Here is a 72,089-nt window from a genome sequence, read left to right on the forward strand (position 1 = left end):
ATGTCTTCATGCAACTTTTAAATAGAAAACAAGATGAACTTTTTAAATATACTATTTTTCTATTATTTCTATTCTCGTAATCATGTAAATAATTTCATCAATTGTCTAAACTTATATGGCAATAATTTAAGCGTCACTTTCGCCTATCCAAGTAATTTTAGCAATAGACGTTATTCGTTTAAGCTGCTTGGAAAGTGGTAGTAGGTAAAGTATTTGCTCAATTAATTTATATAAGTTTAAAATATGAATTGAATAAGAGCAAGAAATTAATTTTACACGGAATCAAAGATAGCTACAATATTTTGTTCGGAGATATGAGCGATATTGGAGAGTAAAATGGTGAATGTAGCAAGCCAGGTCTACATGAGCTGCCGGGGATTAAAAAAATTGAAAATTATAAAATTATCCACACCACGTGTTTTGTAGATAGATAGACCAGTGATTGCTTTGCTCTGGACCTGTAATTAATAATTGTTAATCCATGGAGAGTAAAATAACACCGTAGCGATATATCTAGGTGGTTAGGTTAGGAATAGCCTATAGATATCTCATGTAACTCTCAAGCATTATAAATAGAGAGCTTCGACGATGCATATTCCTCACAAACCCGATAAGACAAAAACATCATATTGAGAGATATTTAACACACAGAATAGTAGAGAATGGCGATGAAGAGTGCGATTCTGGTTTTGGTGGCGGTGGTGGCGCTGTTGGCGGCTTCGTCGGCTTCCGGCGATCGCGGCATCGACATTCAGAATATCATGAATTTGGAGGCCAAGGAAGCCCAGACAGTGACGCTGAGCATCGGGAATCGGAAGACCGTTCACCTTCTGACCTTGCCGTGGGACCACTGCGTCCCACAGGGCAACCCTTGCGGTTTACTCGACTGGTGTTGCGGCTCGCTGATATGCACTGGTCTCCTTCCGGGCCAACAATATATCTACGGAACCTGCAAGTAAAACAATAAGCATGCATGCATGCACGTACGTACGTATTGCAACAACGTAGCTAGCTAAGACTATCCACCACCCTGTGGCTGTATATTATATATAGCCACTAATACTATTATAATAAGGTGATATGAAGCTAGCTACTAATAATACCCTACTGTACTGCTTTGTTTGTTTGCGACTGCGTGCATGTATATCTCTATCTTTTTGTTATCCAATAAGTTGAATTGTGCCAAACTCTATTCCTCCGCTCCTATTATAACTATACCTAATTTATAGTTTAATCACGAAGAGTCTTACAAAAATCAGACTTAGCATCTCGAAAGCTAACGGTGCCCAAATATTTATATCATCAAACTTATAAATCTATCCATGACTGGAATTCATGGGTTAGGGATCGATCATTCTAAAAAATATGAATAAACACACACCCTTGAGTCTTTGATTTGATATACACACAATGATGATAAAGAGTGTAATTAATTCTCGTTTTGGTGACCGTGGTCGCCATGTTGGCTGCTTCTTTTCGGCTTCCTTAAAGATATTACGAATTCGGAGGTTTTTAGTATCATTAGAACTTACAAAATTCATTTTTGATCCCACATACACAACTTACAAAACCAATTATATATTCTGGCCACTCTCACGGTTTAGATCATTGTATATTGAAAAGGTCAAAGCCATTTCCATTCTCCTGAATATATCATCAATCATTATTTATAATATACATATATAATGATACCTATTCTATGTATACATAACTAAAAAGCTATAAATACATCCTTAATATTTTTTGTTTGTGCGATTATTTTTCATTCTAAAAAATAAATCATTTAACTTAAAGGTCCACCAAAAATATATTTTATTTTTCCTTTTAGGTAGAGTAATTACTTTATTTCTTTTCTCTATTTACTTATGAGTACTCATAAGATTTTATTATTAATTATTGAAAACTAATAAGAACGAAAAAAAAGAAAAAAGACATATCTTTGTCAAGATTTTGAGTCGTAATTAAGTTACAAATTTATATTATTTGTGTTGTCTTTGAATATTTATTTTATAAGGTGGGTTTGTCGATTCATTATATGAGTATAATATCATGAGGTTGCATAATCTTAGGTCTACAGCCAGACAGGGACTGAGCCTAAGAAGATCATTAGGGGGATTAATTTGAAGAAAAAAAATTACGAGACAAATTTGTAAATTTTCAATAATTTTTTTTTAAAATTGACCAAAAGTGTAAAAAAAATTGAGGGGGTGCCATAGCTTCGTCTAATTTTTAATAACTTATTCTAAAATATTTAAGAGTTGGGTATTTACCTATATAATTTACATTTTGTGCATATGTTTTTATCTTATATTATTAAAAATTATCTATCTTTCATTTTTAACTAATTTTCTACACATTTTAAAATATTTTAGTAATCAATAATTAGTGTGGGCTTGTAAAAATTAATATACATATATATAAAATACTAGTGAAAGAAAAATAAGTATCGATCGTTAATGAATTATTGGGAGAATAATGGGGCCACAAAAATTATCTGTGGCCGATAAGAGTCCAAGAAAGGATAACTATCAAGCTGAGCCAATAGGTGAAATCTTCAGGTTATGTGAATTTTTTTTTTTTAATTTATAATAGTCTTCCACTTAGTTATATATACCATTTTTTATGAAACTTGTCATAATTTTTTATTATTATTTAATGTAGGAATTTGATGAGACGTCTCCCTCTAAATTTACATGTTCTCAACCAAAAACTCAATATGAATTTCATTTAGAAGAGTCAAAACTGGATAGGAACATCGAGTTAGACATCCTCATTTATTAGAAGTTAAATGAATGTTGATATCCTATCGTTGCGACAATGGCTTGTGATATATTACCCGTTCTCATTTCAACTGTTGTTTTGAAATCTTCATTTAGTACCGGCGGTAGAGTTTTTTTATGCATATCGTAGCAGACTTACATATACCTAGCTAGATTGAGGCATTATTTTGTACTAGTGATTGGCTTTATGGTAATTGAGTTTATTTTATTTATTTTATCATTTTAGTTTTATAAGTCTTGAATTTATTTTTGTTTTTGATATATTTAACTAATTATAAAATTTATGTACGTAGGTAGGATCGAATGGAAAAGCCGATTTTTTCATAAAAGGCGTTTTGAAATTTAAATTACATGACCAGGATGTACAATCCAAAGGTTCAAGTATTCGTATTGGCTAAAACTAGTCATATGCCTTCTTTTATTTGTTTTTTGAAAGATAATTGTATTTTGGAGTCTTATTTTCCTATGACTACTATGTTTGAGATATTTTTATTTTGTTAAAAATTTTATTTTCTCTTATGCCTATATTTTTTATAATTTAATCACAATTAATTGAGTCCGGATGTCTAAACACGATTAAATAAATCATTTAAAAGGGCTATTAAAAATGTTATAATTTAAACGGATATGGATCTGTAAAAAAATAAACGGACGTATTTGAATCTAGACTTCAAACACGATTCATAAATGGTCGAGTTTGATTGTAACAATTATTTTTACAAACACGATTAACACGACATGATTACGACACGAACAGGAAATTGCTATCTTAGTTACACAGTCAAAATTCTAATTTACTTTTATATATAGGAATTTCACGAATCATTTTAGATGTTAACAATAATTGAGTAGTCCAAGTGTTTTAGTACGTAGTCAAAGTGCCAGTGCCTACCAAGATGGACTATAGCCCCCCTCTAAAAGAAAAAATTGCACTTAATTACTTTTTGTATACCAGCCCTCTTAGTCTACATTTCTGCTTTCGTCCTTACACTCAAACATTATAAATAGAGAGGTTCCATAATGCATATTCCACACACATCAATATCAGACAAAAACACTATACATAGATATTCAACATACAGAAAGAATGATGATGATGAAGAGTGTGATTCTGCTTTCGGTGGCGGCGGTGGCTCTGTTGGCCGCATCGTCAGCCTCCAGCGATCGCATCTTGGACGTCCAAAACTTGATGAATCTGGAGGCCAACCGACCGGAGCCGGTTTTGCTGAGCATCGGAAATAGGAAGATCGTGCTGACGTGGCCATGGGACCCCTGCGTGCCACGTGGCAATCCTTGCGGACTGCTGGACTCATGCTGTGCTGGCCTGACATGCTACGGCGTCGTTCCAGGGCAGTCACTAGTGCAGGGACATTGCATCCCCTATTAATTGTCTGCGTGGCTACTTAGTGCGTACTATCCACCACCACGTCATCAATATCTAGTAATAACACATCAATAATAAAAGGGTGAAGCGGCTATATAGCCAAATAAAACTTAAGCTTTTGCAAAATAGTCATAGTTTGTCAACTATAAGCAAACTAGCCAACTTAATCTAGGTTGGATTAAATTTAATCCCAACGAACTATAAAGACAGAATGTAAGGTTTATGATGGCTGAATTAAAATTAATCGAGGCAGAATTAAATTTAATGACAATCTGGAAATCCATCAGATCTGAAGCAGAACCGAAACGAGGATCTGAGGTCATCGGTCACTGCCCGAAGCTTGTAACCACGCCCAACTCCGGCGGCGAAACGCCTCTGCACGCGGCGGCGAGGACCGGCGAAGCCGAGATGGTCGGGCTCATCCTGGCGGCGAGCGATGACGTGGAGGACAGCGGGGCGATGCTGCGGGCCCGCGATGCTGACGCACACGACACGGCTCTGCACGTGGCGGTCCGGCACGGCTTCTCCGCCGTGGCTGAGCTGCTTCTTGGGCGCCACATGGACGATCAGCTCTGCCTTCGGAACCTCGCCAAAGAGTCCCCGCTGTTACTCGCCGTCGAAGGAGGTTTCCTCGACATTCGCATGTTAAAGACAGAATAGAACTAAATTTAATCGCATATTCCTAACGTGTTTTTGAGAAATGGCTATTTTACCAAACAAATGAAATTATGGCTATTTTGTAAAAGTCATAGCTTGGGATTGGCTAGTTCATACCATTTTTCCATAATAAAATGATACCATTTTAGTTAAACAGATGGTATAATTTCGTCATTTTAGTTAAACAAATGGTATGAACTCGACATTTTTGAAAATCAAAGGTTAAACTCGGCATTTTACTAAAACACAGGGTATATTTGTATCATTTTCCCTTATCCAAATATACATGGCAAGTAAATAAAAAAATCACCTTAGCATCATTACCTGAAAAAATGGAAGAAAAAAACAACCTTTGAAATCTTCAATGCCCTCATTCCTAAAAAAAAAAAAAAACTTTGAAAAATCATAAAATATATGTATATTATGTGTAAATAAATGTATATTTATGTAAATGTATGTATATCTCTGTAAATTTTCTTATTCGAATAAAACTGATTACAAATCGTTTGTTCAAAACTCAATTTATAGCTAAAAGGAAACAAATATAAATTTTAAGCAAACAAACGTGATTTATATACTTTTAAATATATATACTGAAATAAACTTAAATAAATAGAAAAAAGCAATGATCCTGCTGAGGATTTTGAGGGAGACGCAGATGGATTATTCGTTTTCTGAGAGAGAGAGAGAGAGAGAGAGAGAGAGAGAGAGAGAGAGAGAGAGAGAGAGAGAGACATAGAAGAGTGCTTTTCAATTTCTGAATAATATTAGTTAGGTAGCTAATTCAAGGGCAAAAAATAAAGATAAAAAAGTATTAGGGGAAATACAAACGCAACATTAAACCCGTCATTACCATCAATAACCATTCATAGTGACTGGTGGAAGAAAATTGTACGCTCCAAAATTTTGACAGATGAACAAATATTATTGAGAGAGAGAGAATATGTTTAAGAATATCGTGAAAAAAAAAGAGAAGAAACCGCTCCAAAATATTCAATGGATTTAATTGGTAATATTAACAAATTTAAAGTCAACAAAGAATCACACATTAACTAGTCATATATATATATTTTTAAATACCGATTAAATAAGCAAGGATAAAACTAAAATGCAAATTTCACATATATTGCCATATCATTAAAATTTACTATTTTGTTGAAAATTTTGAAACCGTTGGTTATTTTGTAATTTCGACGATTCAAGCGACTTAGTTTATGTAATTTTTTCCAAATTTAGTGGTTGCTGAATAAGTTGTCTTTCGCTAATAATATTTTTTGCTGAATAAATTTAGTTCGTGTAATTTTTGGTTGATATATAGAGATGCACGTTCCTCACAAGAAACAACAAGACAACATCAAGAATTATACATATTAAAAAAAATAGATAGAGTGAATATGTGGCTAATATACCAATTAGTAATCCCAGGAAGGTCTGTCCATGAATAAATTGAAGTCCTTATAAAAAAATATTGTGACAACCCGACTTTTCGGACCGTCTTACTTTACTTACTTCATTTACTTATCAAAATTATGTATAAAAAAATATGAGGATTTTTTTTAAAATCATATAATACTCTTACAAAACCGTAATTTGGAAATTCGCGGATTATATATTTTTTTCTTCGAATACATACATTCTCAAATACCATAAAACAATAAAACCATAATAGTCCTTATCAAAATAATTTGGTCAACAGTATAACAAATAAGTGAATAAAAACTAAACTTTAAACTTTGATCATGGTAAATCTTTGACTTGAAAATATTTTGACATTTACTTGAAAACTGGAATTTTAATACCAACTTAATAGAAAATAAATTATAAATTTTTTTTTAATCAAGCTAAGGATAAAATTATACAATACTATAACATACTACTTAATCTATATTAAAAACTTTATTTTAGAAATTATATAAAATCTAATTTATCTTATGCTTAGCGGAAGTCTTTCTTACGAAGTTGCAACCATAACCCGACCCTCTTGCTATCGACGCCGCTGATCCATACTCATCACTTAGCATAAAGTTGTTTACCTACAGCACATACGTAAAATTTTCGTGGAAATGAGCTATCGCTCAGTGAGAACAATATAAAACTCACAATACAAGATGAGTAATGCAATGCATGAACCGGTTATTAGTATTTTCATTCTAAAGGTGAAATGGTCTTTCTTAACATAAATCTTATCATATTTTATTCGGGGCTCCCCTAGAGTAGTCGTACCAATTTCAGTGTACACTTTGGAAACAAAGATATGGGGTTGCAAGGTCCCATACTTTGCTACATCTTATAAACTTATAACATATGAGAAATTTCCCCATTTGGGCCCGTAAGTCGGCTCGGGAAATTCTCCTTGTAGACCTCCGTAACTCGAGGCGGTACGACTCTCTTACTTATCTTTTCACTTTGTTATTTAGGTGACATGCAAATATGACATGTAATATAGATAACCATCATACATAACATCAGACGTGACATGATTATAACTTAAAAAAAAATAACATGACATAGCTTACCAATGCATATGAAACATAACATAGCTCAACCAGAAAACGTTAACTAGCATCTCATACATCATACATAAAATTTACTTAGCATAAAGACATGCGCAAACATCAACATACACAATGTCATATAAATTTAAAAATATGTCATTAATACTCCATCATCATCATTTATCATATCGTAAGGTAAAATGCATAAACGTAGACATGTAATCATTGCATAATATATATAACAACCCATATATCATATCATCGTACTTAAGCATATCGTATCATGTATCATTTGGCTTATAACTATAAACAAAACCATATAATACTATCTAACTAACCACGTCATGAATCACAAAACTCATCATAATTTTATTTAAAACTAATATGTGCTGTAGTGAGATTGTTCTCACCTGAGGATTGAAATTACGTTCTTTGATCGTGAACGGCTAAAACGCTCTACTCGGTTCAAAACCTAATAGGAATGATTAACAATTAAGATATCACTAATTACTCACTAAAAAAATACTATTATGGACGGAAGATGTTTTTGGAAAAATTCAGAATCAATCGCTAATTGAAATTACTAAAATACCCATAGCTATGGAATCTCGAGAAAATAAAAGCATTAGGATAAATTCTGCAAAAATTTCAGAAAACATAAACTAATATTCGGAACAGTTTTTTTTTTCCATAAGAACAACGTTAAAAAGAGTGTTTTACTATATATTAAAATTCATATACATAAAATAATATCTTATTAAAATTTCAGCTCAAAGTAATATATATATATATATATATATACGTACATTTTTTTAAAAAAATAAAAAAATCATATAACATGTTGATCATAAAAAAATAGATAAACCAGAATAAAATAAATAAATCTTTTGTTTTTAATAAAAGAATTTATAAACAAAATTATGATCATGAACATATATCTTGAACATGAAATACTAACGAAAGCAATACCTTTCAAAAGGTCGAAAGAATCTTTTCATGCGCAATTCGCTTCTTATAACCCCAAAAATTAGTAATTAGGGATCTTTGATAGTTGTGAAAATTTTGTTTGGAATATGAGTGTGGTAAAAGATAGAGAGAAAAAAAATGAGACTGACGAAAGTTTGAGAATGAGGAAAGATTCTCTTATCATTTTTTTTCTTTACGTTGGAAAAAGGAAAATTTTGCACAGCAAATAATCTCCAAAGAAGAATTCTGAATACCTCCTATTGAATTGAACGTAGCCATTCATAGACGATTTTAAAAATATTTCCTTACCCATCATATATTAATTCACTCCATACTTAATGTCATATATACACTTTCCTTTTATTCAAAACAGCCTTGCCCACTTTAAAGGTAATTTAAATTCCTATATAACAGCTATACCTATAAATATAATTAACACGTAGTACAACCATATACTAAATGTATTCACACACAAAATTCCAAGAACACATGAGGAACTTTTTATTTGTATTTATTCCTTAATAATCTTACTGTGTCATATATATAAAGATATTAAAACCAATTATTCTACAAATATTATAGGTATACAAAATATGAATCGGATAATTTACTCTACCTTTTTGACATACTTAATATATAAAATATTAATTACTTTAATTTGGTAACGTATGTTGTGCTATAACTGATATATATAGCTTCCCTCTAACATATTCATGATTTTAAATTAAAAGTACAACCAGACATATATATATATATATATATATATATATATATATATATATATATATATATATATGAATATATATTATACACCATAAAACATCTTCATGTTCATAGGACATAAGTTTGGTTTAGAAATATCTTTTCGAGGGAGATAACTCTCATAACTTAATCTTGAAATTTAAACTATTCAAATCACCAAAAACAAGCATAAAGCCTAACACATAATAAACAATTTAATTTAAAAAAAAAAAAAAAAACATAACAAAATTCTAAATTTCATATAGCTAGGTTTGGGTTTTCACAATCTCCCCTACTTATTGGAATTTTCGTCCCGAAAATTAACGAAAATGGTCAATGATAAAACCATAAAAGTACTTACTTTGCAACATTAAACTTCTACGAACATATTGAGATATTGCGATAGGATATCGTCATTGGGTTTCCATGTGACTTCTTCCATCTTATGATTCAGCTATAGTACCTTGACTAGAGTAGAATCACCTTGTTCCTTAGGATCTTCTCCTCTCAATCGAAAATCTGGACCGGCTTTTCTTCGTAGACGTCAAGTCCTAGTGTACTTCCTCTAGGATTAGCTCATGATTTGAATCGGGTATGTACTTTTTGAGCATCGAGACGTGAAACACATTGTGTACCGAGGTAAAATTGGGATTCAGAGCTAGACGGTAGGCTACTTGTTTAATTTATTTTTTATATGTGATCTTGAAAGGACCAATGTACCTGGGGTTCTATTTTCTCTTCTTGACGTAACTCATCACACTCTGGAGAGGTGCTACGTTCAATAACACAGTATCTCAGACTTGAAATTTAAGTGATGGCCTTCTCTTATAGGCCCAGGTTTTTAGTCGGCTTTAGGCAGTTCCCATTCGATCTTGTATTTTCTTGATAGCTTATGTTGTGCCTCGGATAAAAAATCTGCCTTCTCGAGACTATTTCATCCATATTCAAACCAGTGAATTGGAGATCGATACGGTGCAATGTCGATCGAGGCTTAGTAGCTAATAATATGAGAATTCAATGCCACTACCCATATAGTATCATAACCCTCAACCGTCTTAGGTAGTTCAACCACAAAATCCATTGTGATTTGTTCAAACACTTCCATTCAGGAATCTCAATTGGCTGCAATTCTCTGGCTGTTCGTTGGTGTTCGGCCTTCACTTTGGCATGTAATACATTTATTAACAAAAAAATTACAACGTTGCCCTTCAGGCCGTTCCACTAGAAGTGTTCTCAGAGGCTTTGACACATCTTCATGGAACTTGAGGGAACTGAATGCTGTGTCTCATTAGCTCCGGTCAAAAATTTCCTTTATAACTCATCTTCGTTGGTTATAGAGATCTTGCCATAAAAATTTTGAATCTTGACTTTTCACTGTGTCGTCTTTTAGCCTAGACATCTCAGGATCACGCCCTTGCGCCTCTTTGATTCTTTCAAATAGATCTCAATGTAAAGTCATATCGGCTAACCCTTGAGTGACAATTTCAACTTCCAATTTTTTTTTATTTCGTCAACTAATTGAGGAGATAATTCTCGCATCATCGATAGCCTAACCTCATATTTTTCTACTTAAAGCGTTTGTTATGACGTTTGCCTTTCTGGGGTGGTAATCGTTACCATAGTCATAGTCCTTAGCCAATTCTAACCACATTCTTTGCCTCATGTTTAACTCCTTCTGAGTGAAGATGTAGTTTAAGCTGTTATGATCGGTAAATATCTCACACTGAACTCTATACAAGTAGTGTCTCCAAATCTTGAGGGCCAGAACCACTGCGGCTAACTCCAAATCATGAGTAGGATAATTCCTCTCGTGGTTTTTGAGTTGTCGTGACGCATAAGTTACTACGTTTCCATTTTGCATTAACACAGCACCAAGAGCTGTCTTTGATGCATCGCTGTAGATAGACAAAGGTTCTCCACTTTCAGGGACTATAAGGATTGGAGCGGTGGTGAGTCTTTTATTCAACTCGCGAAAACTCTGTTCACACTTCTCGGTCCACTCATACTTCTTATCTTTCTTCGTGAGGGCGGTGAGTGGAGCAGCTAATGTAGAAAATCCTTCCACAAATCTTTTATAGTAACCTGCTAGACCGAGAAAACTCCTTATCTCTGTCACACTTCGAGGTGGCTTCCAATCATTCACGGATTCTATCTTGGCAAGATCGACGGAGATTCCATCTTTAGAAACTACGTGTCCGAGAAAATGCTCTTTATCTAACCAACATTCACACTTTGAGAATTTGGCATACAACTGATGTTGTCTTAGCGTCTGGAGTGCGACTCGCAAGTGACCCTCGTGATCTTCGGCGCTCTTGGAATAAATCAGTATATCATTGATGGAGACAATAACAAACTTATCCAAGACGTCGCTAAAGATCCTATTCATCATATCCATGAATGCTGCTGGGGCATTAGTGAGTCCCAAAGGCATGACCGTAAACTCGTAATGGCCGTAACGGGTGCGGAATGCAATCTTTGGAATGCCGTCCTCCTTGACTTGTAATTGATGATAGCCGTATCGCAAGTCAATTTTCGAGAAGACTTTCGCTCCCCTGAGTTGGTCAAATATGTCATCAATCCTAGGAAGCGGATACTTGTTCTTGACCGTTACCTTATTGAGCTCTCGGTAGTCGATACACATGTGGAATGACCCATCATTCTTCTTGACAAATAGAACGGGTGCTCCCCATGGCGAAAGACTAGGGCGAATAAATCCCTTACCCAACAACTCTTGACTTGTGATTGTAACTCCTTGAGCTCGGCATGAGCCATTCGATAGGGTGCCTTAGAGATCGGACCTGTTCCGGGTAGCAATTCAATCACAAAAGAAATCTCACGTTCGGGTGCTAACCCATGGAGATCTTCAAGAAAGACGTCAACATATTCCCTCACCACTGGTACCTCGTTCGGATTTGCTTCTACCTTCTTGGTCTTGTCCACTACCGACGCTAGGAATCCATAACACTCTTTACTAATCAATCTTCTAACTTGTAACACTGACACCATCATCTTTGATTTCCTGAGTGACCTTCCTACAAAGGTGAACTCTCATCCTGATACCGGTTTGAAGATTACTCTTTTGTGGCGACAATCGATAATTGCATTGTTCTCGTCTAAGAAGTCCATACACCAGATAGCGTCCAAGTCTTTAATCTCTAAGACAATGAAATCACTCTTTAGCTCTTGTCCACCTATAATTATCGGTACTCCTTCCAGACAGTACTCCGATAATAACTCATCACCAGATGGTAATGCCGTCCTCAAAACCTTATTAGTTTTTACTACACTATCACCTAATTTCCTAGCCAGTTCTAATGAAATAAAGCAATGCATGACACCAGCGTCAAACAATACTAAAGCGTCAAAATGAGCTATAGGAAGCTGACCTGTTACCACATTCGAAGAGCTGGCTAGAGCATCGGCGTTGGTGTAAGCGTAGATGCGAGCTTGTTGTGGTTGTGGCATTTGGTTGGCTGGAGGAGCTTCTAGACGACCCAAGGAGATTTGTTGCCCTTCTAGTACAGCCGGCATGTAGTTGAGTCATCCGTTCTGATTGTGTTGTTGATACTGTCTGTTCTGAGCGAAATTTGGTTTCGGGCAATCCTTGAGAAAGTGACCATGCTGACCACACTTGAAGCAAGTCATGGTTCCTCTCCGACACTCTCCAGGATGCATCTTTCCACAAGTCTTGCATATTGGAAAATTTGTGTCTTCTATCTTAACCTTGTTGTTGGCGTTACCCCTATTACCGGGATGAGTCCTTTTCTTCCCATTCTCATTTCCTTGGGGTTGCGCCCTGAAGCCTTGATTGTTGCGGTTAAGTTGGTGGTTATTTGGTTGGTTTGGCTTCTTATTGGCGTCAGCACCCTTGTTTTGACCTCTATCTTCTTTCCGAGCCTTATAAAATTGGGCTCGTTCCTCCTTCACTTGGATCATATGATATTCGGTACTCGTAGCATATGATAAAATCTAAGATGGTGGAAGATGGGTTACTTCCCTTTAACAATGGATTTATCCGAATCAGCTCAAAACACCCTCATCCTTTTGCATCTTCTTCCCTTGGTGTATTTGTTCCTCGACTCCTATATCTTAGTTTCTTGAGCTTTGAGCCGATTGAGTAAAGTGGTGTCTAGAACCTCTAGCTTTGGTTGAGCTGTCAGAGCATGGAACTAAAATAGTGCTCTTAGTACTCCTTTAGGAGTACTAACTCAACTCAGATCACACTACTGGTATTACTATTCACAAAAAAAATTCTTTACATATTGCCGTAGAAGATTTTATTTGAATATATAAAATAACACATATTCATAACGTAAGATGGCATCTTTTGAGCCATTGAAATTTTTTTTTTTATGAAAAGAAGTGTATAAATACAAACGAAAAGAAAGTAATAACATCTTATAAACAAGGAAAATGGAGTAGAGTTTTGATCGGCAAGGACCACGATCAAATTATCCATAAAATAGACAAGTCTTTACTTGTCAATAAAATAACAAAAACATCCTGACCTCTAGCTCTTTTGTAAACTTGCCTACTAATTTCAATTCAATAAAAAAAATTGTAACCAAAACATATTAAACTTACATGAGTAGAGGGACAACCGTGCGATCGAATAGCGAAGAGGGGTCATAGGCTCGTTGCTCTGATACCAACTGTGACAACCCGACTTTTCGGACCGTCTTACTTTACTTACTTCATTTACTTATCAAAATTATGTATAAAAAAATATGAGGATTTTTTTTAAAATCATATAATACTCTTACAAAACCGTAATTTGGAAATTCGCGGATTATATATTTTTTTCTTCGAATACATACATTCTCAAATACCATAAAACAATAAAACCATAATAGTCCTTATCAAAATAATTTGGTCAACAGTATAACAAATAAGTGAATAAAAACTAAACTTTAAACTTTGATCATGGTAAATCTTTGACTTGAAAATATTTTGACATTTACTTGAAAACTGGAATTTTAATACCAACTTAATAGAAAATAAATTATAAATTTTTTTTTAATCAAGCTAAGGATAAAATTATACAATACTATAACATACTACTTAATCTATATTAAAAACTTTATTTTAGAAATTATATAAAATCTAATTTATCTTATGCTTGGCGGAAGTCTTTCTTACGAAGTTGCAACCATAACCCGACCCTCTTGCTATCGACGCCGCTGATCCATACTCATCACTTAGCATAAAGTTGTTTACCTACAGCACATACGTAAAATTTTCGTGGAAATGAGCTATCGCTCAGTGAGAACAATATAAAACTCACAATACAAGATGAGTAATGCAATGCATGAACCGGTTATTAGTATTTTCATTCTAAAGGTGAAATGGTCTTTCTTAACATAAATCTTATCATATTTTATTCGGGGCTCCCCTAGAGTAGTCGTACCAATTTCAGTGTACACTTTGGAAACAAAGATATGGGGTTGCAAGGTCCCATACTTTGCTACATCTTATAAACTTATAACATATGAGAAATTTCCCCATTTGGGCCCGTAAGTCGGCTCGGGAAATTCTCCTTGTAGACCTCCGTAACTCGAGGCGGTACGACTCTCTTACTTATCTTTTCACTTTGTTATTTAGGTGACATGCAAATATGACATGTAATATAGATAACCATCATACATAACATCAGACGTGACATGATTATAACTTAAAAAAAAATAACATGACATAGCTTACCAATGCATATGAAACATAACATAGCTCAACCAGAAAACGTTAACTAGCATCTCATACATCATACATAAAATTTACTTAGCATAAAGACATGCGCAAACATCAACATACATAATGTCATATAAATTTAAAAATATGTCATTAATACTCCATCATCATCATTTATCATATCGTAAGGTAAAATGCATAAACGTAGACATGTAATCATTGCATAATATATATAACAACCCATATATCATATCATCGTACTTAAGCATATCGTATCATGTATCATTTGGCTTATAACTATAAACAAAACCATATAATACTATCTAACTAACCACGTCATGAATCACAAAACTCATCATAATTTTATTTAAAACTAATATGTGCTGTAGTGAGATTGTTCTCACCTGAGGATTGAAATTACGTTCTTTGATCGTGAACGGCTAAAACGCTCTACTCGGTTCAAAACCTAATAGGAATGATTAACAATTAAGATATCACTAATTACTCACTAAAAAAATACTATTATGGACGGAAGATGTTTTTGGAAAAATTCAGAATCAATCGCTAATTGAAATTACTAAAATACCCATAGCTATGGAATCTCGAGAAAATAAAAGCATTAGGATAAATTCTGCAAAAATTTCAGAAAACATAAACTAATATTCGGAACAGTTTTTTTTTTTTCCATAAGAACAACGTTAAAAAGAGTGTTTTACTATATATTAAAATTCATATACATAAAATAATATCTTATTAAAATTTCAGCTCAAAGTAATATATATATATATATATATATATATATACGTACATTTTTTTAAAAAAATAAAAAAATCATATAACATGTTGATCATAAAAAAATAGATAAACCAGAATAAAATAAATAAATCTTTTGTTTTTAATAAAAGAATTTATAAACAAAATTATGATCATGAACATATATCTTGAACATGAAATACTAACGAAAGCAATACCTTTCAAAAGGTCGAAAGAATCTTTTCATGCGCAATTCGCTTCTTAGAACCCCAAAAATTAGTAATTAGGGATCTTTGATAGTTGTGAAAATTTTGTTTGGAATATGAGTGTGGTAAAAGATAGAGAGAAAAAAAATGAGACTGACGAAAGTTTGAGAATGAGGAAAGATTCTCTTATCATTTTTTTTCTTTACGTTGGAAAAAGGAAAATTTTGCACAGCAAATAATCTCCAAAGAAGAATTCTGAATACCTCCTATTGAATTGAACGTAGCCATTCATAGACGATTTTAAAAATATTTCCTTACCCATCATATATTAATTCACTCCATACTTAATGTCATATATACACTTTCCTTTTATTCAAAACAGCCTTGCCCACTTTAAAGGTAATTTAAATTCCTATATAACAGCTATACCTATAAATATAATTAACACGTAGTACAACCATATACTAAATGTATTCACACACAAAATTCCAAGAACACATGAGGAACTTTTTATTTGTATTTATTCCTTAATAATCTTACTGTGTCATATATATAAAGATATTAAAACCAATTATTCTACAAATATTATAGGTATACAAAATATGAATCGGATAATTTACTCTACCTTTTTGACATACTTAATATATAAAATATTAATTACTTTAATTTGGTAACGTATGTTGTGCTATAACTGATATATATAGCTTCCCTCTAACATATTCATGATTTTAAATTAAAAGTACAACCAGACATATATATATATATATATATATATATGAATATATATTATACACCATAAAACATCTTCATGTTCATAGGACATAAGTTTGGTTTAGAAATATCTTTTCGAGGGAGATAACTCTCATAACTTAATCTTGAAATTTAAACTATTCAAATCACCAAAAACAAGCATAAAGCCTAACACATAATAAACAATTTAATTTAAAAAAAAAAAAAAAACATAACAAAATTCTAAATTTCATATAGCTAGGTTTGGGTTTTCACAAATATTGCCAATTAAAAAAATATAAAATATTTCTCTGAAGATATAATATACATATATAAGTTTTTAATGGATACTCTAACGAGCTTGCATAATGTAAAAAAAATTATTTGACAAATTGTATATATAAAAAAAAAAAAAAAAAAAAAAAAAAAAAAAAAAAACAAACAAACAAGCTTATGGACATTTCCAAAGTTCATCTATTTTTGCAGGTATATATATATATATATGTAATTGGAATGCTATAAATATTGTGTAAAATTTATGTCTTAAGCATATGGGATATTGTGCTTTGTGACGATAGTCGGTGTTTAATTGAGAGCATTATAGGGGTGATACAGTGAATGTCCTTCGTCCTCAGAAAAGGAGAAATACAAATGACGGATTGACCTAAAATAAATAAATAAATAAACAAATCACTGATTGATCCGCATTAAAATTTTATATAATAATCCTTATCAGGATGCCGTACTGTAGTGATGCGTATGCCAATAATGCAGGATATTTCATGCCAGCATTATAAATAGACAGTTGAGCTCACATTGATACATATCCCTAACAACAAACACATACCAACACACAAATCATCATTATATAGACAATGTCGAAGACTGCGATACTGCTTTTGGTGGCGGTGGCACTGTTCGCCGCGTCGTCTGCCTCCGGCGACCGCCTCTTGGACGCACAGAACATCATGAACTCAGAGGTCAACAGAGCGGAAGAGCCTTTGACTTTGAGCATCGGGAACAAGAAGATCGTGCTGTCAATGGTGGCGCGAGCACAGCCCAACTGTGTGCCACAAGGCAATCCTTGTGGACTTCTTGACCACTGTTGCAACCCATATGTCTGCTATAGCCCTTTTCCCGGCGCAGCAATCATCCAGGGATCCTGCCGTTAGTCTGCTTCAAAATCCATGCAAATAATGTAGCTGGCTATATATCCACGTGCTCTCTCTGGCTATATATATATATATAGCCATACTTTAATAACAATAAAATGATGCGCTGCTAGCCAGCTACTACTATCTATCTCTTTCGTCTGATGTTTCGAATATCATCTTGTCGATCGTATCTATGCTTCCAAGTATATTTGCATGTGCTCTTAAATGAACCGCTAATTAATTTGATAAGTAACACAATCTTGCTCGATCGGTTCGGTTATAAGTGATCGTAGTACGCAAAAAAATATAGATGGAATCAACACGTTAGACGAACACTCACACACAAAGTTAAAAACAAACGTTCAGATCGAAAACCAACACGGGAGAACTATACTGCTTAGCTAATAGTTGACTAATTATTGTTAAAAATAAATCTAAACTCTTCTCTTCGTACTTAATACTAGTATATCGTTAGGTTTACGACGCACTGGCCCACTCTTAAATTTGAGAAGATAGATTATCCGAGAGGGCATTGTAGTAGCAGATGACAAGCGAGCTAGCTCTAATTTCGACATTTAGAGGATCGGACAGCTCCAAGGATATAGCGTAGTAATACAAGATCTTTGAGACAAAATGCTTTATTGATGAGTCCCAAAAGTAAAGAATATATTGCCTGAGAATCAATTCCTGTGATCAGTATATCATCAATATAACCGGTCAATAGGCGTCGGTGAAATAGGAAACACGCTATCATTAAAAACCACATATATGTCCATGTGCATAGACGGCAGATGAGTTGACACACGCGTAAGTTTGAGATAGAGATAACACAAACAATTACATAATATATGTAGATGATAATTATTAAGTATTCAACAATTAATAATTGCAAATTAAATTAGGTTATGCAACAATAATTGCTCTTTACGTACGAAGAAGAGCATGGCATCTAACTGATACTTTTGGGCTTCTTAATTCTAGATCACACTATATGATTTAGATTTTTTTTTTATTGAATATGATTTAACGAATCTGTTATTAGATCTTTTAAAATGAATACTGTTTTCTTTTATTATTACTTGGTTGATGCCTTTTGTTTATATATAGATCTAAACTACTCTTCAGATATTTTCATTAGAGAATATTATTTTTCTCAATTATTAGGGGATAGTGGAGGCCACCAAATTTATTGGTTGGAAGTTGTTGAGCAATTTATATTAAAAAAATTCATCTATGTTTGTGTGGTGCGAATTGGACTAGGTTTTTAAAGAAGATTATATTTCTCAATAATAAGGGGAGATTGGGCCCACTAAATTAAGTGGTTGCAAATAAGATGTTGCAATTTGATCCGGATACGTCACGACACGATTTAAAGCGGATTTGGATCTTAATAAATGAGTCAAATATTAATTGGATCGAACACGTTAACACGATTATATAATGGTTCAAAATTACACGATTATGATAACACGATTAAAATTCAATTAATACGATTATTAAATGATTGACACGAAACACGATTATGACCCGCACGAATATGACCCAATTAACACGATTATGAATAATAGCACGATTATGACTCAGTTAAACACGATTAATATTATATATGTAAAATTATTAAAATATATAAAAGTGATATAAAATTATAAGCATAAACGAAAAAGATATAAAATTATAATTATAAGCCAAACATAAATGAAACATAAACTTATAAATTTATAATTATAAACATAAATTATTTTGATGTGTGGAATTATTTTGTTGAACTTCCTATGAAAGTTGACAAAAACAAAAAAGGCCAAGTGCATTAGATGCGAGGCAGCACGTGTGACCAATTCAAACTACAAGCATTGTCCTTCGAATGAGGAGTGGGAGAAAGTTGGAAAGATCTGATATTTTTTGAAGTTGTTCTACGATGCTACCCTCAAGTTTTCGGGTACTAAATATCCTACTTCTAACTTGTATTTTCCATCTATCTAAGTTGTTCTACGATGTCGTGTGACTCTTCAACAATATAGACAAAGTTATTGCGATGAATATAAAGACTATGGCAGCTCAAATGTGGAACAAGAGTTTCAAAAGTATTGGTTCGACTTTCATCCTAATTTAGCCATTGCTTGTGTATTGGATCCCCGACACAAGCTCCAAATTGTTGATTACAATAATAGAAATCTTTATGAAAATGATTCTTTGGAGTTCATGCAAGTGAAAAGTAAAATGTACTCTATCTTTGTAGAGTATAGTGAGAGATCAAAGAAGTGTTCACCACCGCCACTTGCCGATAAGAGTCCAAGAAAGGATAACTATCAAGCTGAGCCAATAGGTGAAATCTTCAGGATATGTGAAATTTATTTTTTTAATTTATAATAGTCTTCCACTTAGTTATATATACCATTTTTTTTATGAAACTTGTCATAATTTTTTATTATTATTTAATGTAGGAATTTGATGAGACGTCTCCCTCTAAATTTACATGTTCTCAACTAAAAACTCAATATGAATTTCATTAGAAGAGTCAAAATGGATAGGAACATCGAGTTAGACATCCTCATTTATTAGAAGTTAAATGAATGTCGATATCCTATCGTTGCGACAATGGCTTGTGATATATTACCCGTTCCCATTTCAACTGTTGTTTTGAAATCTTCGTTTAGTACCGGCGGTAGAGTTTTTCATGCATATCGTAGCAGACTTACATATACCTAGCTAGATTGAGGCATTAATTTGCACTAGTGATTGGCTTTATGGTAATTGAGTTTATTTTATTTATTTTATCATTTTAGTTTTATAAGTCTTGAATTTATTTTTGTTTTTGATATATTTAACTAATTATAAAATTTATGTACGTAGAATCGAATGGAGAAGCCGATGATTTCATAAAAGGCGTTTTGAAATTTAAGTTACATGACTAGGATGTACAGTCCGAAGGTTCAAGTACTCATATTGGCTAAAACTAGTCATATGCCTTCTTTTATTTGTTTTTTGAAAGATAATTGTATTTTGGAGTCTTATTTTCCTATGACTACTATGTTTGAGATATTTTTATTTTGTTAAAACTATTTTCTTTTCTCTTATATATGCCTATATTTTTTATAATTTAATCACAATTAATTGAGTCCGAATGTCTAAACACGATTAAATAAATCATTTAACAGGGCTATTAAACGGTTTATAATTTAAACGGATATGGATCTGTAAAAAAATAAACGGACGTATTTGAATCTAGACTTCAAACACGATTAATAAATGGTCGAGTTTGGTTGTAACAATTATTTTTACAAACACGATTAACACGACATGATTACGGCACGAACATGAAATTGCTATCCTTTGTTACACAGTCGAAATTCTAATTTACTTTTATATACAGGAATTTCACGAATCATTCTAGATGTTAACAATAATTGAGTAGTCCAAGTGTTTTAGTAGTCAAAGTGTCGAGGGTATAGTTTATTAAATTAGAATCCATGCTAAATAGAACATGTGAAAATTTGGATACACACCTCATTTTTTTGTAACGTACATCAATAATGCAGTTGTTTTACACTTATCTCCATGCCATGCAAATGCCAATAATCTTGATAATGATATTTTATCCTAGTGGTGACTATCGTCGTCACAAGCTCCTTATTATTTGGCTGTAGTATACAGCTAGTTGCTCTGATTTTGTAATATTTTTTGCAAGCTGGCATGGCCCGTAGTTATTAATTAGTGAACAATAAAATAATATCGTATTGATTGGAGCATTCAGGTGTAGCTATCTATGCCTAAATGATACGTTCAAACAGGCACGAAGCCAGTGCCTACCCTAAAAGAAAAAATTGCACTTAATTACTTTTTGTATATCAGCCCTCTTAGTCTAAATTTCTGCTTTCGTCCTTACACTCAAACATTATAAATAGAGAGGTTCCATAATGCATATTCCACACAAATCAATATCGGACAAAAGCACTATACATAGATATTCAACACACAGAAAGAATGATGATGATGAAGAGTGTGATTCTGCTTTCTGTGGCGGTGGTGGCTCTGTTGGCCGCATCGTCAGCCTCCAGCGATCGCATCTTGGACGTCCAAAACTTGATGAATCTGGAGGCCAACCGACCGGAGCCGGTTTTGCTGAGCATCGGAAATAGGAAGATCGTGCTGACGTGGCCATGGGACCCCTGCGTGCCACGTGGCAATCCTTGCGGACTGCTGGACTCATGCTGTGCTGGCCTGACATGCTACGGCGTCGTTCCAGGGCAGTCACTAGTGCAGGGACATTGCATCCCCTATTGATTGTCTGCGTGGCTACTTAGTGCGTACTATCCACCACCACGTCATCAATATCTAGTAATAACACATCAATAATAAAATGATACGTACGCCTAGCTTGCTACTACTATCTATGTACCACTCTACGTTTGTGTGCATCTATGTTTCATCGTCTGATCAATAAAAATGTTTCCACTACCCACCCAGTGCCACACTCTGTGCCAATAGTTAGATTTTAGGGTAAAGCCATAGCCAATTAAAAACTTAATTTTGGCTAAATAGCCATTAACTACTAACTTAATCAGACTATAATACCCTCCAAGACATATGAATTTTAGCTGCCACATCATCAAATCTAGCCATTTATCAAAAAAATTCTAAACATTGGATAATATAAAATTTTAACGTTTGCCGTGGCCTAATTCGAATAATTTTTCTAACTTTAATTGCTATAATTCTAATCTAATTATTATGCTACACTTATTAATACAATGGCTGACCAAATGATGATAGATACAATATGTGAATGTATTGCTCTGATCATGTAGCACGGGTAAATATGTCATGCACCATTACACAAGCAATCACATAAATCAAACAAACTGTTTCAAAGTAAGATCAAAACGGAGAGATTGATTTTTATAGAAAAATTGTTTTGCTAGACTCACTAGTGTAGCGAGTTTCGATTCCTTACTTAACTCCTGTCAAGTTAAAATATGTTCAGATGCAAGTCAAAGCTTTTTCTGACGCGCTGTAGTGAGAATCGATGATTTCCAATTCGTTTCTTATCTTAAACGATTAATTATATTGTTGGAAGCTTAGAACGATTTTTGTTTACCACTCTTTTTAGAGTGTGTTATTTCTCTAATAGAGCCCTTCTATGCGGATGCTTTGAGCACACTAGAATTAGGTGTGGGTTGTGGGAACGGAAAACACTTTAAAGAAGTTTTGTGAGAGAATTCCATGTGAAAACCAGAAATCTCGAAGTCAGAGAGGCTTCACTTGGAGTGATGAAGATAGACACGAGATAGAATTGATAGAGATTCGTTGAATATAAACATTAGTGGATTTATTTGCACTAGGGTAAGACTCCAAGACGTAGGTGATCGCCAGAAGTGGGTTACCATATCATGTGTTATTTATTACTTTGCAATTACTTCTATTCTCATAATGGTATAAATTGTCGTAATAATTTCTTAGTCACTTGCGCCTATCTAAGTTATTTCAACGATTATATTATTTGTTTAAAGCTGTTGAGAAAGTGTTATGAAATTTATAAAACTGTTTATTTCGTTATGACACTTATAATGTTACTTACAAATTAAGTGACAATATAGATTATAGAGATTAGATACACAACGTAAAAGCGAGAAAGTAAATAACACGACGAATTTGGTAACACGGTTTGGTGTAATAACAATTTAGCCTGGAGGGCTTGGAAATTCAGTAATTAGTGGTGGTATAAGAAGTACAAAACAATCTTAGCTAAATGACCAAATCATCGTAGCAACTAGGTGAATTTGCTCAATTATTGATGTGAAAATGAAGGCTTTTTATAAATTAAAATATGGCTCCATTGGGAGGTTCCAAGTTGTTGTATTATTTATTGAAGTTAAACTTTTCTGAAAATGACATTGTTGACAGAAAACAAATAGTACAACAATTGTTTCACAAAGAGCACTTGATTTCGAGCACTCAGTTCCGAGAATTTCGAGTGTTTAGGTAAGATTATATCTAAATATAAATGAATCTAATACAAGAGAACAAGTAATAGAAGGTACTGAATAATAGGTGAATCTTTAGGCGAGTGTTGGTGTGTGTCGAAAAATTGTCCCTCCTTTCAGCCATCCACCTCTTGTATTTATAAGCCTTGAGGTCGAATACATGGGTGATCAATCACACATCTCAGGCAGTTATCAGGTAATTGCTTCCATAACGTGCGTAGTGGGTGGTTTTACTTGTCGGCTCGGCATAACCATCAATGTGAGCGTTTTACTTAAGTTTGAATTTGTTTACACGTATTTTGTATTTGATTTGACTAGTTTTTGACCTATTATCTTCTCTTTTCTCCGAAATTCTACTTGATAAGGTTCGTTCTTAACTTATGAACGGGTCGTTATTTATCCTTAGTGAACCCTCGAACCTATTTGACTTGAGCTCGGTGTTGGATTTTTTATGTTCTCAGTGCCTTCGAGCTCATGCTCGGACTGTGCAAATTCTATGAGTAAAAGACATTTTTTAAGAAAACAATATTGCTAAATTATTTGGAGAATACTGGGGGCCACCAAATTTAGTGCTTGCCCTCATGGGAGAACAAAAAAAAAACAAATTATTAATGTACTATTATTTAGATAAGCCACTAACAGTTCGTCCGTATGTTACACGAGATATTGATTATAAAGATAAATAATAATCTGGTTATCTGTTTCAGACTTTCAGTCAATGTTTGGGGTTGTATATACGATACGATACGATACGTCCGTATATTGCTATTTCTATGAATTTAAGATTGTTTTTAGGAAGGAGAAAGATATTCTAGTTATTTGTTTTAATCTAGTTTTTGTATAAATTAAATACATATTCTTGTGTATTCAATTGAAGCTATTTAATTAAAACTGTTTTTTTTTTTATTATGTAGGTTTGATTTTTGTTTTTCTTGTTGTTTTGCTAGCCAAAGCCGCGGAGCTGGCTCTAGGCCAGCTCAGGCAAATGTGACTGATTTGCTCTGTTTGCTCCTTATTTGTTGATATGGAGAATTAGTAGCATCGATCTCTGCAATATTGTTTAATTGATAGTTAGAGTGTGTTACGTCTTTAGAATTTGTAATGATGTACTAGTACAAAACAGTTAAGTTTGTTTTCATTAATAAGATCTTGTGATTTCAATCGTCGTCATACGCTCTCTAGCTCAAACACTTATCATGGCAATATATAAAGACAAATTTTATTACATTTTTTAATATTTGGATAAGCCACTAGCTCTAGAATATTCGGGTTATTCAATCAACAATCTTTGTATAGTATACACGTGAAAATTCTACAATCTACGTGCGCAACCGAATGGCTCGTATAACAATGTAGCGATAACCATTATCAAAATAAGAACCGGTATATCTACACCACTCACAACAAAGATCCAATCCGCGACATTGTGAAATAATTTAAATATTTGTTTTACTTCAAAATTGAGCCAATAAATGTCAAAGAAGCTATAGGGTGTCGATCGGTTTTGATGAAACAAACGACAAACAACATAAAATGACTATTATGATGGTCAGCGTATGGTTGTTGACCTGACCTTTGATTGACTCATGTGGATGTTTAGTACTCTATATTGGCTCAATAATTGAATGTTATAAATATCTATCTCTCTCTCTCTCTCTCTCATATTTGGTTTATATGTTTTTTATTTTTATTTCTAAGATAATATAAACTGCTTATAATATTTTTCAAGGAATGTTTTAGATTATATTTCTCAATTATTTGGTGATAGATATTCATATACCACTGATTGTTTTTTTTTTTTTTTTTGCAAGCTGCGTGGACCGAAATTAATTAGTAGACAATAAAATAATATCGTACGATCTTTTAGGTGTAGGTAAAATATTGTTCAATTATTGACGTGAAAATGATGTTTTCTTATATATTAAAATATGGCTCTATTTTTATCAGGTCCGAAATTGCTGCCATTTTTAGAATATTTAAGGAAGTGAATTTTCTGACATATTTGGAGAAACCAATATAGGTCAATTATTTGGAGGATACTGGGGCCACAAAATTTAGTGGTTGCTAAATAAATTTGTCTTTCTGTAATCATGGAGAAATCAATAAACCAAAAATATTTATTTGAATTTTTATATATTATTTTACTACTATTTAGCTAAGCCACAAATAGAAGAGTCACACTCAAACTTGATTGGATCAAGCGATAATATAATTTCTCCTCTGACGGGTAGGACGCGGGATCGAATCCCGCCGGATGCATTGCCCATATTTAATTCTGAGATGTGTTTGTATGGTAGCATAATAGATTCTAATATTTGTTCAACCCATTATATTTGTATATATCTACTATTGTATTATTGGTTAATAATGTTCTCCCTCAAGAGAAAACAAGAAAAAAAAAAGTCATGTAAAATTCATTAAGGTATATTTTATATGCTAATACCATATTTTATCATCGTTGTAATTATCCACGCCATGTACAATATTCTTATTTGGTGATATATATATATATATATATATATATATATATATATATATATATATATATATATACCATTGATTGCTCAAATGTTTTATTCTAGCGTGTTATATACACATACATAGGGATGGAGGCAAAAATTAAATTATGGGGCTTATGCGTAAGAAAATTTTCAGCGGAGACTAATTTGTAAAATTATAAGGTCAATTTTTTTTTAAAAAAAGAAAAAAGTGTAAATTAAAAAAATTGAGCTGGGCCTGAACACTGTGCCTCCGTCCCTATATATATATATATATATATATATATATATATATATATATATATATATATATATGTATTTATACACATATAGTTATTTATGTAATTATATATATATATATATGGCATGTTTGTTTTAATAAAAAATACAAACTAACGGAGTTCATTTATTTGTGAACCAGATGTAAAGAGTAAGGTGAAAATGTCCATTTTATAGCACAATATCATAGTTATTTATATAGTAACGATTTTTGTATGCTTCTCTTTCGTAAAGTCAAAGCTCGAGTGAATATTTTAGATATTTATGTTTAGAAAACTTGTCCGTGCAAACAGTCATGTCTCGGATCATAGCGAGAGTTTCCCAAGAATGGAAAAAAAAATGTTTAAGGCTGAGCTAAGATTTCATAATGATTTTTAAGAGTTTCGAATTCTTCCCGAATAATATAAATTTTAGGAATGAGCGTTTTAGTGAATTATCAAAATAATAAAGAATCTCAAGCGAGAATATTATGATTTCTTAAACACCTTTTGCTCGTATTTGGTGTGATAACTTGAGTGCTGTAATGTTGTCTACTTGGCGCTTCATGCTCGCATAGAGCATGTGCAAATGGACTTGTATTTTGCCCATGACAAGGTTGATCAGCGTATGATTCAGGTTAAGCATGTGACAAGGTTGTCTAAACTTATATGGAAATAATTTATGACTCACTTTCACCTATCTAAGTAATTTTAGCAGTAGTTATTTGTTTAAGCAGCTTGGAAAATGGTAGTAGGTAAAGTATTGCTCAATTATTCATGTGAAAGTGATGTTTAATATAAAATAATATATAGCTCCATTAATTTGGAGGTCTGAAATTGTTATACTATTTATTGAAGTAGTGAAACTTTTCTGAGAATAATATTCTTTTACGAAACAATATATATAGCTCAATTATTTGGAGAATTCTGGGGCCACCAAATTAATGGTTACCGAATAATTAATTAATTTGTCGTTCACTTATAATGAGGGTTTCATCTAAAACTAAGCTTGGTAATTAGAGGAGTAACCCACAAACCTTATAAAGAGTCCAAGATCGTAATACCCAGTCGATGTGGGACTATCCTTGATAAAAAACGATATTTTATCATTGCAGTCATTTTCACACGATGTGCAATTTTCGCTTACACTATATATTCTCGAAAACTCAAAATTCGTAAAAAGACACATATGGATAGAATAACTCTTCTATATGAGCTAAGCCCTAACCACGATGTTTTTAGTAGGGTATAAAAGAAAATCGCAACTAATTATTTAGTGAACAGTATGTTGGAAGCAAATTTCTTTAAAAACACAATTGGTGTGAAATACGGCCTGAGTCAAATCTTGTGTTGTCTGGTAAACATGCTGAATGTAGTTTTCTAAGATGTTAAACCTGTCACAGAGATAATGATCGATAAATTTTGCCTGACTACAAATCAGTAGGTAAAATATTACTCAATTATTGATGTGAAAATGATGTATTTTATATGATAAAATATGGCTCCATTATTAGGAGGTCGAGGGGGTTATATTATATGTTGAAGTTAAATTTCTCAGAGAACAAATTTTTTGGAGAGAACGATATTGCCCAATTATTTGGGGGGCCCACCAAATTTAGTGGTTGCTGAATAACTTGCCTTCCGCTATTCATGGGAAATAGACAAATAATTCATGGAGAGTAAAATAACATCGTCGTGATAGAGGTGGTTAGGCATAGTCAAGGCTGGCTTAACATAATTTGAGGTCTAAAGCAAAATTTTTAAAAACAGGCCTATTTATTAATTTAAAAAATATTAATGATATATTAAAAACACGTTTTGAAACATTAAAGTATGGTATAATACTTAAGAATGTCATGAAATGGATTTATTAATATTTTTTTTTTGTTGAGAATTTTGGGTCTCATCCAGTTTTAACACAAGTAATCTATTAGTCTTGAAATGTGGTGTTATTAATAGATAATGGATCCTTATATTAAATGAGTTATATTAATACATACAACAGCCTTAGAAATCGATGTCATGTGGTACAAAATAAAATAAATATTTTTCAATAATTTATTTTTCATCAAATTTTATTTTTGGGCTTTCTCAAAAGTGAAGCCTAAAACTCATGCTTTAGTACCCTTGAGGGGTTGGGCCAGGCCTGGGCATAGCATATAGATATCTCCGTATACACGTTACTCTCAAGTATTATAAATAGAGAGATTCGACGATGTATATTCCTCACAAACCCGATAAGACAAAAACATCATATAGAGAGATAAAGCTATAGCTACTAATAATATCTACTGTTTGTTAGCGTGCATGTATATCTATATCTTTTTATTATCCAAGTTGAATTATACCCGTATGCTATCATGGCAAACTCTATTCCTCCACTCCTATATAGCTATACCTAATTTCTAGTTTAATTGCGAAGAATCATAAAAACTAAGACTTGGCATCTCAAACGTTAAAAAGGGTACCGTGGTGGTATCAAGGATAGTCTCACATCGAGAATGGATCCCGCTCTGATACCATCTTAAAGGTGTGGGGTTCCATCTAAAACCAAGCTTGGTAATTAGAGGAGTAACCCACAAGCCTTATAAAGAGCTCAGGATCGTAATACACAGTCGATGTGGGACTATCCTTGATACACCCCCTCACGCGCACAGGCACAGGCACACATCGGCACATGCACTGGAAGCGTGAAGTATAGGCCCGATCAGGTAGCCCACAATCGAGAATGGGCCCCGCTCTGATATCATCTTAAAGGTGTGGGGTTCCATCTAAAACCAAGCTTGGTAATTAGAGGAGTAACCCGCAAGCCTTATAAAGAGCTCAGGATCGTAATACCCGGTCGATGTGGGACTATCCTTGATAGGTGGTACCGAAAGTATTTATATCATCAAACTTTATCTATCAATGCATGGAGTTTAGGATCATTCTAAAAAAGTATTCATAAACATACAACTTTGAGTCTTTGATTTAAGATACACGATGATGATGAAGAGTGTGATCGTCGTTTTGCTGACGATGGTGACCTTGTTGGCCGCTTCGTCGGCTTCCTTAAAAATATCATGAATTCGGAGGTTGAGGAAGAAGGACTAGCTAGTATCATTAGAACTTACAAAAATCATTTTCGATACCACATACTGACATACCCATGTAACAAAACCAAATATTCAAGCCATTCCCACGGTTTAGATCATTATATATCCAAAAGGTCGAAGGCATTTCCATTCTCCTAGATATATCATCAATCATTATTGTATTCTTTTTTTAAAATGTATATATATATATATATATATATATAATTATACCTATTCCGTATGTACATTAAAAAAAAGCTATGAGCAGGTCGAGGTTTGGGAAGGGGTGGGATGGGAAGGTTTTCGGAGGAGGGAAAAAAATGAAAAAGAAAAAAATAGAGAGAAATAGGAGGATAGGGGTAATACGGTAATAGCACATTTTAGGAGTCTTAATATTGTAAATTTTTTGTTTTTATAAGAATAGCTAAATGGCCTCCAAAAAAATTCTAGTTAATTGTGGCAATTATATCCTTACTTAGAGTTTGTTAACTTACGTCTAAAGCTAGTTGTAATGATGTAGTAGTACAAACATGTAAGTTTATTTTCTTTAATGAACATTTCCTTGATTTTCGTCGACGTGTCAATTTTCCGTAGATCATGAGGTTCGAAACGGTATCGAAAACGACATTTCAAACTTGTAATTAGCTATATCATTGTATATTGAAAAGGTCAAAGCCATTTCATTCTCCCAAATATATATATTATTACCTATTCCATATATACATAAAAAAAAAAAATTAAAAAAAAAACTATACATACATCCTTAAATATATTTTTGTTTGTGTGACTATTTTTCATTCTAAAAATGCATCATTTAACTTAAAGGCACACTATAAATATATTTTATTTTTCTTTTTAGGTAGAGTAATTACTTAATTTATTCTCTATATTTAATTATGAGTACTCATAAAATTTTATTATTATTGAAAATTAATAAGAACGAAAAAAGAAAAAAAAAATCATATCTTTGTAAAGATTTTGAGTCGTAGTTAAGTTAAATTTTATATTGTTTGTGTTGTCTTTGAGTATTTATTTTATAAGGTGGGTAGTGACTTTCGCCGATTCATTATATGAGTATACTATCATGAGGCTGCATAATCTTAAGTCTACAACCAGCCAGACAAGGACAGAGACAGAGAAGCTCACCACGGAGGCTAATTTGAAAGAAAAAAAAAATTAAGGAGAGCTATTTTGCAAATTTTCAAAATAAAAAATGTATATATTTTTAAAATGGGCAAAAAGTGTAAAACAAATGAGGGGATCTAAAGCTCCCCCTCTGCGTATTGTATAGCTCCGTCTAATTTTTAATAAATTATTCTAAAATATTTAAGAAAAAAATTTATCAACTCGTTTGATAGTTGGGGTATTTACCTATATAATTTACTTTTTGTGTGGATGTTTTGTATCTTATTATTAACAATTATTTATCTTTCATTTTTAACTAAATTTCTACACATTTTAATATATTATTAATCAATAATTAGCGTGTGCTTGTAAGGATTAATATACATATATATATGACGCGAATGTGCGCGTTTTAAAATACTAGTGAAAGAAAAACAAGTATCGCTAATGAATTATTGGGAGAATACTGGGGCCACCAAAATTATGGGTTGCGGAATAAGTCGTCTATCGCTTATCATGGCAATATATAAAGACAAAGTTTTATTTATAATTTTAATATTTGGATAAGCCACTAGCAGTTAGAATATTTGTGGGATTTAATCAGCAATCTTTGTTAAAGATACACGTGAAAATTTTATAAACATCTATTTTTATATTATTATACCCATCAATTATGTAGTTATTTTACTTTTATCACTGCGACCATATATATATACATATATATATATACATACATATATATATATATATATACACACTGCAGTTAATCACAGATACACCAAACACCATATATACAAACATATAAATAGATTTTATATATTTGGGCTGCTTTCTACAGTTTATTTTCGTAACCGAATACCGGGTATAATAAGTATTCAAGGTAGCTATACCAATTATCAAAATAAGAACCGCTGAACCTGTATTTCTATACATTTCACAACAGAAAGATATACAATCCTGTTACCGTGAAATAATTTTAAATATTTGATTTACTACAGAATATTAAAGGGCAAAAAATATCAAAGAACCTATGGTGATTAAGTTTGACATAAAAAAAATGAAATTTAGGAGCTCGTCGTGTTAAGTCGGTTAATGTCAACCGGCACAAAAGCAAGTTTTCATGAACATGTCAAATAAAAATTGTGTAGTTATTAGAAACACTTGAATTGTTGCTTAGGGATACTGATAGATTGAGGGTGTAGATCGATTTTGATTAAACAAACAACATATAATGATCGTTGGGGACAATTAAGGATGGTCGTTGTTGACCTGACCTTTCATTGGCTCATGTTGATGATTACTTTACTCTATACTGCACAATAATTGATTGGTATAAAAACCGTATTTATTTTACTACTGTTATGAAAACCAAATGAATAACTTGAATTGAATACTCTTCAAACACTAATATGGTGAGAATTTAGAAGAGGAGAATATGAAGAGTAGAGAGAAAATGGGAGAGAAATTGTAGGAATTTTAGGGATGGATTTTTCATTCACCATCCTCATGTATTTATAGTGAAAATTTGTGTACATTAGTCAAAAGTTAGGTGTAGGGTAATTAATTATCTACCCCATATTTTTGACTTTATTTACCCTATATTTTTGACCTATATGAGCATACCAATTTATTTACAACAACTACATTATTAAAACCGAAAAATGTCAAAAAAAACCTACAATGGTTATATTTTAACATAAAAAAATGAAATTTGGGAGCTGGTCCCTCATATTGAATCGCCTAATGTCAACCGGCACAAAGCAAGTTTTCATGAACACATCAAATATTTGTTGCTTAGGGGTTGATGCGGGCTGATCCGTGGACACTCTAAATCGAGCTCGTCGAGACTTAGCTTCAACAAGCCGTATATTTTGACTCAGGTGTCCGATTTGTGCGTTCGGCATATCGAATTGAATCTTGGAACGAATGCTATGAGGTGAAGGAAATGCTATGCCCGATAGAAGACCTGGGAAAAATTGGTGTTTTCCAATCTAGTTTTTTAAACTGGATCAGTTATCCGAATCTAAATTTCGGTTATATGTAGTGTCTATGATTTTTTTTTTTTTTTGGATCAGTTCGATTATCAATTTTACTCTATCTAAGTCATTTTAGCAATAGTTACATTGTTCTTGCATATATATAGAATATTTCAAATAGGTAAAATACTTGTATTTACGTAGTTCGCACCGTTTGTGGCCGAAATAGTCGGATTGAGCTTTTTGAATCCGAGTTAAAGATGTCTTCATGCAACTTTTAAATAGAAAACAAGATGAACTTTTTAAATATACTATTTTTCTATTATTTCTATTCTCATAATCATGTAAATAATTTCATCAATTGTCTAAACTTATATGGCAATAATTTAAGCGTCACTTTCGCCTATCCAAGTAATTTTAGCAATAGACGTTATTCGTTTAAGCTGCTTGGAAAGTGGTAGTAGGTAAAGTATTTGCTCAATTAATTTTTATATATATATATATATATATATATATATATTATATATACAGATATCAAAACTCTGTAAAGTTTAAAATATGAATTGAATAAGCTGAGCAAGAAATTAATTTTACACGGAATCAAAGCTAGCTACAATATTTTGTTCGGAGATATGAGCGATATTGGAGAGTAAAATGGTGAATGTAGCAAGCCAGGTCTACATGAGCTGCCGGGGATTAAAAAAATTGAAAATTATAAAATTATCCACACCACGTGTTTTGTAGATAGATAGACCAGTGATTGCTTTGCTCTGGACCTGTAATTAATAATTGTTAATCCATGGAGAGTAAAATAACACCGTAGCGATATATCTAGGTGGTTAGGTTAGGAATAGCCTATAGATATCTCATGTAACTCTCAAGCATTATAAATAGAGAGCTTCGACGATGCATATTCCTCACAAACCCGATAAGACAAAAACATCATATTGAGAGATATTTAACACACAGAATAGTAGAGAATGGCGATGAAGAGTGCGATTCTGGTTTTGGTGGCGGTGGTGGCGCTGTTGGCGGCTTCGTCGGCTTCCGGCGATCGCGGCATCGACTATAAAATCTAAAACTCACATTCTCTGCACGAATCTAATTTCATTTCCATAATGAAATCTGAAAATAATTCTAGTAATACAAGCATCGTTCGTTTTCTTTTCCGAATTTCAAGGAAAGTATCCAAACTTTTCAACACTAAGCTCGGATCAAGATCGAGAATCAAGTATCAAATCAATTCGAGTTTGGATTTCTATAATTAATTCAAACACGCGTCTCAAATTCACATTTCCATTTATACTCGTGAAATCCTAATAAACTCGATCAACAAGTCAATAAATTTTACAAAATCCAAACACGAAATCCAAAATAAATTCCAACTTCTTCGATACTAAACTCGATTCACAATTATGAATTTAGTCATTCAGAATCTTCATATCTTAGAGTTCCAATGCTTCCGTCCAGAAGCACCAACTCCGAACCCTGTGACACGAGACAACTCATTAATTCAGAATCACTAAAATCGGTCCAACAACGCTAACGAGACGAATCAAATTGAAACCAAATTTCAAACCCGAGTATCATTACCGAATTAGAGACTCAAGCTCGTAAATCAAATCCAAACTCAAGAAATCAAGATTTCCAATTTGATTTCATAGATCATCAATTCAGGAACAACATGATCCTCCTAAACACATAAATCCCATTTTTCACAAAAATTGGTCCAAACAGAGGAACAAGATTCCAAAACAAAACGCTAGCGAAAACTGTTTCCCAAACTCGTCAACAATCCTAACAATAATTTTCGGATTAAAAATTGACCAAGTTAAAAGATTTTTCAGACCAATAACAGAGGATTTCCTTTACCTCGGTCTGAGCTTCATGGTCTCTTCTCGTCCCTTGAATCACGCCGGAATCCAAGCCAAGACGAAGATCACAGCTCTAGGATCACATAATCCGTTCAAACAAAAGCATCAATCCATTTACAACGGTCGGACAAAAATCAGAGAACCCGAGAGACGAGAAATCAGCTCAACCCCTCGTTCCCGCGACTTCCTTTTTGTCTTCGCTCAACCCCTCGTTCCCGCTCCGTCTGTCATCGGCGCGCGCGACGACCACGACAGAGGAACAGCCGTCGGCCGCTCCATCTTCACGCCGCCTCCATTCTCTCGGCGTGGCTCACGACTCCGGTCGTCCAAGAAGAACGCGAGCCCCTCTTCTCTCTCTCCCGCGCTCTCAGTCTCTCTTCTTCTCTTTCTCTCGGTCTTTTTCTCTTCTTCTTCGTTTGGTTCTTCTTCTTTTGTTTTTTTTTTCGTTCTTATCCTCTATACAGAAGAAGAAAGTCGGTTCATGTTAGGATGAGGCTGAAGCAATTTTTTCCAAAACTGCTACTAAATCCATCCTCTTTCTACAACTTTTAATTTCCTCCCCAAAAGAATATTTCCTTTCTTTAAATGTTGCAAATGAATCCCTTTCCCATTTATTTTTGTCTCGGGAGATGGAAAACATGATATGAAAATTAATTAAATAATTTTCTCTCTTAAATTCTTTCACGTAGAATTTATTTAAGATCATTGGAATTTATTTTCACATTCGTGGTCCTTCACAAAATCTTGAAAAAATTCCAGAACCTTGTCGACCTTAAATATCCTTAATTTTCATGAGGTTGCATAATCTTAAGTCTACAGTTAGGCAAGGACATAGCCATAGAAGCTCACCACGAGAGCTAATTTGAAAAGAAAAAAAAATTAAGGGAGACTAGTTTGCGAATTTTTCAAGGTAAAAATGTAATTTTTTTTAAAAGGGGCCAAAAGTATAAAGCAAATGAGGGGGGCTCAAGCTCCCCCTCTGCTTATTGTAGCTCCGTCTAATTTTTAATAACTTATTCTAAAATATTTAAGAGAAAAAATTTATCTATTGGTTTGATAGTTGGGGTATTTGCCTACATAATTTACTTTTTGTGTGAATGTTTTGTATCTTATTATTAACAATTATTTATCTTTCATTTTTAACTAAGTTTCTACACGAGTGGAAAAGGTTCTCTTTTTTGTTTGAAAGGGCTTGTAAGGATTAATATACATATATATGATGCGCATGGTCGCGTTTTAAAATACTAGTGAAAGAAAAATAAGTATCGCTAATGAATTATTGGGAGTATACTGGGGCCACCAAACTATCGGTTGCGGAATAAGTCGTCTATCGCTTATCATGGCGATATATAAATACAAGTTTTATTACAAATTTTAATATATTATTAAGCCACTAGAAGTTAGAATATTTGGGGGATTTAATCAGAAATCTTTGTTAAAGATACACGTGAAAATTTTATAAACATCTATTTTTTTATTATTATATATATCCATCAATAATGTATTTATTTTACTTTTATCACTGTGACCATATATATACTATAGTTAATCATAGATACGCCAAACACCATATATACAAACATATAAATAGGTTTATATATATGAGCTGCTCTCTACAATCTATTTGCGTAACCGAATACCTGGTCTAAGAATAATTCAAGGTAGCTATAACAATTATTATCAAAATAAGAACCACCGCTGAACCCGTAATCCGTATACCTTCTATACAACTCACAACAGAAAGATATACAATCCCGTTACCGTGAAATAATTTTAAATATTTGTTTTACTACAGAATATTAAAGGAAAAAAATATCAAAGTACCACTGGTGATTAAGTTTGACATAAAAAAAAAATGAAATTTGGGAGCTCGTCCCTCGTAGTCGTCTAATGTCAACCGGTACAAAGCAAGTTTCCATGAATATTTCGAATCAAAATTGTGTAGTTATTAGAAACACTTGACTTGTTGGTTTGTGGTACTGATAGATTGAGCGACTAGATCGATTTTGATTAAACAAACAACATATAATGATCGTTGGGGACAATTAAGGATGGTCGTTGTTGACCTGACCTTTCATTGGCTCATGTTGATTATTACTTTACTCTATACTGCTCAATAATTGAATTGTATAAATATAAAACAAATTGTAAGTACGATTTCTCTCTCTCTCTCTCTCTCTCTCTCTCTCTCATTTGGTTTATATGTTTTTTTGTTTTTATTTCTATGATAATATGAACTGCTTATAATTTTAAATTAGTGTTTTCTTTCAAGAAGATTATATTTCTCAATTATTAGGGGATAGTAGAGGCAACCAGATTTATTGGTTCAAGTTGTAAATAAGTTGTTGAACACAGTCAACTTTTTATTTTACTTTAATATACATGTGGGAGTTAATTAATAGTTTTAGATATATATTAACAAAAAAAAAAATTATGAAGTGGCTAGCGACTTTCGTCGATTCATATCATTATATGAGTATACTATCATGAGGTTGCATAATCTTATGTCTACAGCCAGTTAGAATATTTGGGGGATTTAATCAGCAATCTTTGTTAAAGATACACGTGAAAATTTTATAAACATCTATTTTTATATTATTATATCCATCGATAATGTAGTTGTTTTGCTTTTATCACTTTGACCATATATATACTGTAGTTGGTCATAGATACACCAAACACCATATATACAAACATATAAATAGGTTTATATATTTGGGCTGCTTTCTACAATCTATTTGCGTAAGCGAATACCTGGTATAATAACAATTCAAGGTAGTCATAAGAATTATCAAATTAAGAACCGCTGAACCCGTAATCCGTATACCTTCTATACAACTCACAACAAAAAGATATACAATCTCACAACAAAACTCCGTAAACTTTAAAATATGAATTGAATAAGAGCAAGAAATTAATTTTACACGGAATCAAAGCTAGCTGCAATATTTTGTTTGGAGATATGAGCGATATTGGAGAGTAAAATGGTGAATGTAGCAAGCCAGGTCTCTACAAGAGCTGCCGGGGATTAAAAAATTGAAAATTATAAATAGCCAGGGCCACGTGTTTTGTAGATAGATCATAGACCAGTGATTGCTCTAGTCCTGTAATTAATAATTGTTTATCCATGGAGAGTAAAATAACACCGTAGCGATAGATCTAGGTGGTTAGGTTAGGTATAGCCTATAGATATCTCATGTAAGTCTCAAGCATTATAAATAGAGAGCTTCGACGATGCATATTCCTCACAAACCCGATAAGACAAAAAACAGCATAATATATATAAGACACAGAATAGAAGAGAATGGCGATGAAGAGTGCGATTCTGGTTTTGGTGGCGGTGGTTGCGGTGTTGGCGGCTTCGTCGGTCTCCGGCGATCGCGGCATCGACCTTCAAAACATCATGAATTTGGAGGCGCAGACGGTGACGCTGAGCATCGGGAATCGGAAGATCGTTCACCTTCTGACCTTGCCGTGGGACCACTGCGTCCCGAAGGGAAACCCTTGCGGATTGCTCGACTGGTGTTGCAGCTCTCTGACATGCACTGGAATCATTCCGGGCCAGCAATATGTCTATGGAACTTGCACACCTAGCTAGCTAAATTAAAAAATAATAAATATGCATGCACGTACGTCTTGCAACAACGTAGCTAGCTAAAACTATCCCCCACCCTGTCGCTGTATATTATATATAGCCACTAATATTATAATAAGGTGATATGAAGCTAGCTACTAATAATACCTTGCTGTACTGCTTTGTTTGTTTGCGAATGCGTGCATGTATATCTCTATCTTTTTGTTATCCAAGTTGAATTATGCCAAACTCTATTCCTCCGCTCCTATTATAACTATACCTAATTTCTAGTTTAATCACGAAGAATCATAAAAAAAATCAGACTTACACTACCAGAAATATGGGATATAACTACTGTTTTTTTTTTTTTTTTTTAACTCTAGTTTAGTCTTTTAATGAAGTCTTTGAATACAGATTACGGTCACCTTTTTTAGGCCTATATTAGACTCTAGTCGAATATAAAGCTGTAGCTAATTATCTTTTTTTTCTCTACAGCTAATATAAAAAAGTAGTAGTAATACTCAAAAAATTAAAAATGATCAAAATTTCACTATTTTAAAATGGAGGGAAATTTCCCACTAAAATATGGCATAATTTACTATAGTCAAATATAAAGAAGTAGTGATATTACTCAAAACAATAAAAAAATTACTAAAATTTTACCAATTTAAAATGGAGGGAAAATTTCACACTAAAGAATTGATTTTGGAGGCAGATGAAAACTCAAAAACCGACTAGTATAGAAATACACTTATATTCACTCAAAATAAATTTCATTGCACCATTCTTTTATCTATTTTGATTTGACATAATTTTGTAAGTACTCAGATCCTACCCTCTCTCATCTCGTATCTCTATGTCAGGGCCTCCGACGATCTGACCACCATCGCCCTCCTCTCCGCCTTGCCTCCGCCGTCCCGCGCTTGACCGCCGCCGCGCTTCTAACCTTAGATCTCTGGTTTAAATACCGTCTTCTTCGAATTTCTTGTGGAAATTTTCTAGGGTTTTTAAAATAGGTATCATTTATATAATAATCACACTTATTATATAAATGATACCTATTCCATATATACATAACTAAAAAGCTATAAATATATATATATATATATATATTATATTCTCCTGAATATATCATCAATCACTATTTATAATATATATATATATATATATATATGTAATGATACCTATTCCATATATACATAACTAAAAAGCTATAAATACATCCTTATTATATTTTTGTTTGTGTGACTATTTTTCATTCTAACAAATAAGTCATTTTAACTTAAAGGCACACTAAAAATATATTTTATTTTTCCTTTTAGGTAGAGTAATTACTTAATTTCTTTTCTCTATTTACTTATGAGTACTCATAAGATTTTATTATTAATTATTCAAAACTATTAAGACCGAAAAAGGAAAAAGACATATCTTTGTCAAGATTTTGAGTCGTAATTAACTTACAAATTTATATGTTTGTGTTATCTTTGAATATTTATTTTATAAGGTGGGTAGTGAGTTTAGTCGATTCATTATATGAGTACACTATCATGAGGTTGCATAATCTTAGGACTACAGTCAGGTCATATAATTTTTATCAACTTATTCTAAAATATTTAAGAGAAAAAATGTATCTACTGATTTGATAAGGTATTTACCTATATAATTTACTTTTTGTGTGGATGTTTTTTATTTTATATTATTAACAATTATCTATCTGTCATTTTTAACTAATTTTCTACACATTTTAATATATTTTATTAATCAATAATTAGCGTGGGATTGTAAGGATTAATTTACATATATATGAAGCGCATGGGCGGGTTTTAAAATACTAGTGAAAGAAAAATAAGTATCGCTAATGAATTATTGGGAGAATACTGGGGCCACCACATTATCGGTTGCGGAAATGAGACGTCTATCGCTTATCATGGCAATATATAAAGGCAAGTTTTATTACAAGTTTTAATATACTATTAAGCCACTAGCAGTTAGAATATTTAGGGGATTTCATCGGCAATCTTTGTTAAAGATACACGTGAAAATTTTATAAACATCTATTTTTATATTATTATACGTCAATAATGTAGTCGTATTTTTTATCACTATGACCATATATATAGTGTAGTCATATAGATACACCAAGCACTATATATACAAACATATAAATAGGTTTATATATGAAAAGTTATATGCGTAAACGAATGTCTGGTGTAATAATAATTCTAGGTAGCTATAACAATTATTAAAATAAGAACCGCTGAACAAAAAGATGTACGATGTTACCGTGAAATAATTTTAAATATTTGTTTTACTACAAAAGATTAAAGGAAAAAAATGTCAAAGAATACCTATGGTGATTAAGTTTAACATAAAAATATGAAATTTGGGAGCTGATCCGTCATATTAAGTCAGCTAATGTCAACGGCACGTAGTAAATTTTCATGAACATGTCGAATCAAAATTGTGTAATTTTTTTTTTTTTTTTTTTGCTCGAAATCAAAATTGTGTAGTTACTCGAAACAAGACTTGACTCGTTGCTTAGGGGTACTAGACATTTCCCTTTCTCTAATAGGATTAGTTCAATATGACTGTTATGTGACCACATAATTCAAGAGATTCATAAACATGGGTTAGAGAAATGGAAAGACATATATATATTCGTATAAGTCGTCGTCTTCTTATTCCTTATTCCTCCTACGATGACATATATTCTCCATATGGTGGAGATCGGAGTTGAAGGTGTAGTTGTATCATCGGACGGTGGCGGTGGAAGGCTAAGCTGACCTGATGAGTATCATCATCAATTTTTAGAATAAAACTTTACTAGGATAATAAGGGAATATTTTATAAAAGTGATTCAAATAAAAGAAGTGAATAATTATTCATTGGAAGTATACATTTCTCATTAATGACTATAAACTAAACAAAGTAATCCGAGTTTTAGATATTATTCCATTCCGATCCAAACTCATTAGTCATACCCGGAAAACAAATATGTCCCAAGTATTTTGTGAAGTAATGTTTAATATAATATCGCTAATTATTACTTATAGACGTATTATATAACTATATATATATATATATATATATATATATATATAGTTATTGTAATGCCCCAAAATAGGGGGTCAAACGAAAAAAAAAAAGAAAAAAAGACGTAAACGAATAAAAATCACACTAGACGATAAAATAAAACACCACGTCACATTTCATTTGAAAAGTCTACAGAATATATATATCCATGGGATTTAAACACGTGAACAAATAAAACTTAACGACCAGTCAACAAATCACCACAGTTTAATGTAGCACCATTAATATATAAAACGACAAGTATCATCGAGTCATCTCAGTCAAAGTATTACAGTCAAGGAGGAGAACCATTACCAAACCTAAGGTTTTGTTAATTATAATATATAAAGCAAACCACATTATATATCAAAAACATAGTTACCATCTGTACATTATTAAGCGATTATTAACAGCAAAATTATTAAAAAAAATTATAAGTTATAACGAAACCTCTGATATGAAGTCAAGCGTTGCCACTTTGGACCGTAAAGTGCCAAGTGGACGCGCATCACCTGCAACCGATGTTAGATCCAAAGCAACTTGGCGAGGTGGGCCCAACGACCGGTAGCCCCGAGTCTCGTCCCGCGTAAACCCGCTGTGCAGTAAAGGGAATCGGAATGCGCCATTGCTCCCTCCAATAAACCTTTTTGGACAATAATGTCCCCGGACGGAAGCGCATCGCCCGATAACGAATAATTTGATTCTAGTTTATATATCATAAACATACGAAGTTCTAACTGATCAAAAACTCTACCCCGTCGACGAATCATAACGGGCCTACTTGGTTTAATGATCTCATGATTCTCATCTAGTCATCTATCTTAAAACTAAGCATTACTAATTAACGAAAACTCTCACAAAGGAAGAGTAATAGAACCCCTACCTATTTAGATGACTCTGGCGGCATCGGCTGTGATTTTTGGCGGCGAGAAGAATAAGTTTAAATCTGGTCTCCGATACTTCTTAACCTTATTTTTTGGTGCTTCGACGACAACCTACCTTGCAAAACTCAGTACCAAACTTGGTATGAACTTTGGTCTTTTCTGTTCTCGTTCTCCAGTGAAACTTTCTCACAATGCGGCGGCGGAAAAGCTTAGCCCCTCGTCGGCCTCTCCGTCGACTCGCTCAACTCTCTCTCTCTCTCTCTCTCTCTCTCTCTCTCTCTCTCTCTCTCTCTCTCTCTCTCTCTCTCTCTCTCTCTCTCTCTCTTCTTCTTCTTCTTCGTTCCTTTCTTCTTTCTTTTCTTCTTCTTTTTTTCTTTGTCATGCTTCTCTTCTCTTCAGCATTTGTTTTAGATTTTTTTTTTCTTTGTTCTGATTGGTTAAGCATAGATACCAACTTCAATCAAGGATAAGGCTGAATGAGGTAAAGGCCACGTCATGAGTCAAATGCCAAATTTTTTACCATGAGAAGAAAAAAAATTATGGGTTTTACAATACCTCTCCCCTTAAAAAATTTCGTCCCCGAAATTAAATAAAGATGTAGATAAAATTTTCAAATCTTTGGCCGACATTCACAATAGACTCTTTTATTCCAAGATGTGGCCAAAGTACCTAGAAGAGTGGAATCTCCCATCTTTGTAAAACTTGAGCTTGTTGTTCCAATATTTTGATGGAAACCTCCTCATAAGTCACATCATCTCTAATTGATCAATCGGTTCACATTAGGACATGAGAATAGTCTAGTTCGTATTTTCATAGCGTCGAGGCATTGAAGATGTTGTGAATATTCGAGAGTTGAGGGGGTAAGACAAACCGATAAGCAAGTTGTCCAATTGAATCTCAAAAGGTCTGGTGTACCTTGGTGCAAGCTTGCTAGGACACTAAAACGTGATAACTCTCGCTTTAGTGAGAACTTCAAGAAAACATAATATCCTACCTCGAATCCCAAGGGTCGCCTCCTTCTATTCACGTAGCTCTTTTGTTGACTTCTGTGACGACCCGACTTTTCGGACCGTCTTACTTATCTACTTTTTAAGCCTTTAGAAAATTTGAGGATTTTTTTTTTAAAACATAACTTAAAATATAAAGTTTGAAAACTCATGACCTAAAACATAAATTTTCATTTAAAACTTGATGAACGAAAACAACAAAAAAAAAATCAAAGTTACATAATCAAAATATAAAACAAAAAATACCATTGTAAATAAATATCATAAATAAAGTCGTAACCTTTAACGGAAATGAAAAACATAACTTAAACCATGAAAAATAAAACCTTGGGTTTGAATTATTGAAAAACTGAAAGCAAAGCGGAAGTCTTTTATTTTCGAAAGCGGCAACCATAACCCAACCTTCTTGCCATCGTCGCCGCTGATCCACCATCCTCACTTTCTCATAGGTTGTTTACCTACAACACGGACGGATATACATAGGTGAGCTAACGCTCAACGAGAACAACTATACTCACAAAACAAGAGCAATTAATATGTATAACTAGTTATTAGTATTTCACTTGCTAAATGGTGACACATGATATCAAATAGTAAAGTCTGACATATTTTAATTCGGGGTCCTCTAGAGTAGCCAAACCAATTTCAGTGTACACTTTGGTAACGAACTATAGGGTGGCAACCTCCCATAGAACGTCTCATCTGTCTGATAAACTTGTGAGGAAATTCTCTAGGTGAGCCATTGATTTCGCTCGAGAAGATCCTCTAGTTACCTCATTGGATCGAGGCGGTACGACCCTCTTATTTACTTGATAATCTTATTACTTGATTACGTCAAATGCAAGAATTACATAAGTTATTGACATACTTGATAACATGCTTAGAATAAGAATATATTGTAGATAACATGCCTAAGTGAATCATAACATATCATAAACACATGAATCATAACGTATTATCATATCACACATATCAAAAAAATCAAACATATATAGTCACATAACACAACTAAAACAGATCGCATAGTCGCTAATTTTATTTTCGAACAAATCCGTGTTGTAGTGAGATTATTCTCACCTGGATAACGGAAGTTACGATCGTAGACCGTCGAAGGAATTGGACGCTCTAAAAGGCTTCGAACCTAATCGGGATAAAAGATTACCGAGATCAGCTGAGAAAAGGATTCAAGACATACTTTTGGTTCTGGAAATTTTCAGAAACGACTTTCAAAGTGAAATTACCAAAATATCCTTGGCTATTAGGTTTCGGCGAAAATCGGTGTCGGCGCCATTGCCGGAGCAAAAACGGGCGACGAAGAGCATATTTTTCATTTCTTCGTCATTTTTTGTCAAATTTTGTCGTTTTTTTTTTCGTTTTTCGTCAAATGTCGCTGTTTTTCGTTTTTGTCGAATGTCTTCGTTTTCCATAATTTTGTCGTTTTATTAAAAGTTAGATAAAATTTGCACAAGTGTTTACCACTAGTTACAATCGTGTTATATTTTATAATTATTATAAATTAAATTATTAAAAATGTGTCTCATATAAATTATAAAAATATATATATATACATGTATATATACACATTTATACAACTACATATATATGTATTGGGTATAAATACGTTGAGATTGAAATTAATGAGAGCATTTGATATTATATTTGTGCAAAAACAATTAGATATTGAAGACTATTAAATATAGTTGGCATAAATCTCAATTAAAAATTGAAAAAATACATACATATGTACATATATATATACATACATATGTACATATATATATATATATCGTATTATGTAACATTATTTTCATTCGATTTTTCGCTGGTATCTTGGTTTTCCATCGAAAATAGCATTTGAAAACAGTATTTTATTTATATTTTTTTACATTTTTCGTTCGATTTTCCGTCGATTTGTTGATTTTCCGTAAATCAATTATGGCGATTAAGTTTGAAATAAAAAAATGAAATTTGGGAGCTGGTCCCTCGTATTAAGTAAGTTAATGTCAACGGCACGAAGCAAGCTTTCATGAACATGTCGAATCAAAATTGTGTAGTTACTAGAAACAAGACTTTACTTGTAGGGGTACTGATAGATTAAGGGTGTAGATTGATTTTGATTAAACAAACAACATATAATGATCGTGGGAGACAATTAAGGATGGTCAATGTGGTTGTTGACGTGACCTTTCATTGGCTCGTGTTGATGATATGAGTGGATAGTTCAAAGTAGTGAGTCGTGCTGTAAAGCATTTCTGTAATATAAAACCAATTGTAAATCTCTCTCTCTCTCTCTCTCTCTCTCTCTCTCTCTCTCTCTCTCTCTCTCTCTCTCTCTCTCTCTCTGTTATTTGGTTTATACGTTTTTTGTTTTTATTTCTATGATAATATAAACTACATATAATTTTAAATTAGTGTGTTCTTTAAAGAAGACTATATTTCTAAATTATTAAGGGATAGTGGAGGCCACCATATCTATTGGTTTCAATTGCAAATAAGTTGCTGAACACAGTCAACTTTTTATTTTACTTTAATAAACATGGGATTTAATTAATAGTTGTAGATAATAACAAAACAAACAAAAAATCATAAACATCTCTGCTTTGTTATATAATATTTATATCAATAATGTAGCTGTTTAATTTTATCAACATGTTACTCATATGATATGCTAATAATATTGATAGGAAATAATTTTATCGTCTTGGTGATCATCTACGTCACAAGCACCTCATTTGGTGTAATAATTGGACAGAATGGAATTTCTCCTTTCAACAGAACGCTATTCCAGTCCATAACAGAGCCGAAGCTTCCGATTGTTAAAGACCGGAAAACGGACCTCTAGAATCACCGAGAATATACTTAATTACACCTCGTCGCTGAGGACATCCTCCAAGAGCAGGGGCTTACACTGGTGTTTATTGAAAGTGTAAATTGTTCAATAGAATTGGAAAAAATATAAATGTTATCCAAATTGTTCATATATACTTGTGGTATTATTCATTTATTATTAGAATTATCCAAAATATAATTTTGATTTATTATGAAAAAATTTATAATAGGAAGTAATAGAATTGTCTATTTCTCAAAATTACATGATATTAGTTTAAGGGAATGCCCAACTTATAGGTGGGCTTAGAAACTAGCCAAAGCGCATTACTTTTGAATGAAAATTTATAAACTTACTATGACTTCCTCAATACTTTAAGATCAAAATCCAATAAGTCAAATTTAATTCAAAAGTATGACTTTCTTATATGTGTTTGTACAAAAATACCCTTAATAAAATATTCTTTTATTTTTCTTTTGTATTTACTTTTGTTATTTACTAAATGATAAAAAAAAAATAAGGTTAGAGGTCATTACCGTTTAGTTGTGAAGTTAAAAAAATAAAAATAAAAATAACGATTTTTTTTTGGAAAATCTTAAAAAAAAAAAAAAAATGAAAAATCTAAAAATCGTTTGAAGATTTATTGACATTTTTTCTTTTTTTACATGAATGTCAATAAATCTTCGAACGATTCTGGGAAAGTTATGAAGGTTTATTGAAATCGTTATCAATAAATTTTTTGGATGTCAATAAATCTTCAAAATACTAGTGTCTGGGTGACAATTGTTTTACATGCGGAAAAAATATCCATGCTTGCAATGTGACATTCACCATTTATATTATGTGTCTCAATTGCAACCTGGCATCCTTCAACTATACGAGCTCTAAATCATGCAACAAGCTCTAGCACTATAAATAGAGAGCTTCAACAATGCATTTTACGACACAAATATTTCAAACAAAAATCAACATACAAGTACATATTTATATATATATATATATATATATATATATATATATATATATATAATAAATCGAAAATGATAACGAAGAGTGTGATCCTGGTTCTGGTGGCAGTGGTGGCGTTGCTGGCTGCTCCGTCGGCCCCTGGCGATCGCAGCATCGACTTTCAAAGCATCATGAATTCGCCGGTGATGCTGAGCATCAGGAATCGGAAGATCGTTCCGGGTTGTGGCTCGCTGAGATGCACTGGAATTATTCCGGGCCAACAATATGTAGACGGAACCTGCAGGCTGCAGCTAAATTAAATAATAATAAATATGTATGTATGCATTCATGTCTCACAACAAAAGTAGCTAATCTAGTACTACCAATGTAGTATACTAAACAGCCACTACTACTATCTATTGGAGGTACTGCCCTGCCAGCTCAGCAAAGTCAAGGCTGAGAGTGCAACCCTGCCAGCTCAGCAAAGTGCCAAAGGCTGAGAATCAAGCTTGCGTGTAAATCAAGCTCAGAGTTAGTTAGAGTTAGTGAGAATGTCAGAGTCTGTATATAAATACATAGTGTAATTGTTCTTTCAAGATCAATGAAGGAAATCGTTTTCTAGCTATCTTCATTCTCTAACACAATACAACAAACACCTCATATTCATTTCTTTCACTACCATAATAAGAGTAAGTGATGTACGTTAGCTACTACGTACTATCTACGGTTTGCTTGCATGCATGTATATTTCATCTAGGCTTTTGTTTCTTCAGTTGAATAATCAAATATTCAATCGTCTCCTTACCAAGCTCTCTCCTTGCTTCCAACGAAATAAATGAGTCTCCTTCTGCGTTATATCGTAAAAGATCACAACTCTATATAAATTAGAGGAACTAACAAAATGTAGCTAATAAGGGGCTATGGATTATCACTCGTTGATTTTGTGGTAAATCAGCTGATATCGAACGAGAATAGTTATATATATATATATATATATATATATATATATATATATATATATATATAATCTCACTATAAATATTAGTATCAGCTCTTCAAACGTAATCAATATTTGAATAGGTTTTTCCAGTTTATTCTGCCATGAAGGAAAAGACTCTCAATGAACTTCAGACTATGGACGTGGAAGCTGTCGCTGGTCATATGCAGCTCCGGGAGACAAATCATGCCTTTTAGTGATCAAGGAGTTTCATGTGGAATAAAAACTTAATTATTTTATCTCGTGAGCCTTGATACTTCTTTGAGTTACTCGATTTCTTAAGATGGACTCTATCGAACCACCCTTATATGGTGGATTTTTTGCCTAAAATATGAAGTGAACGTCTATGTTACATTATATGCCTTTTTTATTTTCTTTTTTTGGAAAAAGTAGCTGTTCAACTTCAGAAATAGGTGTTCGGGACAAAGTTATTATTGCTTCCGAACTTCAATGATTATAAACCAACTTTATCCAAACAGCAAGTTTATATAAACGATTGAATTTTGACCGTGATGCAGTTTATATAGTTTAAAAAAACCATGTGTCACGCGTGACGATATAGGGTTTTTCTGAATAATAATTGTTACGAATCTCACATAAAAAAATTGAAAGGTAATAGGTTTTTAAGATGGAACGTTATATTATATTTCAGAATGATCACGGTAATAGGTTTTATTAGGAAAGACAAAGAAAACCACAAGGAAAAACGAATTCTCCAAATTTGTATACAAAAATATGGAAATAGAAATCAAATAACAAAAAATTTAAAATATTAAATAAAAAGAAAAAACATGATTTTGGAGCTTGAAATGGAAGAATTTGGCTAAAATCATTGGATGATCATGTCAAAGTCACGAAATTATTTTTCGGCTCGTTTTCTCTTAAAAATCACTACTGATTTGCAAAATTTCAACGTCTTATTTCAATACAGCCTCAGAGAGAGAACGAGATATATATATATATATATATATATATATATATATATATTCTTTAGATTATGTATAAAATAGTTGATATGCCTCAGTTATTAATATCCTACTAAATAAAAAAAAATTGATATTTTTATTTTAAAAATAAATACAATTTAGATTAGGTCTAAAATAGTTGATATCATTTTCACATCAATTTGAAGGCCTATTTAAAAAAAAAATGAAACGTTGATGGCTTAGTTCGTAACGAATTCTAAAGTAAATGTTAAAGGCACGTTCAATATTCTCTCTCTCTCTCTCTCTCTCTCTCTCTCTCTCTCTCTCTCTCTCTCTCTCACTATATATCTGATCAGGCCATATATATTCTTTCTAGCTACGTATGAGAACCATATAACATTTGTCTTACACAGTGAAATGTAAATGCAAGCAAAACCATTAGAGCTTATTCATTTCAATCCACAAAATCAGGCAGATCGTTTATTAGAGCAGACAATTTACGAATGTTCAATGAGCTATTTTTTACTATCCGTACCATTAAAAAATATTCCGTTTTAGGGATTGGCGACTTACCCATTCAGTGACTTTGGCGCTGGACGTTCCTAAAACGCTAGGGTCGGGTGAAGTTCTATCAACACACTAAAGAGGTTACATGATGTATCCGACGTGGAAGTATGCCAACATTTCTATTGGCAGATAGGAGGTTTTCAAGTTGATAGGTGCGTTAATCACACGTAAACTCCTATCTCCCGAGCTTAAAACCAACGAGTCCTCAAGGATTTTAATTATCTCTAGAGTGTTTTTGATGGATTTTCAAGTTCATATGGGTTTTACTAGTGTTCGGGGTCTCAATATGGAAAAATAAGCTAATCAGAGTCAAAACGGAGCGAAAACGAAGAAAAGAAACGAAGAAAACGTTTTTTCCAACTCCGCACGCCGCGAGGTCCATTTCGCGCGCCGTGCGGAGTAGGAAATCTGCATCAAAAGATACAGAGTCTTACGCGCGGAAGCGAAAAGAAGGACCGCGCGGCGCGCAGGGTGAAGCGCGCGGCGCGCGGTCGTCCTAACAGACTTTGTTATCTTCAATTTTTTTAGCGATTTTCAGCCATTGGATGAGATTTGAATGCTTAGATTGCTCCGAAAACAAGCCCATTCAACCTTAAGCCAAGCGTAAATGAAACATAAACTTATAAATTTATAATTATAAACATAAATTATTGTGATGTGTGGAATTTATAACTATAAGCCTCTGATGTGTGGAGTTATTTTGTTGAACTTCCCATGGGAGTTGACAAAAAAATAAAAGGCCAAGTGCATTAGATGCGAGGTAGCACATGTGACCGATTCAAACTACAAGCATTGTCCTTCGGATGAGGAGTGGGAGAAAGTTGGAAAGATCTGATATTTTTTGAAGTTGTTCTACGATGCTACCTTCAAGTTTTCGGGTACTAAATATCCTACTTCTAACTTGTATTTTCCATCTATCTAAGTTGTTCTACGATGTCGTGTGAATCTTCAACAATATAGACAAAGTGATTGCGATGAATACTTAAAGACTATGGCAGCTCAAATGTGGAACAAGTTTCAAAATTATTGGTCCGACTTCCATCCTAATTTAGCCTTTTCTTGCGTATTGGATCCCCGATACAAGCTCCAAATTGTTGATTACAACTATAGAAATCTATATGAAAATGATTCTTTGGAGTTCATGCAAGTGAAAATTAAAATGTACTCTATCTTTGAAGAGTATAGCGAGAGATCAAAGAAGTGTTCACCACCACCACTTGCCGATAAGAGTCCAAGAAAGGATAACGATCAAGTTGAGCCAATAGCTGAAATCTTCAAGATATGTGAAATTTATTTTTTTAATTTATAATAGTCTTCAACTTAGTTATATATACCTTTTTTTTTATGAAACTTGTCATAATTTTGTTTGATTATAATTTAATGTAGGAGTTTGATGAGATGTGTCTCCCTCTAAATTTACATGTTCTCAACCAAAAACTCAATATGAATTTCATTTAGAAGAGCCAAAAATGGATAGGAACATCGAGTTAGACATCCTCGCTTATTAGAAATTAAATGAATGTCAATATCCTATCGTTGCGACAATGGCTCGTGATATATTACTCGTTCCCGTTTCAACTGTTGTTTCGAAATCTTCGTTTAGTACCAGCAATAGAGTTTTTGATGCATATCGTAGCAGACTTACATGTACCTAGCTAGATTGAGGCATTAATTTGCACTAGTGATTGGCTTTATGGTAATTGAGTTTATTTTATTTTATTTTATCATTTTAGTTTTATAAGTCTTGAATTTATTTTTGTTTTTATATATTTAACTAATTCTAAAATTTATGTAGGATCGAATGGAGAAGCCGATGATTTCATAAAAGGCGTTTTGAAATTGAAGTTACATGACCAAGGTGTACAATCCGAAGGTTCAAGTATTCGTATTGGCTAAAACTAATCATATGTCTTCTTTTATTTGTTTTTTGAAAGATAATTGTATTTTGGAGTCTTATTTTCCTATGACTACTATGTTTGAGATATTTTATTTTGTTAAAACTATTTTTTTTCTCTTATGCCTATATTTTTTATAATCTAATCACAATTAATTGAGTCCAAATGTCTAAACACGATTAAATAAATCATTTAACATGGCTATTAAACGGTTTAATTTAAACGGATATGGATCTGTAAAAAAAATAAACGGTCGTATTTGGATCTAGACTTCAAACACAATTCATAAATGGTCGAATTTGATTCTAACAATTATTTTTACAAACACGATTAACACGACATGATTACAACACGAACAGGAAATTGCTATCCTTAGTTACACAGTCAAAATTCTAATTTACTTTTATATACTGAATCATTCTAGATGTTAACAATAATTAAGTAGTCCAAGTGTTTTAGTAGTCAATGTGTTGAGGGTATAGTTTATTAAATCACTAGTACAAAAAAAGACCTTTGGGTGCGACTTTTTTCGCACCCAAAAGTCAATTTTCGCACCCAAAGATACTTTTAGGTGCGACTTTGGGTGCGACATTTCCGCACCCGAAAGTCCGCACCTAAAAGGCTTGGGTGCGAAAAGTCGCACCCAAAAGTCTTGACTTTCGGGTGCGACTTTCCGCACCTAAAGTCGCACATAAAATGTCACCAAAATCCGTGGAAAAGGCGGGTAAAAGAGCATTGGGTGCGACAAAGTCGCACCGATACTTTAAAGTCGCACCCGATACTTTCCCGCCATGACAAGAAATAGTACTTTAGACGTCACCTGATTATAAAGTGACTTTAAATCTTTGGAAAAATGTAATTATTATCAATGCTTTAGTTGTCACCTGATTTAAAAGTGACTTCGATTCTTAATTTATTTATAAAAATAAAAAGCAATTAAATACATTCATATAGATCGTGTATGAAAAATAAATAGGAAAAAATAGATTGGTCCATAAAATTTTCTCTGATAACAAAGTCTTCATTTTTATTTTATTCGTTTACAGAACAATTTAGCTCATACTTTTACATGATGACCAAACTTTAAACTAAAAAGAAAAAAAAAAGTAAAAAGAACATGGTTTCTTATCAAAACAGTTGTATTACCAATACAAAGAACAAGGAAACACAAAAAAGCTCAGCTTCATGTCCAACTTCAAGGAATATCCCTCTCTTATTATAAACCTGAGAGGCGTCTTCTAAAATGAAAGATTTGACAACCAAAAGAATAGTAACAGTCATATGAAACGCAGTCATATGAAACGAACAAATGGCCTTACAAAATTCTTGCGGCAGAGTTTCAATCTCGCTCGAACATTCTCCAAAACGAAGCGGGCGATCAGCGTCTCTGCATCCACTCCATAACATCCTTCCGAAAAACTCCTCCGGGCCGAGAGAGACAAATGTGCCTGTGTTGGCTCGTTCTCCCTAGAATTCACACAGCCAACAATTCACACGGCCGACTCAAACTCAAATAACCAGTGAACAAAAATCACGTCACAAAAACCAAGCTCAAATCCATATCAGAGTACAGATCAATTAACACTTTAGTTTTTTTGGACTAGATCGTTTGAAATCGTTTGAAATAAAATACAAAATAAACAATTTAAAACATTATCTTTATTTTTCTTTTCATGACTTGAAAAACATAGCAATATAGAAACTTCACTTGTAAGGCGCTTGACGCTGTATATATCTATCTACTATTAGCCTGTCTATATTTGTTTTTTCAGTCTTCATGTATAAGAGTCCTTTTGCGGACTTTGTCTTGGGATACTCTAGAGACTTTTACTAGTAACAATAAAAAGGTGGGAATTGATATAGCCATGTATCACACTAGTATACTGGAATAAATTTTACTATATATACCCTTAGTCCATTGTAACAACTAAATATGACTTAAATTGTAAATGATAGTATCTAAGAGATTTTAGGCCAGCTTTTTTTGCGTTTCACATAACGGACATTAAAAACAATGATTTGCTTAAGACAAAAATGATTGGATTTTGATTTTTTGTAATTTTTTTTTATGTTATGAGTGTAGTAGTAGATAGTCTTGAAAGTTGAAACTATTATGCAAGTGACAGTTTATACTATTTTTGGAGCAATATAGTTTTGCAAGTAATGATTTTGTAAGATTAATTAGTCATTTTCAGAAAATAAAAAACAAAAAAACAAATCTATGTTCTCATGTGTGAAATTCAATATCTAAATTACATCAATATATTTAAAGTACCACTGAAAATTTTGTTGTCAAGATAAGTATTCAACTATTATGTAGTATTTTTAGGCATAAGCTATCAATCATTATTATAATATTGTTCGGTAATACCTGGAAGGAAGAATTCTGGGTATAGCTATGAAATCCATTCGTAGATAGGAAATAATTGCAGAGCTAACAAAGTTTGGCACATAAATTATTAATAGCAAAACTCAAAAACGAGATGAAGACAAGCTAGAGACTTATTACTTGGAGTTGACGAGAACTGAAAAGCCATTATACTGGGATGCAAAGTACTTAATACGTAAAGAATAAGAAAGGGGTTTCAATTGATGAAGATATAATTAACTTGTAGTATTTATATAGTAGGAGATCATAAAATCAGCTATATATTTGACGGCTACGGCTACGGCTGCGATTAGAAGCCAGATATCTAAAAGTTTTTATATATATTTGACAACATTAAAATCAGCTATATTAAGCTAATCGATTAGGAAAAAACTAAAGTTTTCAAATCACGAGCGTTTTATGTTGAAAAACTGTGTTAATTGATTAGGAAAAAACTAAAGTTTTCAAATCACGAGCGAGTATTCAAATCACCAGACAACCTTGAAAATCAAAAGCCCCAAATTCAACAAAACATAATCGAACCAACAGAGGCACCGAGAGAGAAACATCACCAGGTCCAACCAAAACCAAATCATAACAAGAGAATCATCACAAATCTCATCAAACACGAGCATAAATCAAGCAACCAGTGATATCTTCATCGAAATCAAACCCAAGAACTATCAAATTCGGAAATCCAAATTCTAAACCCTAGAAATCGAATTCCAATTTGGGGGAGAAATCCTATCTCACCTTGTTTGTGAAATCACGTCTCCTCGGCGCTCTCTCCCTCCTTCCTCGACGATCCCTTCTCGGCCGGCGTCCTCGGCGTGCTCGCGGCGGCGCTCGCTTCTTCTCGGTCGCGCGCGCGACGTGGTGCTCGGTCTCGATGGCTGCTGTCGGCCGCGCGTCCTCTCACTCGGTCGCTCTCCCTCTCTCACTCTCTCGCTCCCCCTCAATCTCTCGTTCTCTCTCTCTCTCTCTCTCGGCCGCTCAGCCCCCTTCTTCTTCTTTTCTTTTCTCTTCTTCTCTTTCCTTTCCCTTCTTCTTCTAATCAGCGAAATTGTTATAAATGTTTTGAAATGTTTTGGAATGTTTTGGACTTTATCAATCCCGCTAAATTTTTAGAAATGTTTTGGACTTTTGGGTGCGACTTTGTCGCACCCAAAAGTATGATGAGCTTTTGGGTGCGACTTTTCGCACCCAAATTCAAAAAAATCAGCGAAATTTTGAGGTTACTTCAGTGACATTTGGGTGCGAAAAGTCGCACCCGAAAGTAATTTTGGTGCGACTTTTAGGTGCGAAAAGTCGCACCCAAAAGTCATCCGCACCGAAAAACTGTATTTGTAGTAGTGAATTAGAATCCATGCTAAAAAGAACATGTGAAAATTTGGATACACACCTCATTTTTTTGTAACGTACATCAATAATGCAGTTGTTTTACACTTATCACCATGCCATGCAAATGCCAATAATCTTGATAATGATATTTTATCCTAGTGGTGACTATCGTCGTCACAAGCTCCTTATTATTTGGTTGTAGTATACAGCTAGTTGCTCTGGTTTTGTAATATTTGTTTGCAAGCTGGCATGGCCCGTAGTTATTAATTAGTGAACAATAAAAGAATATCGTATTGATTGGAGCATTCAGGTGTAGCTATCTATGCCTAAATGATACGTTCAACAGGCACGAAGCCAGTGCCAGTGCCTCTAAAAGAAAAAATTGCACTTACTTTTTATATATCAGCCCTCTTAGTCTAAATTTCTGCTTTCGTCCTTACACTCAAACATTATAAATAAAGAGGTTCCATAATGCATATTCCACACAAATCAATATCAGACAAAATCACTATACATAGATATTCAACATACAGAAAGAATGATGATGATGAAGAGCATATTTCTGCTTTCGGTGGCGGCGGTGGCTCTGTTGGCCGCATCGTCAGCCTCCAGCGATCGCATCTTGGACGTCCAAAACTTGATGAATCTGGAGGCCAACCGACCGGAACCGGTTTTGCTGAGCATCGGAAACAGGAAGATCGTGCTGACGTGGCCGTGGGACGCCTGCGTGCCACGTGGCAATCCTTGCGGACTGCTGGACTACTGCTGTGCTGGCCTGAAATGCTACGGCGTCGTTCCAGGGCAGGAACTAGTGCAGGGACATTGCATCCCCACTTGATTGCATGCAACGTGGCTACTTGGTGCATACTATCCACTACCACGTCATCAAAATCTAGTAATAACACATCAATAATAAAATGATACGTACACCTAGCTAGCTACTACTATCTATGTAGTACCACTCTACGTTTGTGTGCATCTATGTTTCATCGTCAGCTGATCAATAAAATGTTTCCACCCACCCAGTGCCACACTCTGTGCCAATAGTTAAATTTAAGAGTAAAGCCATAGCCAATTAAAAACTTAATTTTGGCTAAATAGCCATTAACTAACTTAGTCAAACTATAATACCCTCCAAGACATATGAATTAGCTGAAATGCCACATCATCAAATCTAACCATTTATCAAAAAAAATTCTAAACGTTGGATAATATAAAACTTCAACGTTTGTTGTGGCCTAATTCGAATAATTTTTCTAAATTTAATTGCTATAATTCTAATCTAATTATTATGCTACACATATTAACACAATGGCTAACCAAATGATGATAGAGACAATATGCGAATGTATTGCTCTGATCATGTAGCACGGGTAAATATGTCATGCATCCTTACACAAGCAATCACATAAATCAAACAAACTGTTTCAAAGTAAGATCAAAACGGAGAGATTGATTTTTATAGAAAAATTGTTTTGCTAAACTCACTAGTGTAGCGAGTTTCAGAAATAGACTCCTTACTTAACTCCTGTCAAGTTAAAATATGTTCAGATGCAAGTCAAAGCTTATTCGATGTTTGACGCGCTGTAGCGAGAATCGATGATTTCCAATTCGTTTCTTATCAACGATAAATTATATTGTTGGAAGCTTAGAACGAATTTTTGTTTGTCACTCTTTTTAGAGTGTGTTATTTCTCTATTAGAGCCCTTCTATGCGGATGCTTTGAGCACACTAGAAATAGGTGTGGGTTGCGGGAACGGAAAACGCTTTGAAGAAGTTTTGTGAGCACACTAGAAGTTTTGAAGATGTTTTGGAAATTCAATAGTTAGTGGTGGTATAAGAAGTACAAAACAATCTTAGCTAAATGACCAAATCATCGTAGCAACGAGGTGCATTTGTTCAATTATTGATGTGAAAATGAAGGCTTTTATAAATTAAATATGGCTCCATTGGGAGGTTCGGGTTGTTGTATTATTTATTGAAGTGAAACTTTTCTGATAATGATACTGTTGATGGACAAAATTAGTACAATAATTGTCTCACGAAGAGCACTTGATTTCAAGCACGCAGTTCTTAGAATTTCGGGTGTTTAGACAAGATTACCTCTAAATATAGACGAATCTAATAAAAGAGAGCAAGTAATAGAGGGTGCTGAATGATAGGTGAATCTTTAGGCGAGTGTTGGTGTGTGTCGAAAAATTGTCCCTCCTTTCAGCCATCTCTTCTTGTATTTATAGGTCTTGGAGTCGAGTACGTGGGGTGATCAATCCCACGTCTCGAGCGGTTATTAGGTAATTGCTTTCAGAATGTGAGTAGTGGGTGGTTATTTTCTTGTTGGCTCGCATAACCGTCAATGTGAGCGTTTTGCCTAAGTTTGAATTTGTTTACACGTATTTTGTATTTGGTTTGACTAGTTTTTGACATATCATCTTCTATTTTCTCCGAAATTCTGCTTGATAAGGTTCGTTCTTAACTTATGAAGGGGTCGTTCTTTATCTTTAGTGAACCCTCAAGCCTATTTGACTCGAGCTCGGTGTTGGATTTCTTGTGTTCTCGGTGTTTCCGAGCTCATGCTCCGATTATATGAGTAAAAGACATTTTTTAATAAAACAATATTGCTCAATTATTTGGAGAATACTAGGGGGCCACCAAATTTAGTGCTTGCCCTCAAGGGAGAACAAAAAAATAATTTATTACTGTACTATTATTTAGATAAGCCACTAACAGTTCGTCCGTATGTTACACGAGATATTGATTATAAAGATATATAAGAATCTGGCTATCTGCTTCAGACTTTCAGTCAATGTTCGGGGTTGTATATAGGATACGATACGTCCGTATATTGCTATTTCTATGAATTTAAGATTGTTTTTAGGAAGGAGAAAGGTATTCTAGTTATTTTTTTCTATTTTTTGTATAAATTAAATACATATTCTTGTGTGTTCAATTGAAGTTATTTAATTAAAACTGTTTTTTTTCTTAATTATGTAGGTTTGATTTTTGTTTTCTTGTTGCAATTGCTAGCCAAGGCCGCGGAGCTGGCTCTATGCCAACTCAGACAAATGTGACTGATTTGCTATGTTTGCTCCTTATTTGTTGATATGGAGACTTAGTGGCATCGATCTCCGCAATATTGTTTAATAGTTAATTAGAGTTTGTTACATCTTTAGAATTTGTAATGATCTACTAGTACAAAACAGTTAAGTTTGTTTTCATTAATGAAGATCTTGTGATTTCAATCGTCTTCATACGCTCTCAAGCTCAAACACTTATCATGGCCATATATAAAGACAAATTTTATTACATTTTTTAATATTTGGATAAGCCGCTAGCACTAGAATATTCGGGTTATTCAATCAACAATCTTTGTATAGTATACACGTGAAAATTCTACAATCTACGTGCGCAACCGAATGTTCGGTAAAGCTGGTCATATGGAACCCGAGAAATGGGATCCCTTGGTCCCGTCCCATATTTTACGGGAAATGGAATTCTTGGAACCGTAAAAAATGGTACCGAGAAATCCTGGAACCATTTTTCACGGTACCGGGAATTCCCGGTACCATATTTCGCGGTTTCGGGATTCCCATATTTTCCATATTTATTTTTTTAATTTTATTTTAATCATGAATACATTTAAAAATAAATAAAAATTCATATATTTTCAATTAAAAAAATACGATTTTAAAAATATGGTACTAAATGGTGCTAAAATGGTTTTTTCTCATTTCTCATATGGTACCAAAAATACGGGAAGCGGGATCCCATATGGCCACCTTGCCTGGTATAACAATGTAGCGTTAACCATATTATCAAAATAAGAACCGGTATATCTTCTACACCACTCACAACAAAGATCCAATCCGCGTTATCGTGAAATAATTTAAATATTTGTTTTACTTCAAAATTGAGCCAATAAATGTCAAAGAACCTATAGGGTGTCGATCGGTCGTTTTGATGAAACAAACGACAAACAACATAAAATGACTATTATGGATGGTCAGCGTATGGTTGTTGACCTGACCTTTGATTGGCTCATGTGGATGTTTAGTACTCTATATTGGCTCAATAATTGAATGTTATAAATACCAAAACCAATTGTAAATACTCTCTCTCTCTCACACACACACACATATTTGGTTTATATGTTTTTTTATTTTTATTTATAAGATAATATAAACTGCTTATAATATTTTTCAAGTAGTGTTTTAGATTATATTTCTCAATTATTGGGGGGTAGTGGATGCCACTAAATTTTTATGGTTGCAAATAAGTTTTTGAACGCACACACAGTCAATATTTTATATATGTATGGGTGGGAGCGTATTGGATTAGACGCTATGCTATTCTTTTCTTTTTTTTCCATAAACAGCTCTTATTTGTTATATAATCTTTACATCAATATAATGTAGGAAATTTTACCGTCGGGGTGACAATCCACTTCACAAGCTCGATATTTGGTGATAGATATTCATATACCACTGATTGCTTGTAGTATTGTGTTTTTTTTTTTTTTTGCAAGCTGCGTGGGCCGAAATTAATTAGTAGACAATAAAATAATATCGTACGATCTTTTAGGTGTAGGTAAAATATTGCTCAGTTATTGATGTGAAAATGATGTTTTCTTATATATTAAAATATGGCTCTATTTTTATCAGGTCCGAAATTGCTGCCATTTTTAGAATATTTAAGGAAGTGAATTTTCTGACATATTTGGAGAAACCAGCTCAATTATTTGGAGGATACTGGGGCCACAAAATTTAGTGGTTGCTATATAAATTTGTCTTTCTCTAATCGTGGAGAATAGTCCAAAAATATTTATTTGACTTTTTATATATTATTTTACTACTATTTAGCTAAGCCACAAATAGAAGAGTCACACTCAAACTTGATTGGATCAAGTGATAATATAATTTCTCCTCTGACAGCTAGGACGCGAGATCGAATCTCACCGGGCGCATTGCCCATATTTAATTATGAGGTGTGTTTGTGTGGTAGCATAATAGATTCTAATATTTGTTCAACCCATCATATTTGTATATATTTGCTCTTGTATTATTGGTTAATAATGTTCTCCCTCAAAAGAAAAGAAAAAATCATGTAAAATTCATTAAGGTATATTTTATATGCTAATACCATATTTTATCATCGTTGTAATTATCCACGCCATGTACAATATATATATATATATATATATATATATATATATATATATATATATATACCATTGATTGCTCAAATGTTTTATTCTAGCGTGTTACATACATATATAGGGATGGAGGCAAAAATTAAATTATGGGGCTTATGCGTAAGAAAATTTTCAGGGGAGACTAATTTGTAAAATTATAAGGTCAATTTTTTTAAAAAAGGCAAAAAATATAAATTAAAAAAAATTGAGCTGGGGCTGAACACTGTGCCTCCGTCCATATATATATATATATATATATATATATATATATATATATATATATATGGGCGGACCCAGGTTCAAGCTTCAGGTCTAAGCCCCAATTTTCGAGGTTAAATTCCCCCCCCCCCCCCCCCCCCCCCCTCCTCAAAGTCTGGATCCGGCCACTGTATATATATATATATATATATATATATATATAATATATATATATATATATTATGTATTTATACGCATATAGTTATTTATGTAATTATATATATATATGGCATGTTTGTTTTAATAAATAATACAAACTAACTGAGTTCATTTATATGTGGACCACGTGTAAAGAGTAAGGTGAAAATGTCATTTTGTAGCACAATATCATAGTGTTATTTATATAGTAACGATTTTTGTATGCTTCTCTTTCGTAAAGTCAAACCTCGAGTGAATATTTTAGATATTTATGTTTAGAAAACTTGTCTGTGCAAACAGTGTCTCGGAATAGCGAGAGTTTCCCAAGAATGGAAAAAAAAATGTTTAAGGCTGAGCTAAGATTTCATAATGATTTTTAAGAGTTTCGAATTCTTCCCGAATAATATAAATTTTAGGAACGAGCGTTTTAGTGAATTATCAAAATAATAAACAATCTCGAGCGAGAATACAATTTCTGAGACACCTTATGCTCGTATTTGGTGTAATAACTTGAGTGCTGTAATGTTGTCTACAAAGTTGGCGCTTCATGCTCGCATAGAGCATGTGCAAATATTGGACTTTTATTTTGCCCATGACAAGGTTTATCAGCGTATGATTCAGGTTAAGCATGTTTCAGCTGCATATCAACTTGCAGACATTCTAACCCATTCTCTACGGATGCTTCACTAAAAGCAGGTGTGGGGTTCTATATTTGTGCGAAGTCTCTGGAGAGAATTCCAAGCAACAAAATCTTGGACGAAGGTAGCCATGAGAAGGTAGCTAATTAATGACGGAAGATAAATTCATAATGTATTGCTTTCACGTATTAGTGCATTTTATTTTTCACTGGGTTGTAGCTCACAAGACATGGGTGATAATTGCTGTGGGTTACCATATCACATGTTATATATTATTTTGCTATTATTTCTATTCTTGTAATCATGTCAATAATTTCATCAATTGTCTAAACTTATATGGAAATAATTTATGACTCACTTTCACCTATCTAAGTAATTTTAGCAATAGTTATTTGTTTAAGCAGCTTGGAAAATGGTAGTAGGTAAAGTATTGCTCAATTATTCATGTGAAAGTGATGTTTAATATAAAATAATATATAGCTCCATTAATTTGGAGGTCTGAAATTGTTATACTATTTATTGAAGTACGTAGTGAAACTTTTCTTATAATAATATTCTTTTACGAAACAATATATATAGCTCAATTATTTGGAGAATACTGGGGGCCACCAAATTTAGTGGTTACCGAATAATTAATTAATTTGTCGTTCACTTATTATGAAATACAATATTTTATCATTGCAGTCATTTTCCGCACCATGTACAATTTTCGCTTACACTATATATTCTCGAAAACTCAAAATTCGTAAAAAGACATATATGGATTGAATAACTCTTCTATATGAGCTAAGCCCTAACCACGATGTTTTTAGTAGGGTATCAAAGAAAATCGCAACTAATTATTTAGTGAACAGTATGTTGGAAGCAAATTTCTTTAAAAACACAATGGGTGTGAAATACGGCCTGAGTCAAATCTTGTGTTGTCTGGTAAACATGCTGATTGAAGTTTTTCTAAGATGTTAAACCTGTCACAGAGATAATGATCGATAAATTTTGTCTGACTACAAATCAGTAGGTAAAATATTACTCAATTATTGATGTGAAAATGATGTATTTTATATGACAAAATATGGCTCCATTATTAGGAGGTCTAGGGGGTTATATTATATGTTGAAGTTAAATTTCTCAGATCGAGAACAAATTTTTTGGAGAGAACGATATTGCCCAATTATTTGGGGGGCCCACCAAATTTAGTGGTTGCTGAATAACTTGTCTTCCGCTATTCATGGGAAATAGACAAATAATTCGTGGAGAGTAAAATAATTTGGTCGTGATAGAGGTGGTTAGGCATAGTCAAGGCCGGCTTAACATAATTTGAGGTCTAAAGCAAAATTTTTAAAAACAGGCCTATTTATTAATTTAAAAAATATTAATGATATATTAAAAACACGTTTTGAAACATTAAAGTAGGGTATAATACTTAAGAATGTCATGAAATGGGTTTATTAATTTTTTTTTTTTTTTTTGAGAATTTTGGGTCTCATCCAGTTTTAACACAAGTAATCTATTAGTCTTGAAATGTGGTGTTATTAATAGATAATGGATCCTTATATTAAATGAGTTATATTAATACATACAACAGCTTTAGAAATCGATGTCATGTGGTACAAAATAAAATAGGCATTTTTCAATAATTTATTTTTCATCAAATTTTATTTTTGGGCAATCTCAAAAGTGAGGCCTAAAACTCATGCTTTAGTACCCTTGGGGGGCTGGGCCAGGGCCTGGGCATAGCATATAGATATCTCCGTATACACGTTACTCTCAAGTATTATAAATAGAGAGCTTCGACGATGTATATTCCTCACAAACCCGATAAGACAAAAACATAATATAGAGAGATAAAGCTATAGCTACTAATAATATCTACTGTTTGTTAGCGTGCATGTATCTATATCTTTTTATTATCCAAGTTGAATTATACCCGTATGCTATCATGGCAAACTCTATTCCTCCACTCCTATATAGCTATACCTAATTTCTAGTTTAATTGCGAAGAATCATAAAAACTAAGACTTGGGATCTCGAACGTTAAAAACGGTACCGTGGTGGTACCGAAAGTATTTATATCATCAAACTTTATCTATCAATGCATGGAGTTTAGGATCATTCTAAAAAAGTATTCATAAACATACACATTTGAGTCTTTGATTTAAGATACACGATGATGATGAAGAGTGTGATCGTCGTTTTGCTGACGATGGTGACCCTGTTGGCCGCTTCGTCGGCTTCCTTAAAAATATCATGAATTCGGAGGTTGAGGAAGAAGGACTAGCTAGTATCATTAGAACTTACAAAAATCATTTTCGATCCCACATACTGACATACCCATGTAACAAAACCAAATATTCAAGCCACTCTCACGGTTTAGATCATTATATATCCAAAAGGTCGAAGGCATTTCCATTCTCCTAGATATATCATCAATCATTATTGTATTCTTTTTTTAAAATATATATATATATATATATATATATATATATATATAGTTATACCTATTCCGTATGTACATTAAAAAAAAAGCTATGAGCAGGTCGAGGTTTGGGAAGGGGTGGGATGGGACAGTTTTCGGAGGAGGGAAAAAATGAAAAAGAAAAAAATAGAGAGAAATAGGAGGATAGGGGTAATACGGTAATAGCACATTTTAGGAGTCTTAATATTGTAAATTTTTTGTTTTTATAAGAATAGCTAAATGGCCTCCAAAAAAATTCTAGTTAATTGTGGCAATTATCCTTACTTAGAGTTTGTTAACTTACGTCTAAAGCTAGTTGTAATGATGTAGTAGTACAAACATGTAAGTTTATTTTCTTTAATGAACATTTCCTTGATTTTCGTCGACGTGTCAATTTTCCGTAAATCATGAGGTTCGAAACGGCATCGAAAACAACATTTCAAACTTGTAATTAACTATATCATTGTATATTGAAAAGGTCAAAGCCATTTTCATTCTCCCAAATATATATATTATTACCTATTCCATATATACATAAAAAAAAAAATTAAAAAAAAAACTATACATACATCCTTAAATATATTTTTGTTTGTGTGACTATTTTTCATTCTAACAAATGCATCATTTAACTTAAAGGCACACCATAAATATATTTTATTTTTCTTTTTAGGTAGAGTAATTACTTAAATTTATTCTCTATATTTAATTATGAGTACTACTCATAAGATTTTATTATTATTGAAAATTAATAAGAACGAAAAAAGAAAAAAAAAATCATATCTTTGTAAAGATTTTGAGTCGTAGTTAAGTTAAAGTTTATATTGTTTGTGTTGTCTTTGAGTATTTATTTTATAAGGTGGGTAGTGACTTTCGCCGATTCATTATACAAAAAATTAGAAAAATAGCCAATTTAAACGTTTGATATTGATAAATAACCAAGGTTTGGTAAATATTAAGTAAATAGCCATAAATGATGATGTGGTTTAATATGACAATGACTATTTAATTAATATTTACATTTGTAAATATATCAAATTGGCTATTTACCTAATATTTACCAAACATTGACTATTTAGCAATTCCCAACGTTTAAGTTGGTTATTTTGCTAAATTACCCTTCATTATATGAGTATACTATCAGGAGGCTGCATAATCTTAAGTCTACAACCAGCCAGACAAGGACAGAGACAGAGAAGCTCACCACGGAGGCTAATTTGAAAGAAAAAAAATTAAGGAGTGCTATTTTGCAAATTTTCAAAATAAAAAATGTAAATATTTTTAAAATGGGCAAAAAGTGTAAAACAAATGAGGGGATCTAAAGCTCCCCCTCTGCTTATTGTAGCTCCGTCTAATTTTTAATAAATTATTCTAAAATATTTAAGAAAAAAATTTATCAACTCGTTTGATAGTTGGGGTATTTACCTATTGTTAAGCCGTTTTTTAGATTCAACATTTGTCGACACGTGGTGTGCTTGGAATAGTCACGTGCCTAGTCTTAGATGGGCCCAGAATCATTATTCGAGATTCCAAAGGGCTCAAGGAAGTTTAGGACAAGGCCCAAAATATCTGAGAGCTTCAGAGAAATCTTTGAATCGTGATTTGAGAATAGAAGTCACTCTTCAAGGTTCCAAAGGGCTCGAGGAAGGTTAAGACAAAGCCTAACGCGTCCAAGAGCTTTAGAGAATCCTGAAATCGGGTAGCGGGTCGATGAGATTTTCCTCTTACTAAGTGAAGAACATGAAAATTGATTTATCAAGCTCTTGGACACTTTTAGAGAGGGAAATGTAATTTGGCTTTGTTGGCCTGAGTTTGTGAGAGAGTAAATATTACCTCTTCCAATCTATAGAGAATGGAAGTGATTATTTCTCTTTGTTTATTTTGGATCTCAAATGTTGTTTGAGAAAAACTAGAGAGAGAAGTGGTAGAAATAAATGGCATGAGTTTGCCTAAGTTTTTTTTATTTCTTGAGAGAAATGGTAAAATGAGGGGAGTATATATAGTGTTTTGTGAGAGTGTTGAGTGATGTGAGGTATTGGGTTTGGGCGGATGAATATTCTCACGTGGGTGAGCTTCTCAATTTTGGCGGATGACATGGCAATGAGAGTCTTGGCCTTGGTTTCTATCAGGCAGAAGACTCGGTCAAAGCAAATGAAAGGAAAAAAAATATTTTGGGCGGATGACGTGGGATATTGGCTGAAGAGATGTGGTATTAGGGTCAAGCTCCTTTTTTGTTTGTTATGCTATTACTTTTCCCTTGTTTATTGCTTTTTATTTGACATTCCCGCTTAACACCTATATAATTTACTTTTTGTGTGGATGTTTTGTATCTTATTATTAACAATTATTTATCTTTCATTTTTAACTAAATTTCTACACATTTTAATATATTTTATTAATCAATAATTAGCGTGTGCTTGTAAGGATTAATATACATATATATATGACGCGAATGTGCGCGTTTTAAAATACTAGTGAAAGAAAAACAAGTATCGCTAATTAATGAATTATTGGGAGAATACTAGGGCCACCAAAATTATGGGTTGCGGAATAAGTCGTCTATCGCTTATCATGGCAATATATAAAGACAAAGTTTTATTTATAATTTTAATATTTGGATAAGCCACTAGCAGTTAGAATATTTGTGGGATTTAATCAGCAATCTTTGTTAAAGATACACGTGAAAATTTTATAAACATCTATTTTTATATTATTATACCCATCAATTATGTAGTTATTTTACTTTTATCACTGCGACCATATATATATATACATATATATATATATATATATATATATATATATATATACACTGCAGTTAATCACAGATACACCAAACACCATATATACAAACATATAAATAGATTTTATATATTTGGGCTGCTTTCTACAATTTATTTTCGTAACCGAATACCGGGTATAATAAGTATTCAAGGTAGCTATACCAATTATCAAAATAAGAACCGCTGAACCTGTATTTCTATACATTTCACAACAGAAAGATATACAATCCTGTTACCGTGAAATAATTTTAAATATTTGATTTACTACAGAATATTAAAGGGCAAAAAATATCAAAGAACCTATGGTGATTAAGTTTGACATAAAAAAAAATGAAATTTAGGAGCTCGTCGTGTTAAGTCGGTTAATGTCAACCGACACAAAGCAAGTTTTCATGAACATGTCAAATAAAAATTGTGTAGTTATTAGAAACACTTGAATTGTTGCTTAGGGGTACTGATAGATTGAGGGTGTAGATCGATTTTGATTAAACAAACAACATATAATGATCGTTGGGGACAATTAAGGATGGTCGTTGTTGACCTGACCTTTCATTGGCTCATGTTGATGATTACTTTACTCTATACTGCACAATAATTGATTGGTATAAAAACCGTATTTATTTTACTACATTATTAAAACCGAAAAATGTAAAAAAAAAAAAAAAAACTACATGCAGTGGTTATATTTTAACATAAAAAAAAATGAAATTTGGGAGCTGGTCCCTCGTATTGAATCGCCTAATGTCAAATAATCGTGAACATGTCAAATATTTGTTGCTTAGGGGTTGATGCGGGCTGATCCGTGGACACTCTAAATCGAGCTCGTCGTGACTTAGCTTCAACAAGCCGTATATTTTGACTCGGGTGTCCGATTTGTGCGTTCGGCATATCGAATTGAATCTTGGAACGAATGCTATGAGGTGAAGGAAATGCTATGCCCGATAGAAGACCTGGGAAAAATTGGTGTTTTCCAATCTAGTTTTTTAAACTGGATCAGTTATCCGAATCTAAATTTCGGTTATATGTAGTGTCTATGATTTTTTATTTTTTTTTATCAGTTCGATTATCAATTTTACTCTATCTAAGTCATTTTAGCAATAGTTACATTGTTCTTGCATATAAATAGAATATTTCAAATAGGTAAAATACTTGTATTTACGTAGTTCGCACCGTTTGAATTTTAAATATTGTTCGATATAATAAAAATTCAATTTTTGAACCTCCGTCGGTTGTAAACTTATATGCTATTCGAGACAAATTTATTTTAAAGATATCTTGAAAATTTCACCAGCCTGGATTCGTAATTTATACATGGATTCATGAAATGAAAGAAGTAAAGAAAAGAAAATTTCAATATGTATATTTCTTGTATTTAGTTTCAGCGACATTAGAACAAAACCGTTATATATACATAAATCGAAAATAAGTAAACATGTAAATATATTTTATATAAGAGTGACGGTAAAGCAAGAAATTCATTATAGATGGAATCAAAGCCACTTTTGTTGGGAGATATGAGCATTATTGGAGAGTTAAAAGGTAAATGCTCTCACCACGAAAAGCAAGCCACGACGTTTAGACCTGCCCAGGAAAGGTGGAAATCATTGATAATCACAGTGATGCATATGATATTTCACCCACGTGTTATTTATCCACACCACATGCTTGGTAGATAGATAGACCACTGATTGCTCTGATCTTGATAATTGTTTTAACGGGAATCCTTTTTGACATGGTTCACGACCTCTGACGATCCACTCAGAGATTGACACGTGACATTAAACATCCACGTGTCAACCTCTGAGTGGATCGTCAGAGGTCGTGAACCGTGCCAAATAGCATTGCTCTTGTTTTAAAGCTGACATGGACCGATATTAGTTAAAGTGTACTAATGATGTTGTTGTAAGAACTTTTTACACCTATTAAAACTGTTCCAATAACATGAAAATGTTAAAGCGGAAGTGAAAATGATCGAATTATTTTCGATCATTATTGTGTTTTTCAGCGAGTTTCGGATTCCGACTCCGGCGAGTTATTTCAAGGTTCTTTTATATGTGGTGATAATTTGCTATCAACTAATGATAATGGAATGCTGTATAAGGTGAACCAATTTCTTTATAAAAAAAATGATATGAAAGATATGGGTGAGACATCTTATGTCATTGGCATTAAGACCATAGAGAAATATCACAGGGTATTTTGGATTTGTCTTAAAAGACCTATAACAACAAAGTTCTAGAGAGATTTTAGATGAAAAATTGTTCACCAAATGTAGTTCTATCGTGAAGGGTGACAAATTCAGCTTGGATCAATGTCTAAAGAATGACCTTGAACGTGAACAAATGAAGGATATTCCATATGTTTCCGCTGTAAAAAGCTTTATATATGCTCAGATTTGTATCAAACCTGACATTACATGTGTTATTGGAGTACTAGGTAGATATCAGAGTAACCCAGGTCCTGACAACTGGAAAGCTGCAAATATCTTGTGAAAATACGACCCAGTCAAATCTTGCAATATCTTTCTAAGATCTTAGAACGTATAGCTGATCATTTTAATTTTGTCAAATTACAAATCACCGAATCAATGTAACGACAGTTAGTATGTAAAATATTGCTAAATTATTTATGTTAAAATGATGTTTTTAAAAAAAATACGACTCCATTATTATCAACGTAAAGATAGATAGTAGGTACAATATTGCTCAATTATTTATATGAAAATGATGTTTTTATTAATAAAATACGGCTCCATTATTAGGAGGTCCGAGGCTGTTATATAATTTATTATATCAAAACTTTCCTGAGGATGACATTTTTATTAAAGAAAACAATATTACTAAAGTACTTGGAGAATACTGGGGGACCATTAGTGTAGCTAATTAGCCATTAGCAAACATTGATTTTGTAAAATAACCGATGTTTGGTTTACTTTTCAAAATAGCCATTATCAAAATAAACACAAATTGCTTACTGAAATATCCTCAAATGAATCTCACGTTTTAATGTGTTAGCCATAAATAAAGGGAATTGAAACCATAATTAATGATAACTTCATTATCCAAAGGGAAAATAACACATATATACCTTGTGTTTTAGTGAAATGTCGAGTTTAACTTTTGGTTTTAAAAAATGTCGAGTTCGTACCTTCTGTTTAACTAAAATGACGAAATTATACCATCTATTTAACCAAAATGACGCAATTATACCCTGAAATTGATAACAGTATCGCAAATCTCCATTTCATATATATTAACTCTTATATAAGAAAAACCGAATCAAATCGAAACCAATACCCTGATTTTCAAATTCCCAATTTTGAAATAAAATTAGCCTTAAATTGAAATTAAATAATAAAATTCATATCTCCCAATAGATTATTTCATTCCGTGTTCGAATTCCAACTCTAAATCCTTGATTATATGTTCGAATTTGTGATTTTGATGACTATCAACTGTCGATTTTTACCCATTTGCTTCTTTTTGTGTTTTTCACGACTAAGAGACTGTTGTTTATTTTTAGTTTTTAAATAAATTACATATATGGCGTGAATGAATAAAGATAATTGGTGTTTATATATAAATATTATAGTCAACGTCAATGAAAATTCAATAAAAGGAAGATTCGTGGTGCTGTTGTCTATTTCAGGGTATAATTGCGTCATTTTAGTTAAACAGATGGTATAATTTCGTCATTTTAGTTAAACAAAGGGTATGAACTCGACATTTTTGAAAATCAAAGGTTAAACTCGGCATTTCATTAAAACACAGTGTATATTTGTATCATTTTCCCTTATCCAAATATACATGGCAAGTAAATAAAAAAATCACCTTAGCATCATTACCTGAAAAAATGGAAGAAAAAAACAACCTTTGAAATCTTCAATGCCCTCATTCCTAAAAAAAAAAAAAACTTTGAAAAATCATAAAATATATGTATATTATGTGTAAATAAATGTATATTTATGTACATGTATGTATATCTCTGTAAATTTTCTTATTCGAATAAAACTGATTACAAATCGTTTGTTCAAAACTCAATTTATAGCTAAAAGGAAACAAATATAAATTTTAAGCAAACAAACGTGATTTATATACTTTTAAATATATATACTGAAATAAACTTAAATAAATAGAAAAAAGCAATGATCCTGCTGAGGATTTTGAGGGAGACGCAGATGGATTATTCGTTTTCTGAGAGAGAGAGAGAGAGAGAGAGAGAGAGAGAGAGAGAGAGAGAGAGAGAGTTTGACATAGAAGAGTGCTTTTCAATTTCTGAATAATATTAGTTAGGTAGCTAATTCAAGGGCAAAAAATAAAGATAAAAAAGTATTAGGGGAAATACAAACGCAACATTAAACCCGTCATTACCATCAATAACCATTCATAGTGACTGGTGGAAGAAAATTGTACGCTCCAAAATTTTGACAGATGAACACATATTATTGAGAGAGAGAGAATATGTTTAAGAATATCGTGAAAAAAAGAGAAGAAACCGCTCCAAAATATTCAATGGATTTAATTGGTAATATTAACAAATTTAAAGTCAACAAAGAATCACACATTAACTAGTCATATATATATTTTTTTAAATACCGATTAAATAAGCAAGGATAAAACTAAAATGCAAATTTCACATATATTGCCATATCATTAAAATTTACTATTTTGTTGAAAATTTTGAAACCGTTGGTTATTTTGTAATTTCGACGATTCAAGCGACTTAGTTTATGTAATTTTTTCCAAATTTAGTGGTTGCTGAATAAGTTGTCTTTCGCTAATAATATTTTTTGCTGAATAAATTTAGTTCGTGTAATTTTTGGTTGATATATAGAGATGCACGTTCCTCACAAGAAACAACAAGACAACATCAAGAATTATACATATTAAAAAAAATAGATAGAGTGAATATGTGGCTAATATACCAATTAGTAATCCCAGGAAGGTCTGTCCATGAATAAATTGAAGTCCTTATAAAAAATATTGCCAATTAAAAAAATATAAAATATTTCTCTGAAGATATAATATACATATATAAGTTTTTAATGGATACTCTAACGAGCTTGCATAATGTAAAAAAAATTATTTGACAAACTGTATATATAAAAAAAAAAAAAAAAAAAAAAACAAACAAGCTTATGGACATTTCCAAAGTTCATCTATTTTTGCAGGTATATATATATATATATATATATATATATATGTAATTGGAATGCTATAAATATTGTGTAAAATTTATGTCTTAAGCATATGGGATATTGTGCTTTGTGACGATAGTCGGTGTTTAATTGAGAGCATTATAGGGGTGATATAGTGAATGTCCTTCATCCTCAGAAAAGGAAAAATACAAATGACGGATTGACCTAAAATAAATAAATAAATAAACAAATCACTGATTGATCCGCATTGAAATTTTATAAAATAATGCAGGATATTTCATGCCAGCATTATAAATAGAGAGCTCACATTGATACACATCCCTAACAACAAACACGTATCCAACACACAAATCATCATTATATAGACAATGTCGAAGACTGCGATACTGCTTTTGGTGGCGGTGGCACTGTTCTCCGCCTCGTCTGCCTCCGGCGACCGCCTCTTGGACGCACAGAACATCATGAACTCAGAGGTCAACAGAGCGGAAGAGCCTTTGACTTTGAGCATCGGGAACAAGAAGATCGTGCTGTCAATGGTGGCGAATCAGTGTAGCAAATAATGTAGCTGGCTATATATCCACGTGCTCTCTCTGGCTATATATATATAGCCATACTTTAATAACAATAAAATGATGCGCTGCTAGCCAGCTACTACTATCTCTCTCTTTCGTCTGATGTTTCGAATATCATCTTGTCGATCGTATCTATGCTTCCACGTATAAATGCATGTGCTCTT

The 72,089-nt window shown here is 32.9% G+C and overlaps 1 protein-coding gene and 1 pseudogene across 1 annotated transcript; both read left to right on the top strand.

Moving 5' to 3' along the window:
• Positions 1-662: 662 nt before the first annotated feature.
• Positions 663-959, top strand: LOC149386554 (beta/delta-urticatoxin-De2a-like). The gene has a single exon (XM_089626527.1). It carries the CDS (start codon positions 663-665, stop codon positions 957-959), a length of 297 nt encoding a protein of 98 aa, XP_089482653.1.
• A 16,312-nt stretch (positions 960-17,271) lies between these two features.
• LOC149386555 (beta/delta-urticatoxin-De2a pseudogene) lies at positions 17,272-17,568 on the top strand (annotated as a pseudogene).
• Positions 17,569-72,089: the final 54,521 nt, after the last annotated feature.

This window comes from Urtica dioica, chromosome 9 (genome assembly GCF_054948205.1).
Source record: "Urtica dioica subsp. dioica isolate 48M chromosome 9, U.dioica_male_clone48M_v1_H2, whole genome shotgun sequence".
NCBI classification, from domain to species: Eukaryota; Viridiplantae; Streptophyta; class Magnoliopsida; order Rosales; family Urticaceae; genus Urtica; species Urtica dioica.

Excerpts from the sequence above, each read along its gene's own strand:
- LOC149386554 (XM_089626527.1), top strand. The coding sequence starts at position 663 with ATGGCGATGAAGAGTGCGATTCTGGTTTTGGTGGCGGTGGTGGCGCTG.